Source organism: Phaseolus vulgaris, chromosome 7, assembly GCF_000499845.2.
Source record: "Phaseolus vulgaris cultivar G19833 chromosome 7, P. vulgaris v2.0, whole genome shotgun sequence".
In the NCBI taxonomy this organism is placed as follows: domain Eukaryota; kingdom Viridiplantae; phylum Streptophyta; class Magnoliopsida; order Fabales; family Fabaceae; genus Phaseolus; species Phaseolus vulgaris.
Window position 1 is genome coordinate 32,813,771 of NC_023753.2, and position 72,089 is coordinate 32,885,859.

At 29.7% G+C, this 72,089-nt stretch overlaps 6 protein-coding genes and 2 long non-coding RNA genes across 19 annotated transcripts; 4 read left to right on the forward strand and 4 right to left on the reverse strand.

The window, feature by feature from the left end:
- Positions 1 to 8,142: 8,142 nt before the first annotated feature.
- Positions 8,143 to 8,622, reverse strand: LOC137829406 (agamous-like MADS-box protein AGL80). Its single transcript, XM_068636207.1, has one exon. It carries the CDS (start codon positions 8,620 to 8,622, stop codon positions 8,143 to 8,145), a length of 480 nt encoding a protein of 159 aa, XP_068492308.1.
- Positions 8,623 to 11,568: 2,946 nt separating this feature from the next.
- Positions 11,569 to 13,074, forward strand: LOC137830119 (anaphase-promoting complex subunit 11). Its single transcript, XM_068637268.1, has 2 exons — positions 11,569 to 11,769; positions 12,640 to 13,074. The coding sequence occupies exons 1-2, from the start codon at positions 11,712 to 11,714 to the stop codon at positions 12,753 to 12,755; spliced, it is 174 nt and encodes a 57-aa protein (XP_068493369.1). The 5' UTR covers positions 11,569 to 11,711; the 3' UTR covers positions 12,756 to 13,074.
- Positions 13,075 to 14,312: 1,238 nt separating this feature from the next.
- Positions 14,313 to 15,518, reverse strand: LOC137830120 (hydrophobic protein RCI2B-like). 2 transcript variants are annotated; one of them, XM_068637271.1, is made up of 3 exons: positions 15,233 to 15,518; positions 14,997 to 15,096; positions 14,313 to 14,591 (listed from the first exon to the last, which is right to left on the reverse strand). In XM_068637271.1, exons 1-2 carry the CDS (start codon positions 15,320 to 15,322, stop codon positions 15,013 to 15,015), a joined length of 174 nt encoding a protein of 57 aa, XP_068493372.1. In that variant the 5' UTR covers positions 15,323 to 15,518; the 3' UTR covers positions 14,313 to 14,591; positions 14,997 to 15,012. The 2 variants fall into 2 exon arrangements, with proteins under 2 accessions (XP_068493372.1, XP_068493370.1); XM_068637269.1 differs by having other exon boundaries at positions 14,313 to 14,595; positions 15,233 to 15,474.
- Positions 15,519 to 27,989: 12,471 nt separating this feature from the next.
- Positions 27,990 to 29,139, reverse strand: LOC137828198 (uncharacterized). Its single transcript, XR_011083835.1, has 3 exons — positions 29,000 to 29,139; positions 28,386 to 28,466; positions 27,990 to 28,208 (listed from the first exon to the last, which is right to left on the reverse strand). It is a non-coding gene; the product is annotated as an uncharacterized lncRNA (long non-coding RNA).
- Positions 29,140 to 30,733: 1,594 nt separating this feature from the next.
- LOC137830124 (transcription factor PIF3-like) lies at positions 30,734 to 35,682 on the forward strand. Of its 9 annotated transcripts, none has more exons than XM_068637279.1 (9): positions 30,734 to 31,404; positions 31,709 to 31,901; positions 32,021 to 33,242; positions 33,329 to 33,448; positions 33,548 to 33,613; positions 33,873 to 33,938; positions 34,031 to 34,558; positions 35,157 to 35,275; positions 35,358 to 35,682. In XM_068637279.1, the coding sequence occupies exons 2-8, from the start codon at positions 31,816 to 31,818 to the stop codon at positions 35,262 to 35,264; spliced, it is 2,196 nt and encodes a 731-aa protein (XP_068493380.1). In that variant the 5' UTR covers positions 30,734 to 31,404; positions 31,709 to 31,815; the 3' UTR covers positions 35,265 to 35,275; positions 35,358 to 35,682. The 9 variants fall into 9 exon arrangements, with proteins under 9 accessions (XP_068493380.1, XP_068493384.1, XP_068493387.1 ...); XM_068637283.1 differs by having other exon boundaries at positions 33,344 to 33,448; XM_068637286.1 differs by having other exon boundaries at positions 33,344 to 33,448; positions 35,426 to 35,682.
- Positions 35,683 to 36,048: 366 nt separating this feature from the next.
- Positions 36,049 to 42,427, reverse strand: LOC137830123 (uncharacterized). 2 transcript variants are annotated; one of them, XM_068637276.1, is made up of 3 exons: positions 42,199 to 42,427; positions 40,466 to 40,537; positions 36,049 to 39,171 (listed from the first exon to the last, which is right to left on the reverse strand). In XM_068637276.1, exons 2-3 carry the CDS (start codon positions 40,511 to 40,513, stop codon positions 36,328 to 36,330), a joined length of 2,892 nt encoding a protein of 963 aa, XP_068493377.1. In that variant the 5' UTR covers positions 40,514 to 40,537; positions 42,199 to 42,427; the 3' UTR covers positions 36,049 to 36,327. The 2 variants fall into 2 exon arrangements, with proteins under 2 accessions (XP_068493377.1, XP_068493376.1); XM_068637275.1 differs by lacking the exon at positions 42,199 to 42,427 and having other exon boundaries at positions 40,466 to 41,270.
- Positions 42,428 to 42,720: 293 nt separating this feature from the next.
- LOC137830126 (uncharacterized) lies at positions 42,721 to 43,774 on the forward strand. The gene is made up of 2 exons (XR_011084158.1): positions 42,721 to 43,280; positions 43,375 to 43,774. It is a non-coding gene; the product is annotated as an uncharacterized lncRNA (long non-coding RNA).
- Positions 43,775 to 68,501: 24,727 nt separating this feature from the next.
- LOC137830121 (transcription factor MYB61-like) lies at positions 68,502 to 70,489 on the forward strand. 2 transcript variants are annotated; one of them, XM_068637272.1, is made up of 3 exons: positions 68,502 to 68,874; positions 69,030 to 69,159; positions 69,309 to 70,489. In XM_068637272.1, exons 1-3 carry the CDS (start codon positions 68,742 to 68,744, stop codon positions 70,249 to 70,251), a joined length of 1,206 nt encoding a protein of 401 aa, XP_068493373.1. In that variant the 5' UTR covers positions 68,502 to 68,741; the 3' UTR covers positions 70,252 to 70,489. The 2 variants fall into 2 exon arrangements, with proteins under 2 accessions (XP_068493373.1, XP_068493374.1); XM_068637273.1 differs by having other exon boundaries at positions 68,733 to 68,874; positions 68,964 to 69,159.
- The last annotated feature ends 1,600 nt before the right edge of the window (positions 70,490 to 72,089 follow it).

Here is a 72,089-nt window from a genome sequence, read left to right on the forward strand (position 1 = left end):
GATATTCAAGTCTTTTCGTAATGGATTGATGAATATACAATTTTCCCTGTAATAGTCGTTATAAATGAATAGCTTTCACTCCTTTTATTCCTTCAACACAAAAGAATCGTGTTCTGGCGTGAAACTTTTCCCCAAACTTAAAGGAAAAGGATGCATGATGCACACCGGATGGTGCACATAGAGATTCACAATCTCAGATGTCACAGTGAAGACACCAAACTCAATTCAACTACATATGTGCATCTCTTAACTGTGTCTTCACATATGTACCATTGATCTTAAGTCTTCCATTTTATGTTTGTTCAACTCACGAATAAATAAAGCACCACACTATTAGAAGAAAGAATGGCTAAACATGATTTTTCTATCAACAACACATTTCCACAATTCTAATCAAATTTAATTTGAATGGTCATTAGCATTGAAAAAGGAAAAACCCTTTTTCTAACCTTATTAAAATGTTTCAAAGTACAGGAGGTGGATGGAACATTTCACTGAATACATATTATACTTTGGATTTTCATATATATATATAGGGCGTAGACCAGGCTCTAGAGTTATGGGTTTAAGTCCTAGGGCTAGCATATTTCAAAGATTGCATTTACAAGTTTTTAGTGCTGCTCTAAATTGATTTGATATCATATGATCTGATTCCATATTATGATATCTTAAGATATTGCTTCAATTAAGTGACTTTCGTATTCAAATGACTATTTTATGTATGCTATGATCATATATTTTTATATTGTTGTGATTTGTTTAATAATATAATATTTCTTTTTTAATTTCTTTTATTTAAGGATGTTGCACACATATTATTGGATGTATCCCTATAAAAATCATTACATAAAAATTAATTTTAGAAAAAAATAATAATTGTTATATTAACTAAATTATATATTATTTTATAGACTAAAATTTATTGGTATTTAAAGTAGTTTTATTATTAATAAAAAAATTATAAACTAATTTCTAAATTGATATATGTAATTAGCTATCAACTTTAAAATCTAAAATAATTGGTACATTTTATTTATTTAATTGATCTTCAGAGTTTATTTTATTTATCTCCTATTACAGAGTCCACTCTAATTTTTATTTATATTATTTATCTCTAGTCACACATTAGTCTATCTTATTTAATTATATTTATATTAATTATATTATGTATTTCTTAATTAGAACTTTTTTATTTTGTTTTAATCAACAACTTTGTTCCCGTATGCCAATACAGTCTCACATCGCTCAGGAATCGAGGTCAATGGCAGTTTATATACTTCCTCCTCCCTTCACCCTTCGAGGCGCCTTTTAAGGACAAAATCGTGACGGAGCACCGACCTCCAAAGCGGACAATACCTCGAATACGGTGATTGACCCTAGCGATGCTGCTCAACGACTTAAGGTCGGAACAAACTTCATATGATATAAATAATTAAAAAAGAAAAAAAAATATTGTGCAAGTATAATAAGGCTAATAATAAATAAAGATTTAAAACATTGTAGATGGAGGTTTGATATTGGGGATTTAAATGAGTAAATATTATTTTAAGATGAGATCATATCGTACTATTCTTACAACCATGTAAAACTCATTTATCCTAACTAACTACAAAATTAATTCAAATTTTTCTAATACAAAACAAAATTATATTATTGAAATTTTAAAAGATGAATTTTATATTTTTTTGTTATGATATTATTTTAGATGATATTTGTTCTTACTTTCTTGTTTTCCTATTGATCCATGAAGATAAAATATACAAATTTGAAAATATCACATACATATAGAAAATATCACTTTCTATATGTCATCAACACTTCATATTAATCTATAGAAAATATCACTTTCTATATGTCATCAACACTTCATATTAATCCTCTGATGAATATGTTTTCCTGCCATTGTAGAATAACTTAGTAGTATTATGAAATGAAGGGATTTATATATAAATAAAACTCATCCTTTCTCTTTAAGGAACAATAAGCATATGTAAAATAGAAAAAAAAAATTCAATGTAAAAATTGTAATATATATATATATATATATATATAAATAAATCTTCATATTATATTTTTCACTTGCCATGATTTAATTATAAATGTATATTAATAAATTTGTTATATTAACATGTTAAAGAGAAAAAAATAGGATTTTACACCAAATACAAAACCCCTACTTTTAAGTTTTAGCTAATTCTTCTTGCACCCAATGAATTGTAACATGCACTCCATTCAGATCTTAATTTCTAAAATTGTCCTTCATTAAAATCTCAAATAAAAAAAGTACATGACAGAAAAAAGTTCAAAATAGATTTTTTTGTTCTAGAAATAAAATTCCAGAATAAAATTGAAAAATCAAAATTCATTCTAAAAAAGCAATTCCATAATACAAAAACTATATTTTAGAAAATAATATCTAAAAACGTATTTCGTAAAAGGATTCCAAAATTTAGAAAAATGTTCCAAAAATTCAAATCCATAAATATAATTCAAAAAAAGGGTAATTTTGGAAATGTATTTCAAATGCTCTTATTTAAGGGTATTTTTGACATTTTCATAAGAATTAGGTGCATGTCACAATTCATTAGGTGCAAGGAGTAACTTCCCCCAGTTTATTACTTACTCACGCTACATTTGAATCGGGCAAGTCAGTTATGAGATAAAGCCCATTACACAAACAAAACGGTGTTTGGCCAATAACCATTTTATCTTCAAAAAATAAAACAATAGTGCGGATATTTGAATAAAGATTAATTGGGTCCAGCTCTCTTCCCTATATATCATAGTCCAAAATATATTTATTTATCACAGAAAAATAAGAGTCTAACTTAGGATTGAAGTGCTCACTATTTGGCAATTCAGGGTCAGAATCAAAATCTTGTTATTAACAAAAACCTCCATTCGAATCAAGAGGATTTTAAATTTTAGATTTTATGTCTTAAATAAATGGGGAGCTAGCAGTGAGGTGATGGTGAAATCAGGAGTCTATCTTACTACCGCTTATTTGGATCGTTTTAGTATTTATTAATAAATATTTTAAGAGAAGAAAAAGTTAAAATATTATTTTCTAATTAATTTATACATAAGATTTAATTAACTTCTTATTTTCATGAAATTTACATATACTGATAATAAGATTAAACCCGTCAGAAATAATATATAATACTTATAAAAAGGAAATACAACTTATAGAGCATATATGAAGAAATATAGACTATAAAAATAAAAAATTTAGTAAATCTATTGTGTTATTAGAAAAAGTTTTATATAGAAAATTAGGTAACTCATCTAATAAGTAAAATTAAAGTTAATTATTTTTTAATCTATATAAGTTATGTTTCCACCTCAAATTTGATGAAATAATATTGTTCCTAAATCCTAAACTATAAACTTCAAAGATTAAAGGAAAATATGTGTTTAAATATCTAAATAATATAATATTATTGATAGTACAAAACAAGTTAATTTATTAATATAAATATTTTTTATTTTATAAATTATGGATTTGTACATGTGTTATAAACATTTCAACCATATGATTTTGAGATTCAAAGTAAAATGTTGTGGTTATTGAAGGTTTGAAAGAATGATTACATTTAATATACAGTTTAGATTAGTAAGGTGAAAAACCATGCTCTATTAACAAAATAATAGTCATGGTCTCATCATAAATCACACAATACCCGAAAACACAATAACCAATTAAATTTCTTTTATATTTCTGAAATATGCTTATAAATAAATCTAAGAAAACTAGTAAGAGTAACATATATAACAACCACAAGGTACTGTTAAAATTTTATGAGTTAAAATTCTCATTTTGACTATAAATGAAAAAATTGAGTGATTTATAAGAAAAAAATGGAAAACACATAATATTTAAGATTTTGGATTAAAAGTAGTGTCATAAAGGATTGACTTGTGTCTCATACTATACCCAATTTCAAATTTTGTGCAAGTTAAACACACACACAAAATATTTTTTGATAACACAATTATTAAATTATGATTTAAGCATAGGAAGATATTGGTATACGAATATCATCCTTAGAGATATACCACCTATCATTGTAAACACCTAACTTAGTTTGAAACTATTCTCCCAAATTTAACTTAGGAATAAAGCTATTTTTTTATAAATTAGTTTTATACATAAATTAAAATTTAGCTTAAAAAAAACCTTACTATTTTTTTAAATAAAAAAAAAGTAATTATCTATGAATAAACGATTCAGGTAAGACATTATAACATCACTTATAACTCAACTTTAAGGTAGTGGGTTTGGTAGTTTTCTTATATTTTAATCAAATGCATCTCAACACAACTTGAAACTTAAACTTAAAGTTACACTTATATTCCTAGCATATTGATTGATCATCACATAGGAGCACGAAAATTGATTTTGTCCTACATTGATGCAAGGGACGAATGGGAATAATTCTTAAAAATATTAAAATTAGTCAACTCAGTTGTAGCATGAGCAGTGGGTAATAAGGTTTGGTATTGCATGAAGCTTTTATTTCATAGTTTTACTTAACTCCTTAAAACTATTCTTCAATATAAATGCTTTAAGTTGAGATTATGTCCCTAGGATTCACCAAGATGTCAAAGCCAATTATAGCCTTTTCTAGATATAGAAGTGGTTGTAGACTAGTGTAGAGACAAATGAGCAATAACTTTAGAACTAGAGTCAAACTGAAAAACACATCAGACAATGCAGCCCTTGTAGAACCTTCTTGGCACTTCAAAAAGAACAAAAGCATATTTGGCCCAAATCCTATGTTGCCAGAAAAATCTGGTGTCATTAAAAACTCATATACACCTAAATCTACTTTTGGATCAACAAGAACGTTGACACCTGCCTATATGATGAAAAATGATCCAAGGTTCTTTGCTACTTTTATGATGAACCATCCACTCCAGAACATAGTCTGACAGACAAGAAATTATAGGTGCATGTTTTGGAAATCACAGATAATGAGGACTGTGATGATAGTATAGAACCAGAAACATTTATGCACTGGGATTTGAACAAACATCCATTGCATATTTTGTTAAATAGTGGCATCACTCAAAATTTCTTGGATATGCAAATAGCCAAGAAGTTTGTATGCCAAATTGAGGAACGAGAGACCCTACTGGTTACTACTGCAGATAGACAACATTTACTTTCACTAGGTTGTTGTGACTTAGTGTTAGGCGTGGAGTGGTTAGTCACATTGGGTGACAGACATACCTTGGAATTTTGAAAATTTAACTAGAGAATTTCAGGTGAATGGTAGGAAACATGTCTTGAGAGGGGCTTCACAAAGTATTAAAACAGCTAAGAAACAACACTTGTTTAAGGCTTTGGAAGGAGGTGTCCATTTGTCTACGATGCAGATTTGTGACAATAAAGAAGGGTTGTTGCACTCTCTAACTACACAAGCGACACGACCAACAGTTCCTCTGATAACAGAGTAAGTGTTAGATGGATTTGATGACATATTTCAAGAACCCAAGCAGCTACCTCTGTTCAGAGCTGATCATGTCATCACATTGCCAGGTCGGTCTGTGAAGGGCTTTGGCTGGATTGCTAAACCCATAATTGATCTTTTGAAGAAGGACATTTTTATATAGACATCTTCCGAAGGAAATTTGAGTAAAACCCTGGTTTTGGCATTGTTTGACTTTTCAAAGGTATTCATAAGTAGATTTTTCGAGGTTTGGTATTAGGGTTGTGTTGATGCAGAATCAACATCCAATTGGTTTTATCAATAGAATGTTAAATATGCAGCAACAATCTTTATCTACTTAAGAAAAAGGATTGTTGGTTGTTCTAGTTTTTGCAGTTCCACGATTGGAGATATTACTTGCTGCCTGCTCATTTTGTGGCCAAAACTGATCATTGTAGCTTGAAGTATTTGCTTGATCAATGCTTAACCACTGTGTTTCAACAGAATTGACTGGTTAAGTTAATGGAGTTTGATTTTTTCCATTGAATACAAACAAGGTAAAGAAAATGTGATTGTGAATGCTTTGTTAAGTGTTGAGAACATGGATTGGAAAGTTCTGTATACACATGATGCAGCCACAACTATAGCACAAAATTTTGTTGATGTATATATTCAGAAGATAATACAGGAGTTCAAAGCTGATCCTAATTCACACAAATTTTATCTTTGTAATAAAGGTGAGATGCAAAGAAAAGGAAAGCTTGTTGTGGGGAAGGATTATAATTTGCGGTAAGACATCCTTAAAAGGTTACATTCTCCTACGAGAGGATATTCAGGTATAGGTGCTACAATGCATAGGGTCAAAGCTGTGGTGTATTGGAAAGGGATGACAAAGGATATTAAACATCTTATCCTACAATGGGTTATATGTCAGCGAAACAAGTATGAGATTTCATCCTCTCGCGGATTGTTGCAACATATTACTATGGATTTCATTGAGGGATTGCTTAATTATTGGGAAAAGCATGTTATTTTTGTAGTTGTAGATAGGTTGAGTAAGGCTACCAATTTTATGGCCTTATCCCACTCTTATACAGTTAAGGATGTAGCACAATCCTCTATGGATCATGTCTTCAAATTGCATGGCTTTCCCAATACTATAACAAGTGACCATGATAAAGTCTTTGTTAGCAATTTTTGACAAGAACTTATGGCTTATCAGGGTGTAAGGGTACAGTTATCTTCAAGCTACCATCCAGAAATTGATGGACAACCAGAAGTTGTCAACCAGTGTTTGGAAACTTTATTTACATTGCATGTGTTTGAATTCTCTTAAGCAATGGAGTAAATATCTTCCTTTAGCCTTCCTTTAGCTGAATGGTGGTATAATACTACTTATCATACAACAATTAATTCCACTCTTTATGAGATTGTTCACGGTCAATTGTCCCTATATACCAATTGTCCCCTATACCTTCCTTATTTTCCTGGGGAGTATAAAATTGAATTAGTTAACAGAAGTTTGGTTAAAAGGGAGGAGATGATGAAGCTTCTCAAGTATCATTTAAAGAGAGTTCTAGAACAAATAAAACAAATGGCAGACAAGCATAAGAAGGACAGAAATTATGAAACAGGTGATCTAGTTTATGTCAAACTAGATCTTAATATATAGATTTCAGTGGCTCAAAAAAGAAATATGATGCTGAGTTCTAAGCTCTTTGACTCGGATAATACTCTTGATCATGTGGGAGTTGTGGCTTATAAGTTGGAACTGCCTCCTCAATCTCCTGTGCATGATGTATTTCATATTTCATAGCTGAAGGAGTATGCGGAATCTGCGATGGTTGTTATAGTGAACTCCCTTTTGCAACTGAGGATACATTAAGACAAGGATGTTTTCAAGTGGTGACATTGATATGAAATAGTTGTAACTGTCAGTTCCTATAACTGCTTTCTTGTAATAGTTTAGTGAACAAATTGTAAATTCTGTATTCTTCTTTCTCTCACCTTAATCAAACCGTGGATCCCGCTCTGTTATGTGTCTTCATGTGCCACACACCTACATTTATCCTTATTTTCTTATCAGATTGGTGAAGTTAGTATTTGATCATAATTTGAGTGTCATTTGTCTAGGAGAAAATAACAAATTCTTTCTGAAGATGGTTTGATTTCAAGGACAAACCAACAGATGTGTTAAAAATGTAAATAAAATGAAAGATTCCTCAATTAAAAGAAGTGGAGGATACTGCAACTTCAGGATAAGCAGTCAAAACAGTTCTTGCTGTAAATTGATTTATTGAAATTTGGTTTTATGTAGCAGACTCCATGGTGGTATAATTCTAAGTTATGAACAAAATTTCACCTAAATAAGCTGCTATTTAAATTGTTAACAACATTTTGTACAGGTTTGCACTAACTTCTAACTTCTAAACTAGCAGTGACTATAAGGTGATCGCAATTGCAGTAACTCCCTTTAAATAATTGTTGTTTGATATGAACTCTGGAATCATAAATTAACTCGATTCAAAATTTTATTAAATTGAAATGGTATTTTGCTTCAACATTTTTCAATTATATCTCTAATCTTGCATTAAATTCTTAATGTTTTAAAGTACCAAAATTTAAGCATGGCATCTCTTGTTCTCTGATTAAGAGCACTAAAATGAGAGAATTTGCAGTGTGTTTTATTTAAATATTCTCAAAGACACTACATAGACTCACAATTGAGCTCATCCATCTTGTTCTTAGTTTCCTTCATACTGTTCTCAATGAGCTTGTTGAGTTGTTTCAGTTCTTGAACATCAGTTGGGAGGTCTTCTTCACCTTGCATGTACTTGAACATAGACAAGATCTTCTCCTTTTCTTGGTTTTCCTGACGCAGTTTCTTCAGCTGTTCCTGGGCTTTGGCAATCTTCTGCATGAGGAAACTCTCTTGATTCACATTCTTGCTTTCATCTATCACAGATGCATCCAAATACCTCTGAATCACTTGCTTGGCTCCCTCTGGATCTGGCCAAATCTCCGGCTTAGCTTCAAAAGGACTTGCAATTATAGCACAGGCTGGGATCCCACACAGAATCGTGAGTTCACTCACCTTCTTAATGATACCCTTCTTCCTTTTCTTGTACGTGGATTTTCTTGCAGTCACATCACTGATATAGGCAAGTTTCACTTTCTGCCTAGTCATACCTACAATTGTCAAGAAACTAATAAGAATTCAGAATCATGATTTCATGCAATATTTTCTCTCTAAATCACCTGGGCTTTATAAAGAGTTCAAATTCCTGGAACCCTTGTTTAGACCCTTGACACCACTATCTTGGGTTCCAAACACAAATCTACCTGAGCATAAATCTTTTGATATTCCTCAATGATTGCATTGGTACATTGAATTGGAAAATATTTAAAAACCACGCGCCATAAATTGTTACACCTTAATGCATTGCCATATTCAGAGAATATGCAAAATATGGATCTTTTACCAACAGTTGTGTTTTCACTGGAAAAAAGTTTACATGTAAGAAAATAAATTGTGGGTCTCACTGCTTCAATTGAGTTCCTTTAAATAGATTAATTCCCATTTTGATTTCCTTATTTGATAGAATATTTCAATTTTCACCAAATTCAATTGTTTTTTATTTTTCAAATGTTTATTTAGAATTAAACTTTATCAAAGGTAAACATTAGCTGATTTTTTAAATATTTAATCACTCGAAACGGTTTTAGTAAAAGATAATATTTAATAATTCAAAATAATTTTTATATTGGGTAATACTTCATGATTTCTAAATGTAAACTTATTATTAATAATAAATATTGATATATATTGTTGATATTTTGACTTAAATTTTATATGTACTAAAATGTTGAGAATCTAAAAACCTATGTATTAGTTTTAGTTTCTAGTATTATATAGTTATAATATTGTTTTACGTATTTTTTAATAATATTTTTATTATATTATGGTATTAATATTGATTCAATTATGATGGAATCTTGAATTAGTGTATTAATATTATACTATTAACTGGTTGAATGATGAATCGAGGTTTAAATTTTTTTTGTAACAATATTATTGATAAATAAGAGACTAATATTATGTTATAAAACACAAAGTAAAGTAATAAAAACCAGAATTAGTCCAAATTTATAAATTTGACTTATGTCTCTTTATGTTATTTTATTTTATTTTATCAACACTTATGTCTGATTATGGTTGAATTTATCTTAAAAAGACCTTATTCACGAGATTGTGTCTCAATTATAATACTTAAAATATATTATACATTAAAAGTGATCTATTATTTTATTTAGTAGGATAACATATACTACTAATGCAAGTTTCTTTTCTAGAATAATTGTGAAAAAATATTCCAATATCTTTCATCAATATAGACTAAAATAATTTATGCATTACATTATACTAATTCTATTTTTCTAAAATAAACATCAATACCAAACTCAAGTTTTACCATAAGATATATAGATGTGTGTTCTTATATATAACAATATATGTATTCATATATGCAAACAAAAATACAACGTTCTCAAAATCAAAACCAATCAAACACAAGTCAATGAAATAAAAAATATATATAATTCAATAAAACTAAAACCAACAAAAAAAAATACATATAAATTGAAGCAACAAACCCTAATCTGAGAGAAGAAAGTACAAAGATGTGAGAGAAAAGAATAGACAAACCTAGTTATTGATGAAAAAAGAGCGAGAACGAGTATAGGATACAACGAGACAGAAAACAATTGAGAGAATGTAGCATTACAAAGAAACAGAAAATACCTAATAAATAGAGAGGGATAGAGTTGTATTGGAGAAATACAATACAATATTGTTATTTAAAAATGGAGATAGTGTACCGTTGCATACAAGAGAGTTTATTCTCCTATTTTAATCAACGAAAATATTTTAAAGAAAAATACTAAAATTTGAATATTTCAATATTTTGAGGGACAAAATCATATTATCATGCTTTTAAATTCATAAATATATAAAAAATATTTATTTAATCTAATAAATAGATTTGATTAATTTAAAATAAACAACTTATTAGCATGAATTGTACACATAATGGATACTTGTAAATATAAATAAAATTTATGAGATAGGGAAAATACCTTAAATAGAAAATAGACAATAGACTATTAATATGAAGTTATTGGTTACTTTTTTTTATATAGAATTGAATGAATGAAACAAATAATTTTCAAATTTTTGTTTTCACTGGGCATTGGAACAAATCCTTCTGCATCTTCTATTTGCTGTCACTGAGCACTAAGATGAAAGTCAACATCTTGCGTATCCTTCTCATTCTTCTCTGTTTCATCTTTTAACCCTTTCTTTGTTTTACAATTTTTTTTTTTCAAATTTACGTATTTTTGCCTTTGCTTCCCTCCTCCGTTTTACCTTTCTTTTTCATATTTTTTGTTCTTTCATTTTTTTTTCAAATTTTTGTGCTTTTGCATTGGCCCTAATTCTTGTCAATATGACGCGAATTGGATTTGTGCAAAAGAAGAAGAAAAATGCTTTTCTTGACAAAGTTCTCTCTACCTGGATATCTGCTCTACGTATAAAAAGAGTACGTTTTCTCTATCTTTCTTTCTTGAACATAACTTTAATATAATGATGATGAACTTCTCCTGCTTACTTTGTCTTTCAAATTATTCCTTGGCCGAAACTTTCTGTATGTTCTATGACAATCTGTCGAATAATTAAGGTTGTGCTTGTTAGAGAAGATAGAAAATGAGGGTAGTGAAAATGAAGTGAGATTGAAATGCCTTGATTTGATGTGTATTGGGATGAGTGTGGAAAGGTCTTTTAAGCTTACTTTTATGCTGTGGGAGGATTTGCACCTGCGTGTCTTGATGAGGATATGTTGCATTTTTGGATTGCTTGGTGGAATATTAGAGAAGGTTTTTTTATCTCAGTTGGTGGTACTTGTTAGGTGGACTGGACAAAAGTAGGATGTGAATAATTTTCTGCCGACATTCATGCCATAGAACAGACAAAACTTGTTTGGCTGGTGTGAAATTGAGTTGCATTGTGCTTTCAATTGCTCCAAATATCTATTGTACCAAGCAAATTTAACATGATTTTTTTTCCAATTTTTTAGCCTCCGTAGTATTTATCTATTCATTTGCTTTGCAACTAAATCAAGTAAATTTCGTGTTACCTCATTCCCTTTTGTCAAATGTAGATGGCATGCTGTTGCTTCGTGGACTTGGGATGCCCAGGATGAAACATGTGGGATTTGTAGGATGGCCTTTGATGGGTGTTGTCCTGACTGTAAACTTCCGGGGGACGACTGCCCATTGAGTAAGCTTTTGATAATATTATATGCTGATTTTCATCATGATTATATTTTGTTAGTTTATTTCTCATGTAATCTTTAATGTTATAGGAATTCTATGCTTCTCTAGCTGTTGCAAATGCAAGTTATGCAAGTGTACAGCGTGTTAAACCTTGGGATTTCATTACTCACATATTAGCTTCTATTAAGTAAATGGATTTGTGGACAGTGATTGTATTTTGTAATGTGGATTCTTAAGGTAGCCTCAAAACAGGTTTTTAATAGTTTGTTTAGTAGATCTACTACAGCGTGGATTTTATTCAACAAACACTCAACATGGTCTAGATCAAGATTCGTGGTTTGCTTTCAAGTTTGTAGGTTTCTAAAAATGGTCCTTTTATTGCCTTTTTGTGGTCTATACATGTAGGATAGTGACAGCGAATAATTTTGTTTTCTTATTGCGTGTGATGATTGAATACATGCCAAACCAAACACGCATTGATATTACCATGTTATCATTTTAGGATTTTCCAGTTTTCCTGATTGCAGATGCAGATACCAATAAACATAATTTGTAGTTTCACACACGCACATATATACGCATACATACGTCTAAAGTTCTCTAGCTCCCCTGATTTGAATGTGTTGAACTGCTGCAAAGATGCTATGGTCGCTGGCATACATGATGACTATTTAAAAAGTTTTATGCTTATCGAAGGAGTATGATGAAGGACTTCCCGCACAATTGAGAATTTCTGAGGAAATAATTAATTCTATTTGAGCTATAAAACCAAATATTGACATAATTCTATTAGGAAAGGCCTAACACTAACTGATCAAACTGCAATATTCTGTTAATAGTATATCAGTAATTAGTCTAACACATTGTTCTACAGTTTGGGGTGTGTGCAATCACGCATTTCATTTACACTGTATCCTGAAGTGGGTGAATTCTCAGACATCACAAGCTCATTGCCCCATGTGCCGTCGGGAGTGGCAGTTTAAAGGGTGAGATCATATGTTTTTCTACTTTTTAAGTCTGGTCTCAGAGGACGATGTACATTGGTATGGTTAATTTGAAGAACTTTCAGCAACTGTTCCATGCGTACAAGATGTATTGCTTCCTTATTAGGAAATGTATGTCTATATTGTAAGGTGGTTGGAGCCAAAGTTTTGTTGAGTGCCAGTTTATTTTTGGCTGATGAATGATAATGTACTTTTCCTTTGTTTTCTGATCTGATCCGACAGTATATGCTGATGTGCTAAGTCATATGTAAAGCTGGTCATGTATCTGATTGAAATTGAGCCTTTATAAATTTCACGTTACTAAGCTTTTTTTCTATTTAAGATATTAGTATGCATATGTGATGATGAGCTGTTGCATAACTTTATGAACCTGATTAAACGTGTCAGATTTCCCGTGCTTTCATTTTTCCATGATTTACTGAACTGTCACTAAAGATTTTGGAAATGTAGTTTGATACGTTATTGCCTGATTTCACAAACGCCATGTCGCAAGTGTCTCTGTTTGTCATTTTCCTAACACGTCTTTAGATTAAATTGTACTATGCTTTTATCTTTAAAATAAGTTAGTATCCAATTAGGCCGCTAAAACTGTTGTTTTTGTCGCGTCAGCGAGTTATTTTACTAAGATAATATGATATGGACCACATATGAAAGGTGGTCAAATTCTTAGTAGATAAGATTGTATTGATAAAGTTGTCAGATCACCTATTTTTTAAAACTAAAATATTTCGCTAAATAACGAAAGTAGAAATAGCATGTACAATAGTAATTAAGTTTGAGTAGGAAAAAACAACTTTTCAACACCTAAATAACAAAACATGTGACAGTTGTTTCTACATTATGCACATTCTTATTCTCTTAGAATTGCACATTGGAGGATTCCAAAGGAACCACACTCCACGACACTTTCATGGCTCCCTTTGTTGATGGATTCGCTGGTTGGTGACTAAAATCAATGCCACTGGGGTAGCAGCTTGTGGCATAGCAAAGGCTGAACCATGGTGGGGCTCGAAAGAGTAAGATGAAAATTAATTTGATTCTTTATTGACAAAGTAAATCATAACTATTACTAGAGCAAGCACCATGCTCAAAACCCCTTGAAACTAGCGAATCAAGAGTGTAAAAGAAGGACTGACAGAAAAAGAGTACAAAATAAGGAAATCCTTGGTGAATTTCCTTTGCTTGTTTCTTTCTTTCCTGCTCAACTTCTCAAGGGACTCCCGACAAATTTATCATCGTTTTCCTATTATTATTTATGTTTAAACGAATTAAATAAAAATGAAACTGTTAACATTGGATTATGTACTTATTTATCAAGGACATGCTGATATTGAATCAGATTCTTTGGTAATATCATTGGACGATGATATTATTTCGAGCTAATTGTCGTTAATCTTTCCTCTTTATCTTAAAGATAAGACTGAATATGTGCAAAAGGGTCAATAGTACAAGAACCTCGTCCCCATTGAACAGATGAATGACATCGACTGAACAACACCTTTACCATAAAGTCAAAAGCGTTCTCACAAATCTAAACAGAATGTAATAAGAATAAAATTCAATTTATTCATTTGAAGGTCAAGAATAGCACAATTTACATTAGATACTTGAACAAGAACATTGATACAAATCAAATTGTGTATTTAAAATCGATTACCACTAAAAACGGCATACAAGCTACACACTCCACTCTCACTTAAGCTAAAAACAAAGGGATTTTAGAAACAGAACATAAAAAATGGACAACATTGACAATGATATATTAAAGAAACGCTAATATCTGAGTTGAAAGACTGAAACGCCCATGACATTTGCTTATTGCCTTCCTGCCAAAAAAACATCATTTCATCAGTAAAATTAGAAGGTCCACCATAAAGTAAAGCTAATCAAAGCTAAAACCCAGCAACCCACATGCAATTCCTTTAATCACAATTATTATCACGAGAAATTAGCATCGAAGCAGTGCGAGCTTCTCTGTCTAAACTTTTTGTCTTCGTTCTTAATTATAACTAGTGTTCTTCTGAATGAAGATTTTGTGTTTTCTTTTTCTATAAAAGAAAGAATGAAACCAAGAAATATATGGGTTTCATCTTCATGCGGCTAGAGTTGAACAGGGTACTAGAGACTGCTAAAGTATCAGAGCTTATGCTGCTTGAAGCCTAAAAAATTCCAACAACCAAATTATTTCAAACCCAAATTCCTTGAAGTAATTAAATGTTTATCTTACAAAAGCTAAAGTCGGATCACTTGGTGATGGCATAGACAGCATAGATAATTCCAGGTATATAACCAAAAAGGGTCAGCACCAAACAAATCCAGAACTCCACCTGCATCGAACAATTCATCAACCATGTGTTGTATTAGTCACACTCTACAATTCATTAACACGAAACAAAAAGTAATAACCAAAATTTCTTGAAAAATCTTTCTGCAAAGAAAAAAATCTGTAAAAATTATGAATACCTTGCAGCCATATTTGAGAAAGACTCCAAGAGGAGGCAAGATGATAGCAAGAAGGATGTCTATGCATGTAGCAGAACCGTCACCCGCCATTTTTGCTCTCTGGGTTTCCTTAACTCACAAACTTTTCTCTGTGAAGTTGCAGCTTACGAAAAATACAAAGGAACAATTGTGATTAGAACGAAACACCGAAAAACCTTTAACAGCCGAATTTGTAACTTGAGACGAAACCGAAGAGTTTTGCATGCTTATTTATAAGCCACGTACACACACCCACGGATTCACGTGGCATCTTTTTATTGGAATTAAGAACGCGGTTGCTTCACCTCAGGTAAATTCCGCGTGCCATTATGCCGTTACCACACTATGCCAACGCGAATGGAACTATTCTTTTTAAATAAAAATATCTTATGGTTCCCTCAATTAAAGTTCTTATGAATCCATGTTTTTTTTTAATTAGATAAACTATTTTTGTTTATAATAATAGTTGTCAAATAAAAATTACTTAAGAGACAATTATTTCCATAGATGGTAACATATCCTTTGGATTGAAAGGAGAATGGGACATGCCAGGTGTAGGGTTGACATCATGCAACAGAGGACAGGGAAGAGTGTTTGTGGTGCCACGTGGGGGCCATAAGAAGTAAACAAAATAAGTAACACACGCAATCAAAGTCAAAGGCAGAGTGTGAAAACTGAAAACATCGACGGCTCGTAGGTTGCCGCTCTAAAGAGAAGCAACGGCGTTGATGAAGCCACGCTTTATGGGGTTCCATGTTACAACCGACCTATCATGTGTGTGCCACCCCCTTTATCTTCTTTTTTCTTCTTTTTGCTTCATTTATTTAAGGAGGAACAGGTTCTTCCTCATGTTAGAGAATAAAGTTAGTATTTTACTTCTTAAATAAATATATAGAGTAAAACTTAGTTAAATTACATTTTCAATTTCTTTTATAAAATACAAATTTAATAAATTCAATCTAGAACTCTAGTATATCATTTCAACGATTATATTTATCAAAGTTTGTCATTTATAGATAGGCTATCAAATTTAGATTTTTTTTAATATCATATTACTCGTTAAAATTAAGTGATGCGATAAATTTTTAATTTGTATGAAAATATTTATACACCTAACCTAATTAATAAAAATATGAAATTCAAAGTTTTAGGTGTAAAGACATTTAACTTATATTTTTATATTTGTAATAAATAAATTATTTTAGATATATTCAAGGTATGTCATTTCAATTTTGATTCTTGATGTAAGTATCCAAATGTCTATCTTAGAGAAAGTGGTAGACCTCCATTAAACATAATGGAATCAAATCATGTGTAATATAAAAAGTACGAATTCAACTTTAATAAACTATTATATTATCATTAAATCTATCTTAGCAATTATTTAAGAAGCTCTTATATTCGTATTCACAATTAAAAGTGTTTTTTTTTTCAATCCAACTTATCTTTAAGCATATATAATAAAAAGAAACATTTTCAGTATATTATAAAACTAATAAATTTACCATACATAATATTTGTGATGGATCAATATTCATAAATTATTTTTTCTTTCTAAAATTATTAAATGTCAATTTTATTAAATTAAATTATTACGTTAAGTAAAATATATGAAAATAAAATTATAAATTACAAATATTGAGTTTAGCATGAGTATAAAAATGTTGATTGACGTCTAATGTATATGGGAAGTGAGATCTGTGAGAAGTGCACGTGCTGTGCACGTCAGCTTCACATTCATTTAAACCCCACGTGCGGCAACTAAACTCTTCATTATTTTCTTTCATTTTCAAAGGATAACATTTCTTCTTTTTTTCAATTCATATTTTCTTCTTTTAGCTTTGAATCAGAATTGGTGTTGTCAAATAAATGTCGCAGTTGCAAAAAGTTTTATTTTTTAATTAATAATAAATAAATTAAACTGAAATATATTTTACATGAAATTAATTTTAATGGCAAAATAAAAATAAAATATGAAGTAGAAAATAAACATAAATATTTAGTACTTGATGACTTAAGAAATATAATTTATTACATAATACACTGCGCTTTTTAAATATTTAGACCTTTATTTATTAGTATAAAAGTATTCGTAATTATTTATTAACCACAATTTAATTAGCTATGAAAAATAATAAAAAGTACATGTAAACTTTAATTCAAATATTATAAAATAGTTATGAAACATTATCAGTCATTGTTTTAACTTTCATTATCTATAATTGTATTTTTTTCAGTCTTTTATTACATGTTTTTTTCCTTTTCCCTTTTATATATGTTCGTGTATTTCGCTATCAATCCTTATAATTCTAATATTTTCATTTTTTAAAAAATTTTCTTTTATAGTTTTAACTCTCTTTTTTTAATTTTCATTGTCTATAATTACATTTTTATATCCCTTTTGATAGTCAATTATAATTCTCAATTTTTAAAGTTCTTTCTTGTTATTTAATTATAAATATTTTTTTTTTTAGAGGTGCAATACAACTTTCTAGGAAGACTTTTTAGGAAGTATTTTTCTTTCTTTCTTTGTATGTTCATTAATTCATTATCAATTATCAATTATCATGATTCTGATTATGTTTTCTGTATCGTGAATATAGTTAAATATTTTTTTTAACTAACTATAATTATATTTTGACTTTTCCTTTTTTATTTTCACCACTTAATCATATTTTTTAGTATTTATTTAATCATAATGTTTTTTACATATATCTTGACGTATTGCTATCAAATATTATGATTCTGATTTTTAATTACAATTTTATTATTATAGCAAAAAATTTACAAGTTTCGGTCTCTATAATTACATTTTTCACTTCCCTCTATTGATTTTCATTAGTTACTCCGTCCTTATTATTCAGTTATAAATATATATTTTTCTTATAAATGTTCATCTATTTCCCTATCAATTATTATAATTATTACATTATTTTATTGTAATTTTTATTCTAAACAACTCATTGGTATTCACTGTTCATTGTCTACCATTGTATTTTTTATTTTTAAATTTCTTTCTTTAAAATTTAATATTAACTTTTTTCTTTATATATATGTGCATGTTCTTCATTGTCAGTCATTATAATTCTATCTTTTTTCCTTATAGTTTTTATTATAGTTATAATTAATTTGTCCAATTTTCATTATTTACAATCTCATTTTTAATTTTCCGTTGTTAATTATATCTCTTATTTATTAATCTTCCTTATTTATTTGATTAGAAATATTTTTTTATTTTATATATGTACATGTGTTTCATTATAAATCCTCATAATTCTAAATTTGTTCTTTACAACTTTTTATCACAAAAAAATCCATTTTTTCTAATATAATTGTAGTTTACATTTATCTTTTTTCCAATGGTTAAATATATACATTTTTAATTTCTTTCTCTTTTATGTAATTATAAATTATTTTTATTTTGTTTATATATTCAAGTTTGTCATTACCAATATTTATAATTTTGATTTTGTTTCCTTATTTTATTATAAATTTTTTTTATTTTTTTTTCTATAATTGTAGTTGATTTTTGTCTATTTTCACTTTTTTTTTTAATTTCTTCCCTATTTATTTTATTACAATTTTCGTCTTTGGGGTATTCATTATAAATATATGTAGTTATTTTTCTTTCTAAATTTTCTTTAATTGTGATTATAATTATTTTCCTTCTTTTTCATATTTCCATATACTTCGACATGGTTTTCTTATGCACCTATCGTGTGCAATTCTAACTATTATGGCGTTATGCATCTTTATTTGAAATTTCTTTCTGTATAAATCCAATGTACCAGAAATAAAATATAGAATAAAATCCGATATCCAAGAGACTATAATGTTTTTTCCTACTGGAATCTGATTTTCGGGATATTCTTATTCCTGTTTGCAATGATAGAAAAAGTCATAATAAAAAACAATTACAATATTTTTTAATCTATTAAAATTGATAAAGGATGATCATTCAGGATTAAATTCAGATTAAAAAGCCAGTTTTTTTACTGGAAAAATTTCGGTTAAATTGACAATTGTAGTATACTGAATATATATACCAATACTACAAAGTTCATATAAAATCTAGAATAATATAATGTTTATATAATAGAAGATTTATAAAATAAATTAATTTTTTACTTATAAATACATCTATCTAAAATATATCAAAATCAAAATACTAAACATATATGAAAGCAAAATCAAATAATAGCATGAAATAAAAAATAATTACACAAAATAACTTACTTAAATTAAATAAATGTACAATTGAACAATAATTATATTTATTATGTTGTGGTCCAAGATATTTCATTTCACATCAACCAATCTATATTCGTTTACATGTAAACACTATAGATTATATATATATATATATATATATATATATATATAAATCTATATAAATCGACATCAAAATATCTAATTCTTATTAGATTTTAAGAGTGAAAGATGAGAAGTGAGTTCATTGTAATAATTTTTTCTATACCAATTAATGCCTTAATTATATTAGTACAAAATCTAAAAAAGGCGAGTCCAAAACAAAGAATTTTTTTATAAAACTATCGTTAAAAAAGAGACGTGCCAAACATAGATTTTTTGCTTCAATAAATTAACTTTAGTTTACGAAAAAATTTATTTTAACCTTCTTTATGGCAAAAAAAAAGTATAAAATTTTTCCTAATTTTTTATAAGTTTTTCGAAAGTTACAATGATATTTTTAATTTGTTTATAAATAATTTTAATATATCGAAAAAATTATTATTGATCTTTTTAATCAATTTTGGGTTTGAGCTCAATGTTTTTAACAAGTAAACTAATATTTTAGTTCAGGTTTAATTAATTTGCTCCTGAGTCAAATCTTATTATTATCAATAAACCACGAGCACTTTGCATTTTCAAGTTTGAATGATAAGTTATTTGAAATGTTTTCATAGAGTTAATTATTTTACTTTTTATATATGTTTACATTAATATAATCAATGAAAATGAGGTACTTTATGCCTTTATATTTGTTTAAAACCAAAAAAGCAATAATGAATGATTTTCAGTGTGTTGTTATTTTTAATATATAAATAATTTATAAATAGTTATATTTTATAATTTTAAAATATAATTTAAGACAAAAATATATAAATATATATTTTTATGAATAAAATTACTACATATTGGAGATTATATGGTGTACGGACTAGAAAACTTATTAATAAAAAATGTATTTTTCTAATCTCATCTTTCCCGGAACTAGGTTTGAATTCCGATATTGGGTTAAGCCCATGGAAAGAGAAAGATGCTTCAAAATAGTTGGCGATTGTTATTTACACCTTCCATATTTACTAATGTACCTCCCTTTTATTTTATTTTCTAAGATACTCTTTCACCTTAAAATGTTTTTAGAACAAAAAATTAAGCATCAGAAAATAATTTTGTAGAAATATTAAAATAATTTAATATTAAAAAGTACGTACTTTCATCACCATTTGTTGATTGAAAAGGAGAAGTTCATCGGTGCGTAAAAGATATGTAAACTCATATAATTAATGACATAAAACTTATGAAAACTCATCGTAAACATTGATATAATATTTATACTGATTATTGATTAAGTTATATTACTTTGAGAACTGACATAGCACAAATAATATATAAAAAAAAAACCTATTTTATGTTAGTTAATAACATGATCATCCGATAAATCATGTGAAATCATAAAAGTTTTCTTTTTTAGTTTTTAAATAAAAAGGGATGGGAATAAAATCATTTCGATTTCGTATTCCATAATATATTTCTGGATTTATAATTTTTTATGATTTTTGAAAAAAAAATCTGAAATTTCTGAAATCCTTTTGTAGAAGTTTCTAAAAAAACATAGATTTTTTTAATGTATTTTTTATTTTAGAATTATTTTTTTATGAGATTTTTGTTTTCTAATTTTATTCTAAATTTCATTTTTAAAACACAAAAATCTATTCAGATTTTTTTTTTAAAATATATTTTCTAATTTCATATTTTTAATTCCAAAATAAAAAACAAATTTTTGAAATTCAAAAGTTTACTTTGTGTAGGTCAAAAATTATCATAAGAGGAACTAAGTCTTTTATTAGTTAAAGTGAATACCAGTCAAATCCTGCATGCACCTCCATATTTTTAGTTTGCACTTTTATATTTTTTTAATTTCAACAATAGTTTTTTAAGTATGGTAGAGAAGGTAGTGTCATTTTTAAGTGGTGGTAGTTGTTTGTGGTGGTTGCACTACAAGAAAATCATGAAATAGAAACAATTTTGAGAGACAAAAAATAATTAGTTGTTATAATGACTAAATTAGAGATTATTTTAAAAACTAAAAAAAAAAATTGGTTTCTAAATTAGTTTATATTATTGTAAATAGTTTTTAAATTGGTATTTAATTAGCTACCAAAGTTTTAACTACCAATTATTTATATTCTAAAGTCTTTGGCGGAGCGGTTGGTTCATTCATTGCAAGGGGTGAAGTTGGTCCTGGGAGAGGCGGATAATTGGGCTTGGAAGGCTGGGGGATGTCAATCTTTCACAGTTAACTCTACCTATGTTAAGTTAAGGAGGGACTGAGTAGGAGAGTTTTCTTCCGTCTATAGCATGTTGTGAAGGTGTAAAGCCTTGCCATCTGCTTTGTTCACTGCTTGGAGGGTGATGGAGAATAAGATAGCTACCAGGGGTAGCTTGATAAGGCGCGAGATAGTGGTTGAAAATACTTTATGTTGTTTGTGTGGGAAGGAGGAAGAGTCTTCTAGTCATTTATTTCTCGTTTGTGACTTTGCTTGGCGAGTCTAGAGTCTTTGCTTTACATGGCTTTGTGTGTCGTTTGTATTTCACAAGGATCCTAAGACAAACTTTTTTCAATTCAGGAGATGTCAGGCTTCTACTTCGGAGGACGTTGTTTGGGATACAATTTAGGTCGGTGTAGTGCGCGAAATTTGGAAACATAGGAACTCTGTCATGTGACAAATGTGGTAGAAGTGTTTGCTTTGGCGCAAGTAAAGGTTTGGTCTTGGATTTACGCAAAGTCTAGTTGTGATCCCTTTCCGTACTCAAATTGGGTTCTGAATCCTTTAGATGTATGAGGATGATCCGTTAATGTTTTTTTTTTGGATTCTGGTAGGCGGCTTTAGCTAGGAGAATGATAATGTTAATTATGTACCAGGGTTGGACCACCCCTGAAGTGGTTCCCAATTATTGATTTTTTTATTGCTGATAAAAAAAAGAGACCAATTTAGAAACCATTTAACAATAATAGAAACTAATTTAGAAACCAAAAATATTTTTAGTCTCTAATTTAGTCACTATAACAACTAATTATTTTTTGTTTCTAAAATTGGTTTTTATTTCATGATTTTCTTGAAGTGTTGGTGGTGAACGTTGATTATTGAGGTAAGTTTTGTGGTGTTTTTACGACTGGTGATTGTGTTTTCGTTTGTTTTTTTTTTTCATTTTTTTGGAAGCTACAAAATCTAGAAAAAAAAACCAACAATGTGCAAAAATGGAGTACAAAACTCAAAAATATTTTCATATTAGATAACGTCAAATCCAATGAATCTTCTCGTCCACCCTTGTAACATCCCTATTTTTACCCATATTTGCTAATATATTATGCATATCTAATTAACATATAAACATATATTACTTTCTCATATTTGTATCTCAAAAAGATATCCATTTTCATAGAGATTTAATATATACACAAAAGTCTACAGATAAAACATTCAAAATAAAACATTTGTTTCTGTGTCTGCTCACTGAGGAGCTCTATCACCCACAACTTCATCTGCTCTCATGTAATTTAACACGATCATCACAAATTTAAAGATATCAAACACAAAACAAAGCACGAGGTAAGTTAGCTATTTTTGAAAATTCTAATATAAATTTCATTTTAAAAAACACACATAATTCATCAAATTCTCATAATTTGCACAAAGTCATCAAATGTCTATCACATTTATCATCCACATTATTCCTTTCAGATTTCTACTGACTCACATACTCAGATACTTGACTCTACTTCCGGAAGATTTGTGTATTGAAATTAACATCTAGAGACATGCACATGTCATATTACTTACTATGAATCCACACAGTCATGCGCATAATAAACCAATTATTGTAATTTCTTACAACAATAACATAAAAAAAAGGTTACCCAAATTTACATATTTATTACCACGCACTTTTTTCATTGGTCATAAATGGTTTATTTAGAGTGAAATATAACATGTTATTTTGAGAAAAATTCAGAAATGTGATTAATATTCACTTGAAAGTTTATCAAATCATCAAAAGAATTATTTTGTATAGAGTGGTGGGGAGAATGTGAAAATATAGAAGTGGAGAACGTGAAAATAGATGTAAAGAATTGAACGATATGAAAAATATGATTTGAAGAACGATGAAGGAAGGATAGAAAAAAAAAAGAGTTAAATGAACCTAAGAAAAATGAAGTGGAGGAATAAATTATATAGTCTTCATGTGATCAAGTGGCAATATGCACTCAACTCGAGTGTGTTGCATGCTCTCATTTTATATATAAAACATACAAATCTAATAGGTAACCGCCAAAATCAAATAAGATTTTTCCTTCAATTCTTTTCATATATATCATCACAATGCCTCCTGTGTACGCAACATGCATAAAACTACAACTCATATCATTCTTCTTAATTCAATTACCATTTTCGTGTGTTCCAAACACATGCACCAATCTACATCTCTGCATACCCACACATGTCTTTGCTTTCAAGAATTTTTTTAAATATTTTTTCCACATTTTTACACTATAGAGTACACTTATTATATATGTTTAAGATGTTGGTAATGGTATTCGCATGCTTACGTAATATTTTTTATTAATTATATTTTGGTTTATACGTATATAATAGTAAAAATGTATAATTTGTGTATTTAAGAGGCTAAATTAACACGTTGATATATTGAAAGTTGAATAAGTAAATTGAGGCAATTATAATTATTGTACATGAGGTACCTTGATGGTGATATGCTTTCCACACCTAAGTTGAATTATATACAGCTTTTGATCACAAACTTCACAGCATCATGGGCACCATACTAAAATAAGATAACCTAGTTTGGCAAAATTGGGAAATCACACGTTTTTAGCATATTTTATTCAACGTAGTGTTCTTCTTTAATCTCATTCTGCATGTTTTCGTGCTTCTTATTTGAATGCCATATCAATCATGTTGTTATTAATGTGCATGAATCATAGAAGGCTATTGCTCCATTAATATTAAATTCTTTGTATAACGGTGGCATTATCTGATCAAAATAAACTAATTAAAAAGCGAGTTTATTTTTAATTTAATAACTTAACAAATTCAACTTATAATAATATTACTAGTTGAAAATCACAACTAAAAATATAATTATTAAAGTTAAAATCTCCTTTCCAAAATGACCATATAGTATGTAATTTTTAAAACAATTTCAATTATTATTGAAGGGTTTATTCTTAAATCAAGATATGGAAGCTCACTATTTACAACAAATTAGAGTAAGAGTTGGATTCCATTATGTTTGGTAATATGAAAATGAATATACACGAGTGACCTCTACCACTACAGCAAAATTTAATTTTAATGGAGATTTATTACTGGAGGTTATGATTAATGAAGGTTTATCTGTTAATTTTTTTATTTTTTTTAGTGTACTAGGAAATAAAAACATATAAGATTTAAGGATAGAGGAAGATATGCATTTTTTGGGTGAACGAAAAGGAGGTTATGGAAATGTGTGTGGATAATGATGCTGCAGTGGTGGAATCCAAAAATGGTTTGATAATAGATTTGCACTAAAAAAACAATTTTTCTTATGGAAGAAATCTACAGCTAATTTTTTCAAGTCCGTCGCAATTGTAAACAAAAATATTGACGGATTAAAAAAAATAAATTTATATACTAAATGGGGTGTAGGTACATTTATATATATGATAAAGTTATCTATAGACTAATAATAGATAATAACCAAACGTATTATCTATAACCAAATCAAATATGTATATATGTTTATCTAGATAAACATAATTCGTATATAAGAAAAATCTATGAATTTGATAAATGTGGTTGTCACTAAATTTATATATGAAAAAGTTCATATAATTATCTGTCACTAAATTTATATATGAAAAAATTCGCACGTAATTAATGTGAAGGAAATTGTTTTTTAATTAAAACAAAATTATAAATTCGGATACAAATTTGTACGTAAGTAATATGTTGCAAAAAAATTCATAAATAAATATAATGAATTTTTTTTAAAAAAAAATATTTGGTATCTAAATTTATTTGTATTCCTATAACTTTTTATAATTGAAATAAAGTTCAAATTCAAAATTTATTAAGACATTACCAATTTTATCAATAAAAATTTTCAACCAATTATTAAATCAAATAGAGTTTGTGTAAAAAAATAATTCAATTAAGTTTTAATAATACATTATTTCAATTAAGTTCTAACGACACATAATTTAAAATTAAATTATAACCTGTAATTAAAATAAAAAACTAACAACATATAATTTAAAATAAAGTATTAACAACACATAATCTAAATTAAACTCCAAAAATATAATTCAAATCAAGTTCTAACAACATAATCTAAATCAAGTACTAACATATATAATACAAAATTAAATTATAATAACAGTAAAAACGTATAATCTAAAATCAAATACTAACAACGCATAACTAAAATAAAACTCCAAAATAAACTTCCTGTGTACATTATTTCAGCTTGGATAAAACAAAGTCAACAACTCTCCAACATTATTATCATATGATAAATATGTCCGATAACACAAACACACACCAAGTATATTTTAAAGAATCGAATGTAATTGAAAATGTTTAGTTTATTTGAAACTATTTAAAACTAAAAAAAATATAATTTAAGCTATAAGAGAATTATATTAGCTAGGAATAAGTTGTGTGATATCTATAACCAATACAATGAAACAACTAATCACATCTCTTTTACAATCAAAGCCTAAAAAGTATGGAACTTAGTAAGAAATGGACATGAATAAGTTTTATATGTTTGGACTTATATAATTCGATTGGCCTAAACTCAAACATTTATTTTTCAAGATCAAAATTTATATGTTTCAGAATATAAATTACGACAACATTATCAAATAAAACACGACCATGAAATTTTGTCTATAATACCATCATTTCATTATTGATAATATTTTTTATTCAATACATATTTTAACGAATTAGAAAATATCAACAATTGAGTACATTTTATTTAAGTATCTATTACAAAATAAACTAATTTAAACTAACATAATTACTCACAATTTGATAATATATTAAAAATATTCATATTTGAAATTTAATAAGCGCATGCTTAATTTTACCTTAGTCAGAATATCATGTGAATTTTATTAAAGTTTAATATAATTTTTTTTTATCAGCCTAAACCCTAAACCTAAAGTTTAATATACATGATTTAAACCCTAAAGTTTAATATACATGATTTAAAGGATGCGATTCTGATCGTTAAGCTCAACTTTTATAAGCAGTTAAATTTGAAAAAACATTAATTTTAAAACTCAATGATTGAAAATCATAAAAGACATTTTGAAATAAAGTAATCAAAAAGTAAATTAGTTAGTCTCTGGCATGAAATAGATCCGTCCCTGGGTACGGCCTCTTGTTTAATAATTTAACAGCTGACCATTTATTAACATTATCCCCTCTTTTGCTTCACATTCTGTCACAGTGGATGGAATTTCTTTGTTTCCAGTAAGCATATGCTATACCCCAACCATGCAAAAAAGAATAAACTGTCAATCCTAAATATTTTAGTACTTTCAATTTCCTCTTTAGAAAAATAAAACTAATAATTTTGTACTACCAATTGTTACATCTTCGATTGTACTCGTGTTTTACAACGTTTTATTGTTAATTTTTTTTTAATTTAAGATGAGTAACGTGTCTGATTCGGGGAAGAGTTGTTTGGATAGCAGTAATTAACGAGGTTTGTAAGCATAGAAATATGATTACTTTTAACGGGGGAGCTGAAAGCTTTTGCTTTGGTTCAATTAAAGACTTAGTCATGAGTATATCCAAGTCACAGTTTGAAATTTTTTTTCTTTTCTGATTGGTGCATAGATCCGTTGGTTTGTATGAAGATGATCTTATGACGTATTCATTCAAGCTGTTTGACTGTTTTCCCTATATTTCTTCCTTTGGATTAGTTAGGAGAGTTCTGTTTTGACAGACTTTAGAGTAAGCCTTCTGATGAAGATTATGAGTGAGTTTTTGTTTAAGGCTTGAATCACCCCTAAAATGATTCATATTTATTTATTTTTTATTATCGATAAAAAAAATTATGAAAAAGGTTAATATTTGAACACTATTCTAGTTTAACAAAATATAATTACTAAATAAATGGTTGAGTTGAGTTTGATTTGATTATAATAGAAATAACTTTAAATAAAGAATAAACATGAACTAAACCATTTATGCATGTAAAAATTAATGTATTTATTATTATTATTTAGTTTAAATTATTTTATAAGTCTTCGAGTTATTTGATAATTTCTAATTAATTCTTTGAACGAGTTTTGTAAAATTTATGGAGAGTGAAAGATAGAGAAGGCTTATAGAAGAATACTTAGAGTTAAATAATCTTATTAAAAAATTAGTAAAACATGGAAAACTCAAGGAAAAAATACTTTGAATGAACATGTAGGTGAAGATAAAAATAAGGTTGAATAATCTCATTAAGAATATTGAATTCAAAAAGTTTGAAAAGGTGAAATATAAACAGTTTTTGCTAGGAAGATGAGACCTAAAGAACTATTGAATTTCCTTCCTTCGAGCAGGTTGTTGGGGTTTTACTGTGATCCTTTCGATCTTCACGCTACTCCTTCACCTCTCAGTCTCGGATGAATGCCAAATGGGAGAAGTACCTGTAGAAGGCACTCCGACGCTCGGACGTGTGTACAATAATAATGACGTACCTTATTCCTTGGAATGTATGTATTTATATTATTTTAATGAACTTACCTTGTTGGGTCCGATTAGTGGAATAGATCACACTTATGGTTGCATTATCTAATTCTTAATGGTAGTTTAGCTTCACTGACCTTGGTGTTGAACGTGTCGGTTGGCCTGACTGTCCGTGGGTGTCTTGGTCAACTCGATCAGGAAGACCGAACCACGTCAACCTATTAGTCGGTCATATCAGTACAAAAAGCTAAAACTAAAAACATTTAGAAAAATCACATCCATGAATTATTCTCTATTTCCAAATACAGAAGTATAATAGATTTAACATATTTTTTTCGTTTCACAAGTATTCAATTTTCTCCTTTCCAAACTTTTGACGAAACATACCAAACATAAGTTTCTAATTTGATTACAATTCTCCCAATATCTATCTAAATGTTGCATAATGGTTCCAAAACGTTGCATCATAATTTGAGCAATCTTGATGGTTTATTTGAAAGAAGAGTAAGGAAAAATAATAATTTTCTTTATTTTATTGAGAAACAATATGAAAAATCAGCAAATTTGAATTTGATCTAGTTCTCTGGTACAGAATGATTAAATATTGGAATTTTCCTTTTTATCTTTTCTGTAAAATGAAACAGGGAATAAAGAATGAAAAGATGGAGATAAAAAAAAATGTGAAATTGATGATAAGGTTGGAAAGGAAGAAACCCAAGTTGTGTCGACACAATCAGCTGTGGCGTCTTACCTTATATAGATACATATGGCTGCGAATTGCAGAGCAGACCTGCAAAACAATAATGACAAAAACATCTTACGCATTACTCGAATTAAGGTGGCTATTGCAGTTGGCAGAGGACCAAAATCGTGTCCTCTTTTCGAAGGAAGGAGTGACACATGATTCTATGTGACTTCCAAAAACAGCAAAAGAAAGAAAAGAAGAAACCAACGTGCGTGTCTCGTGAATTTCAACAGCGCACGTGAAAGGCACGTGCACTGCTCATGGTTGGGATATAATGAGCAATGTTTGGTGAGGTTCAGCAGGTCCATTAAATAGCATAATAATAGTATTATTGAAAAAATGGAAGATGCAAATGCAAATGCAAATTCAAATTCAAATTCAAATGCAATGCACCAGAAAAAAGATAGAAGGTCCACATGGATGGAGCCAAATCCCAAACCAGGTGTGGAAGGGTCCAAGTGGACGTTGCTCATTCCCCATGATAATAAAAAATACTTCAACCATCAACCATATTCACCTTCCTCCATACTCTCTAACTCTAATGGACCCCACCATTGCATTCTTTTTTTCTTCTTCTTTTTATTTCAAACACACAACCACACATCCAATCCCTTCCTTAATCCACTTTTTGTTCCTCTTTCTTTGTTCTAATTCTTTTTATGGGCTGCTTAGGTGGTCCCTACACTCAATCTAATTACTTCATCATATGTTACTAATTCTAATACTAATCTAGTTAGTTGGATGAAAAATAAAACGCATCCTTGGACCTCCGTACCATAAGCTCAAAACAAACAGCACGAGGAGATCCCAGTCACATTTAAAATAAAGGGACCACATGCAATAAAACCAACTAAAGGGTTACCAATTTCTTAGATTCTACCTCATCACAATTCACAAAGTGCCTTTCAATTATATATTTAACAAAACTGCCATTAATTAAACCACTTTAACCCTTTCTTATAATTTCAAATCATTCTTCCAAACAACAAATCCAAAACTCAAACAAACATAGAAAATGACACCACTCCTCTTCTGGCATCATTGCAATGGCGAGCAATCAGAAAGACTGCACTTTTTGTCAATTCGGAAATTCTTAAAAGGCGATCATCAAGTCAATGACTTTGTTAATCTTTTGCTAAGCAGGGATTTGATTTGAGTTTTATTTTTCAAGATTATCTACTTCAAAGACTGTCATTGCCCAAACAGGTTATAATGATATGGATATGATTCTGTTGGTTGCATTATGGATGCACTCATACACATCCTCACTTACCCAATTTCGCTAAGATAATATATACAAAACACAAAACATGGAAGATGATACTTTCCTTCTAAGTACACAGAATGCAGACACGCAGAACGACAGACACATCCTCCTCCTATCTTCGTGTGGTGTCACAATATGGCAAACCTACCCATCATTGAATAATATTTTTGGTGTTGGTTGTTATTTATGAAATTATAGCAAACTCTATTTAATAAAAAATAAGATATGTATTTTTAATGGATTTTAATCAATAACAAAGTAGTATGTTTTTTGCGATTTTATTAAAACAAAAATTATAGGAAATTTAACATTTTATTTATTTGTTAATCTTTGATTAAAATTAAAGTTTTATCTACGTGATAAATTTTTTATTAATTATCATCATAGTTTATAAGATGAAATTTTAATTTACTTTAAATAACACCACAGTACTCCAGAGATTGCATTTAAGTATTTCTGAGGGGGAAAACCCCAAACAAGAGGAGCGTGTGATCCACTCGCTTAAGAGGAGGGTGACCGTGTGGTTCTGGAAGGGTTCCAGAAACTTAAACCACGACAACTTTGTGACTAAACCATGGTTAGAGCTTAGACACCCCTGAATTTCGCACTCTCTCTTTATGTTCCTGTCTGTCTCATTTGTGTCACTGCTAGACACAGCTTTCGTCTGCATTGCCTCTGCAAATCTTTCGCCGCTTTCTGCGTTCCTTTGGGTCTTCTGAAATTTTGGGTCTTCTCTTTCTCCTAGCTTAGACACAGTCTCTTAGGCCTGAAAGATTACTTTTTGATACTACCCAGTGGTTGTGCGGATTGGGAATTATTACTCCCACTCTAACAGTAGTGTTGTTGCATTTGGATTAGGAATACCTCGTTGGTCTCTATTCTCGAGGACCTAATGGTTTCCAAAAATTTCGTATCTTTTTGGGTGCCCATTTAAGAAGATTTCACTGGGTTTCATCGCGAAATTATTGGAGTTACATGGGTTTCCATGATCTCAGCCTACAATCGGCGACTCTATTGTCGATGGAACGCAACTGGCTGGTTGTATTTGCCAACCTGAATGCAGCTGATTAGGGAAAAAATAAAAAGAAAGAAAAGAAGACAAATAAGTTCGAATCTTTTAAAGTTCCTTACTATACTTTGCAAGGTTTGTGCATGATATATACTTATATACATACATTGAAGTTGTTAAAGTATTTTCTTTTTTGACTGATGCTGTTTTATTAATTTAATTATGTATTGAAGTTTTGTTTCTCCCTGATAAGGACTTGAGATATTAAAATAAAAGGGTTTTAGTTTCGTAAATTATTGCCGCTGTGATGTAATGTTAAGTGTAAGCTTGTTTCTTTTCCTTTTATAATCATACCATATTAAGAGTAGGGTGGGTTACGTCAGGTTTCTTCTATGTCTTCCAACCTCATTTGGATTCCTATGGTTTCCCACTTTACTAGAGTATGTTGGAAGCAGCATTAGGGGGACTGAGTGCCTTAATTTAATTTAAAGCCTTTCTGGTTTGGGTACTTCGGTTTTGCGGATCGTTTGATTCATCATCATCATCATGCCTCTGTATGAGTTATACCGTCTGGCTAGAGAGAAGCTTGGTACAGAGAATAACGGCACACGTGCATCTGATCAATGTTCCTCGTAAGTTCATTAGCATAGGCTGTTGCAAGCTTTTCACTTATGTGTTTGAATTGGAATTTTATTCTTTTGTTTATTTATTTCTTAACCCTGCTTTTTTTGGTTTTAAATTGGATGTGTAGACCTGAGAATGATTTTTTTGAGCTAGTTTGGGAGAATGGTCAGATTTCGAGCCAGGGTCAGTCTAGTAGGGTTAGAAGGAGCCCATCTTGCAGAAGTTTGCCATCTCACTGCTTACCATCTCACAGTCCAAAGGGTAGAGACAAAGATGTAGGATGTGGTGCCAGCAAGATGGGAAAATTTAGAGATTTAGACTCTGGATTGAGTGAAATTTCAATGTCGGTGCCGTCCCGTGAAATTGATTTCTGTCAAGACGAAGATGTGTTACCTTGGTTTGATTACGCAGCAATGGATGGTTCTTTGCAACATGACTATGGTTCTGATTTCCTCGCTACCTCAACTAGTTTTACTCTATTGGATAAAAAAAGTCATACCAATGTGGCTTTGAGGGATTCTCATAAAACTTCTGAAGAACATGAGAATGCTTTCAAGGGTTCTTCAGCTGAACAGGTTGAGAGTACCGGACCCAAATCTAGCACCAGTCAGTTATACCCTCCATCATTGCATCATTGTCAAACATCTTTTGTATCTTCAAGATCCAGAGCGTCAGATATAACTGAAAATAACAATACTAGTAATGCAAACCAGGATGCCACTTATGGCGAAATTACCAATTTTCTATCTTCCTCAAGTGATTTTTCTAGCCCAAAGGGGAAGAAGCAAGAGCCACCTCTGCCTGGCAATGGTTCCAGTTCCACCATAATGAATTTCTCCCATTTCGCTAGGCCTGCCGCAATGGTAAGAGCTAATCTTCAGAACATTGGCTTGAAATCTGGTTTGTCTTCAGCAAGACCAGACAGTATGGAAATTAAGAATAACGGTGCAGCTGCAACTAGCAGCAATCCTCCTGAATCAATTGTTATTGATTCAAGTGGTGAATGTTCGAAGGAACTGACCATGCACTGTCAGCAGGTTGTGGATCAATCTAGGTCCAGGACCGATTTGAACACTTCACTGTCGAAAGCTGTTGAACAGAATGCAGTACTTTCTAAGCAGTCAGAGCCTGCTTGTAATGAGAGTTCCACTAAGATTGACCAAATTGCCGATCAAGTTCTTGGTGACAGTGGTGCTAAAGGGCAGACAACTACTGAAAAAAGTATGGAGGCAGCAGTAGCCTCTTCCTCTGTTTGCTCTGGCAACGGTGCAGACAGAGGTTCAGATGAGCCAAATCAAAATTTGAAGCGAAAAAAAAAAGACACCGATGAATCTGAGTGCCATAGTGAAGTAAGTTAAAGTCTTATATTTACAGTGTTTTATTTGTTTAATTGTTTCCTTACTTATTTTATAATTCCCCTCCAATAATCAAGAAGACAATTTACATGAAGGATGCTGAAGAAGAATCAGCGGGTGTTAAAAAGGCAGCTGGAGGGCGTGGAGGTGCAGGTTCCAAGAGAACCCGTGCAGCTGAAGTGCATAATCTATCTGAAAGGGTTAGCAAGACCTACTTCTATCTTTTTAGTATTACTTATAGAACACATTTTCCCTCGAGTCTCTGTTTAGGGCATTTCTGATTATAGTTTGTCATACAGAGGCGAAGAGACAGAATCAACGAGAAGATGCGTGCGTTGCAAGAACTCATTCCAAATTGCAATAAGGTTGGCTTGGCTTTATCTATTTTTGCATTTTTTTGGACAACCGAAAAACTTTTTAAGATCATGGAATGAGGAAGGTTTATCAGAAGTTACAACCTAAGATCCATAAAACCAACCTGAAGTTAGGCATTTTGTTTACAGGATTTAAATCCTCAGTTTGAATATGCACATAAACTACTATATACTTTGTATGCATATTCTTATATACTTGATACTCGATTCCATTTACTTTGGTTTTCTGACTTCGTATCTATTATAATAGGTGGATAAAGCCTCAATGCTGGACGAGGCAATTGAGTATCTTAAAACACTTCAGCTCCAAGTTCAAGTAATGTTTCTAGCCCTCTGGCTTTGCTTAAAATTTTCTGATCATATATGATATACTTGTGGTGTGAGATTGCTTCCTGTCTTCTTATGCAGATTATGTCAATGGGAGCTGGTTTATATATGCCTCCAATGATGTTACCTGCAGGAATGCAGCACATGCATGCACCACATATGGCTCCATTTACACCTGTGGGTGTTGGCATGCATATGGGATATGGTATGGGTTATGGGGTGGGAATGCCTGACATGAATGGTGGATCTTTAAGATTCCCTATGATTCAGGTGCCCCAGATGCCCCAGATGCAAGGAAGTCATATCCCTCTTGCCCATATGTCTGGACCTACTGCTTTACATGAGATGGCCAGATCAAATCTTCCAGGGCTTGGGCTTCCTGGACAAGGACATCCCATGCCAATGCCGCGAGCTCCCACGTTGCCTTTTTCAGGAGGACCTATCATGAATTCACCAGCTCTGGGGCTACATGCCTGTGGATCATCAGGACTTGTTGAAACCGTGGATTCAGCTTCTGCATCTGGCTTAAAGGATCAAATGCCAAATGTTGGCCCACTACTTAAGCAAAGCACTGGTGGCCGCGACTCAACAAGTCAGATGCCTACACATGTATGTTTACGGACAGATTTCTAGAGTTTTTACATAAATTAATCTCATGATATAGGTTCAGCACAAACAATTTATTTCGTTGATTTAATTATAACAGTGATGCATGGAAGTATTAACAACACCCTACATGGTATTCAGTTATCAAGTATAATTGCAAATATTACTAAATCATTCTGAAAGTTCTGCCAAATCTTCTTATGCACTTGCTTCCCTGGACAAGATTAAAAAGTGAAAAGCCTATTGCACTCCATTTCTGCCCTTGTGTATTCTGTTACTAGTCATTCTAGATCACCTGAAACCACCATTCTTATCTAATGAATTGTTCTAGTTATTTAATTGATATTACTTCTAGAAGAAGGTGCACCAGAGGTCAACTTTGATAAGTATAGAATTTATGGTTTGATCGGACATTCTCAATTTTAGAAACCGAAAGAAACATGTAATAAACAAAAGGCAAAGGTTGAAATAAAAATTAATGTGTTCTTCTAGCACAAGTATTTGTGCATCCAGGTCTCCATGATTAATTTTCATTTCATGTTCTGCTTCCTTTCTCCTACTCATCTCTTCATGTTTGTGTTCTCCATTTTTGTTATGCCAGAGTGAGGCAGCTGTTGTTCAATTTGACCAATCTGCTTTGGTTCAAAGTAGCGGTCATACCTCTGAGGCTAATGCCAATGGAGCTGTTAATCCTTGTCCCCGCAGATAACGTCATGTTTGGTAAATCTTCTGAATATCTATCACTGTGCGCATACACGTGTTCAAAGCCTCATACAGATTTACTGTTGAGTTGTTCTTGTAGGTTATGATCCAGAATAATACCGTGCCTGATTGAAATTTTAGAAAATGTGAGTCTTAATCTTGCTGCAGATTACCACACAGGATACTTCAGAGTCATTGAGGTTAACCCTATCACAGTAACTACTGAATCCTAATTTCCGGACTCCCGAAATTGCACGGATTTTGTAATATCCTAAGAGGTGCAACTCATTTGTACATCCATTTAGCAACCTTTTCAATCAATTGGAGTAGAATTTTGATATATTATTACAAATATGTATTCAAGTGTTTGATCATATCTATCACAGTGATTCTTTGGTTTAATGAAATAATAGTTTTTTTTCTTTGCCCTTGGCATCTATTTTCTCACCCTCCTAGCCCCGCAAAAATAATGAAAATGGGCACAATAGGAGCACTAATATGCAGATTACTGTTCTAGTGCTTCTAAGTATTTCAGCAGTTCGTAAAGATTTATTTGAAAATTAATATTAGTAGATTGGTTGGTCTCCGATCATATTAATCTGTTACCTCCCATACATACCAGTTACCATCAATGGTTGAGAACGTAGATTTTGAATACATTATCGTAGTGAAGGAGAAACCGATTATGATTGCGAAAGCACCTTGAAACAGTTCTGTAATAACCTATAAAAACTAGATCATTATGAGGTCTTTTTACAAAAGGTACAAACATGTAAACTTTGCTCAAAAAGTTAAAATTGCTTTCCTCGTTTATCAACAGCAAACAAAAACACAATGCAAATTATCCAAAAGAATAATACAGAACAAAACAATCAAATTTTACAGCACTGCCTAAATCATGGCCTAGATCTTCTATATACACTACACTCTGCACACCTTTTGGCATTCAAACAAATTCAGGAGAAAATTACGATGTATAAAAACCAACTTATATGCTACAGTGCGATGCACCAAGACAATGAAAAATAAAGCAAATAAGTAAATGCTGCAAACTTGTTCACTCAGTTCCATTATTTGACTTTAATGTCGCCCTTGGCCTCCGAGGAAAGGTTCTTGGAGGAAGGAGATTTGCCAGTGATAGCTTTCTTTGCTTTCACCAGTGACTGTTTAACCTTTGATATAATGTTATTTGATTGCTTTTGAGCTGGCTTGGCTGGAGTTTCTTTTGGAAGGTCCTTGGATGTTTTTATTGCGTCACCCTCCTTGGTGGCTTGAACCTCAGTTTTCAAAGGCTCCACAGCTTGTTCTTTTTCTAAGTTATCCACTCCAGGTTCAACAGATTCCTCTTCTTTTTCTTCAAATTTGGATGCCAATGTTTCTCTAACAGGTTCACTTACAGCTCTAGAGATTTCTTCCACCTTTGTGTCACTGTTCCGTTCCTTCTTGTCATCAACTACCGAGATATCATCACCTTTTACGTTCTCTACCATCACACTCTCTGCTACTTCAGTTGTTGCTGTTTTTGTCTCATTCTGTTCCTCAACTTTTCTGCTTCCAGCCTCTTCCTCTGCTGAAGATCCAGTGACAGCCTTGGGTGCTTCAGGTTCCTTTTTGTCATCATCATTTGCGGCAACATCAACCTTTTCCTCCACAAAATCTTCTTTTAAGTTAGGTTTAGCTCCCTGATCAATGGAGGCTGGTTCTGGAATTTGTATGATGCTATCCACTTGATTTGGTACCCCTTCAATCACATCAGTAGTGATTGATTCTTTTTTGTCGTCCTCTTCGACAACCTTTTCTGCTACTTCAGGAGAAGGTTCCACAATATTTGCTTGAGGTTCTTCATTTGATGAAACTTGTGCAGCATTTTCAGTGTGGCTAGTTTCCTCCTCTTTGTCAGTTTTCACAATATTTGCTTGAGGTTCTTTATTGTCATCCTCTTCAACAACCTTTTCTGCTACTACCGGAGAAGGTTCCACAATATTTGCTTGAGGTTCTTCATTTGGTGAAACTGGTGCAGCATTTTCAGTGTGGATAGTTTCCTCCTCTTTGTCAGTTTTCTCTTCCTTGATCGTGTCATCTGAAGTCCCTTCGCTCTTGGAGATCTCAAGCACAACTTCAGGAGAAGGTTCCACAAGATTTGCTAGAGGTTCCTCATGTGATGAGACTTGTGCTGCATCTCTAGTGAGGCTAGCTTCCTCCTCTTTGTCAGTTTTCTCTTCCTTGACCGTGTCATCTGAAGTTCCTTCACTCTTAGAAGCCTCAAGCACCACTTCAAGAGAAGGTTCCGCAAGATTTGATTGAGGTTCCTCATTTGATAAAACTTGCGCAGCATTTACAGTGAGGCTAGTTTCCTCCTCTTTATCAGTTTTCTCTTCCTTGATCAGGTCATCTGAAGTTCCTTCAGTCTTGGCAGTCTCAATCACAATTTCTCGCTTATTCTCCACGTCCTTACAAGCTTCCGCACCTTCCTCATCTACTTGTAGCTGTTCTCTTGGCTTTTCCTCCATTTCAATTGACTGAGGTTCTGGTTTCTCTATTTTTTCAGGAACTGCGTCTGAGTTGCCAGTGTCTTTCACCTTCTCAGTACTGCTTTGTTGCTCTGCACTTTCAGCTTCTGCTTCGGGAACAGCTGTCTTAAGCTGCTCTTCTTCCTCTTGTTTTCCTGATTCACTTTGGCTTTCATCAACTTTCGCAGCCACTGGCTCTGCTTTCTCTGTTTCAATGTGGCTTTCATCAAATTTAGCGGGCAATGGTTCTGCTTTCTCTGTTTCAAAGTTGTTAGTCTCTTTCAATACCTCTGCCTCAAATTCTAGTTCTCTTGGTTTTTCCTCTATGGCATCACTTGTTTCTGTTGATTGTTCAGGAAATGCAGATGTGTCTGGTTTCTCATCTTCCCTTTGTTCTAATGATTGCTCTGGTTCTTTCTGGTTTTCATTCACTTCAGTAACCACAAGTTCTGCCTCCACTGTTTCCGTGGGTCCCGTTTCAGATTTATCGGTGTCTTCCACCACATCTTCTGAGGGTCCTGTTGCTTTTTCCTCTACGGTTTCACTCGGTTTCTCTTCGGCATCAGCTGCCGGTTCAGGTACTGCAATTGTGCTTGGTTGCTCAGCCTCATGGAATTCTTTTTCTTCTGTTTTTTCTCCCACTTGTGTAGCCACAGGTCCAAGCTTCTCTTCCACTCGGGTACTTGTTTCCAAAACTTGAGTCTCTTTCACCACCTCTCCTTCTGATTCTGTCGGAGGATTAGTGTCATCTGTGTTTTTTTCAATAGTTTCAGTTGATGCTTCTGGAATGTCTTCTGTCTCGGGTTGTGCTTGTTTCTCTTCATCTGTTTCCACAGGTTCATTTTCTAGTTGCTGTGGCGGTGTTTCTTCCACAGTGGATTCTGTGGATGGTGCCACATCTGGCTGGGAATTGGCTGCATCACGAACTGGTTCAACATCACTGATAGTGTGCGAGTCAGGAACCACTTCCTTCTCCTCCTTTACTTTATCTTCGGCAGCAATAGTTGCATCTGATGGCAGTGAATTTTCAGTGTTTTCTACTGCAACAGGAGGTTCAACCTTGTGATCACCTTCTTCTGTTGGAGTTGGTGTTGAACTTTGTGCATCCTCAACCTTGTCATGGTTCAGACTATCTTCAGCAGAAGCCTCTAATGCAGCAAGCTCCTCCTTCACCTTATCTTCTGTCTTAGTTGAAGGTGTCTCCTCAAGCTTGTCATCTCCTATCTTGGTTGAAGGGTTATCCTCAGGCTTGTCAATTTCTTCTGTCTTAGATGAAGGAGTCTTGTCATCTTCTATCTTAGATGAAGGGGCATCCTCAGGCTTGTCACGCTTGACTTCATCTTCATTGGCTAAAGAAGTGATCATTTGTGCAATGGCTTCGTCCTTTTCCTTCTTCACGTATTGCTATATAATAAAGATGAAAAGGCATTGATGATTAAATTGAGTTTCAACTGAAGACACTCTTAAGCATTAACAAATTAGGAATGGAACTACAAATATCAAAGTACGAAACAAGTAGAATTTAAACTACTGGGAAATAATGCACATCATGTTCATAAACTTGTTTTTTAATATAAATATCTACAGGACACAACTTTATCTGTCATAAATGCTATGGCAACAGTGGCGGTACCTTGATCTGTCATCTGCTTATCGAAAGGTATCTAATTATCTTGCATAACAATCTACCACAGGCAATGATGGAAAAAGTGGGGAGGCATGTTGCAAGAGTGTTTTAGCTAGCACACAATTTTATTTGGTTTACAAATGTTTGATTCTCTTTAATTTTTTTATTCACCACCTTAAATTTTTTTTATTAATAAAGATGTTAATAATTTTTTATATACAAAATAACCTTAAATAATGTCCAGAGTTATTTGAAGAATATCCTAACTTTAAATTTAGAGTTTGAAAAAGTACAGCAAATTTTTATTCCAGTTTATCCCTTTAGGCTATACAAATAAGCATAAATTTCTTATTATTAAAATGTGCAGCGTTAACTTTATTGTTACTTGTGAGACATATTACTAAGGAAACATTATTCACAAAACTTTACGACATTTTGGTCTCAAACTTCCGTTGGTTTAACATTATGAAAATTCTAAAACTTTTATATGTAAGAAAAACTATTAGCAGAACTATAAATTTAGTCGAGGCAAATCAAATTAACTAGAAATATAATTTTTTTAATTATATATCTTTTTGCCTCACAATACTTATTTTCTAGATCCGGCTGTGGTATATAACAGGTTTATTTTCTAGAATGAGAACAGATGTTGATCAAATTAATTTCCTTTTTCATTTTCACAAATTTTGAAGGTATGCACTTTCACGAGGCCACTTTTAATTTTTTTTAAATACATGAATACAATTTTTTCTTTTCTTTGAAAGCTATTATGCAAATCCTTAATAATCTATTGCGATTGAATATGAAAAAAGAGTTGAGAAATGAAGTGGCAAAACAGAACAATTTTTTTTTTACTTTTCCCCATGCTCGTGAATTCTCTGATGAAAATAAACTCATGCGTATAGTAAGTTTAAAAACAAATCACAAAATTGCTCACAGTTTAGCAACTGAATACTCCAAGAAAGAAACATAAAAAACCATATATATGAAAGGTGACACAGATACTAGAGAAAAAGTTGAAGATCATCAGGAATAAAAACTTTGAAAGTGAGAAAATTAAAATGAACAGACCTTATCAGTAGCAGAAGCATGATGAGATGCAGCAGCCTCTGTAGCCATGATGGGAAATTGAAGCTGATGGCCCTGAGAGTGTTTAGAGAAGTTCAGGTGGAGAAAGAAATAAAGAAAGTAAGTGGTGAGAGGAATAATTTGGTTGGCAACAACTCCAGGAAAAGAAGGAAAGCCAGTTCAACTTTAGGAAGAAGAACAACTAGTTTTGCACAGAAAAAAGCAGAAACATAGATGTTTGACAGACTGTATCACATGAGCTGGTATGGTGGTCTCAATGATTTAGGAGGATTAGGATTAAGGTGGCACTAAAGTTTTCCCATTAAAAACAAAAAAGTATAAAATAAAAAAAGTTGATCACATAGCTGTGAGCTGTGGCAAAGTAACTAGCTTTATTGGGGACCAGATCAGCGGCAACAAACTCATACATTTAACTCTCAAAATGTTTGGGCCCTCTCCTCAATCCTTGTGGTTAATAAGATTCCTCTACGTCATTAACCTTAATTAAATTTCATCTACAAATTATGGAAACCATAAATGAACACTCTCATGTATCTTAAGGATCCACCACTAGTTATAATATCCTGCAATTTGTTTCTTTTAAATTAATAAACTTCCTTTTTTGTCAGTTTTGTTGAAGCAGTTTCTCTTATTCATTCATAATTGTATACAAACAAACAATGATCAAGAGAATTATAATATACAAATATAAATAGTTGTCACATTGAAATATCATGATATTTGCTAAATAATTATGTTCACTTTGGTCATGATTATTATTTGGATACCCTTCTACTTTGTTTTTATTAAGGAAAACTATCATACTAATTCGCTTAAAAATGATGAAATAGATAAGCTCATGATTTGAGGTCGTGTTTTCTTCCACGTTAGGATAATAAATTTGCTTAAGTTTTCAAACTTGGATTAAGACGTACCATTTCCATGAAAATGATGCTGCCTCATGTCACTTTATTGGTGTTCGCATGTTATGCATTATAGGGTATACCCCCCTATTCCCCCTCTTTTCATTCGAACTTCTCTCCATCCTTTTCAATTTTTTTATTAATATTAAATAATTTTCATGAACTTTATACGAATCATACTTTCCGAAGGGCAATGTGAATTAATTGTTGCATCCAATAAATCCAGATTGACCAAACATCCCCCAAAAATTGATGATTAAGAATATAAAAATAGAAGAAAAAAAAGAGCATAACAAATACATTATCACAAGGTTAGAAAATACTAACAAATACACAAGGTTTCACAGTATGTAAATAAAAAAAAGTAGTTAAAAAAAGTTACATTATCACAGATGAATTAATGCTTCGTACTTTTATAATATGATTATCAGAAAAAAGCATTTAAAAATATATTTATACTACAGATTTGGTTTTGGATTGAACAATGAAATACTTTTCTTGCTTGAGAAGTGTTTTGATGAAACTGAAAACCTTAAGATACTTTCCATTTTGTTAGTTTAACATTAATTATAATGGTTTTAGCCAACAAATCCAACCTTTTTCCATGATATGTTTTTGGTTCTTTCAGCCTTAATATCCTAATAATCTTTTGAATCTCTAAAGGAAAATGAGTGTTCTGAGGTGACAAGTATCATGAGTCATTAGTCATGACAGCTGCCACAGCCCTCTTTTTAAAGATAGAAGACTAGTGTGCAAGAGATTTGTTGAAAAAATTATGACTTCTCAATTCCACAAAAATGCAAAGAAGCCCACCTTCTTTATCTATTGAGCTGGTTCTCCTTCACATGTCCCCCCATCTTTGGAATCTTCCATTTGTGAATTCGCGCAGTGTAAGACCCAAGGTGGTCCTTCAACACTTAAGCCTGTGATTTTCTTGAATTAATTACAACAGAGAAAATAAATCTTGCTTATGAAGATGATGCTGTTTTTTCTCTGTCCAGGTTAACTATAGCGGACATTATGGGCAGGAACATTCATGCTTGAAAGGTATTGATTAGGTGGAAATTTATAGAGACCCAACTTGACCATTGGTTGTCTCCAAAAGAAAAAACGACTCCTCCACACAGAAAAGGAAATTAACAATTCGTTTAAAGTAGACAAGATTTTTGTTTGTCCTTTCATTCGAGTTTATAATGTTTTTTCGTTTCTGATATTTTCGGCATCTAGAAGTCACATTCGATAAAAATATTGTTAATGGATTTCATCTAAGAAATAATTAAGGTAGACTCGTTTATGATTATATCTTTCATTCACAAGGGATTCGTATCTATATATGAAAGGCTTTGTTATAGTTAAGGAAAACTTTAAAGTTGCCTAGTACTTGAACTATAACATGTGTTGGCTTTAATTTTATGTGTACTTCATAAGTTTGGTGTTTGTTACTAAAACTAAAGCTTTTTACACAACCAAATAATTAAACTTTTCTCCTTTTTCCATGGAGAATGCCAACGATACATTTTCTTTCCCTTTTCCTTTTGGACTCGCTTGAGTTGCTTCTAAATATGCCTATGAGTATGAGTGGCTTGTGTCAATCCCTCGCAGATTTCAGTTCGGTGAAGTTGACAGATATTGGTGGAGCAGAAGTTACGAAAACGATGTTACAGAAGTAGGTTAGGGCATGGATGAGAGATGAAGGTGTGTTGCAGTAAAGTGTTTGACAGGAGTGGTGGTGGAGATTGGTGAAGTGAAGATGTGCAACCAAATGGGGTCACTCTTACTTAAGGTTCATTAATCCACAGCTTTGTAAGGCAGCTGAAGAAGTAGATCTTGCTTTAATGTGCATCAGCATGTTAGTTAAATTGAGAAACCCATGTTAGTGGTAGTGCATGAGATTGGTAAGTTTTGGTGGTCTTGTTTTCATCTATAAATGAAAGAGGAAAAAAATATTTTGGTTTTCTTTGTTAGATTTTGAAAATTTGTTTATTATAGGTTGCAGCTTGCATGCATGTGAGTGAGGGTGCTTAGAGAGAGGAATGATTCAGTTTGCCACACCTGCACCTTTGTCTTCTTGCGCAGCCTATTACAATTCTGCATGATGTCAGCTACAGCGCCTAACAGGCTGCATTAAATCATATTCTTGCTCCAACTCCAAACACAAACCACATCTTTTGTATATCATGATCCAAGTTGAGATATTATAGAAATAAATATATGTCTTTTGCCATTCGTTTTAATTTATTTCTTTTTTCTTTAGAAAGTTTTATATGATGGGGAGCTTTTAGTTTGGGCCCATGTGGTTATTTCTTCAGTTTAAATCATATATAAATTGTCAAGATCATGTTACGTATTTGCTTTTATTTTCAGACAAATATATAGTACATGTTTTTAATATTGTTCTTCTACCACAAAATGAAAATTTTATCTCAGTAATTTATGTTGAGTTTTAGTGCAAACTTTGGTAATATAGATGATTAAAAAAATTCAATTCTAACTATAAAAAAAAAGAAAGCACACACAAAACTAGATAATTAAGTTTTGTACTTTATATTTATCCTTTTTCTTATGATTTAACGTTTGAGCTTGACTTTTATAAGGTTTTCATTTCTGTATGAAGAAAAAAATGTTTATCTTGGTTGAATAAGAATTTCTTTGTGCTGATAAAAAACAGAATTCCTTCGTCTTTGTGTGAGAAACACAAGTGTAAAATTGAGAATATAATGTTAATTGAAATCAAATCATGATTCATTAAAAATTTAAATATTTTTTATTATATATTTTGATTTTTTAAATTTATCTAGAGCACTAAAAAAATCATGAAATAGAAACCAATTTTAGAAAAAAAAAATTAGTTGTTATAGTGACTAAATTAGAGACCATTTTAGGAATAAATAAATTTTTAGTTTCTAAATAGTTTCGTTTTTCTACCAAATTTAGAATTTAAATAATTGGTTATTAATTAGATATCAATTTAAAAACTATTTAACAATAATAAAAACTAATTTAGAAACCAATTTTTTTTAGTTTCTAAAACGGTCTCTAATTTAGTTACTATTGCAACTAATTATTTTGGTATCTAATATATTTTATTTTTTTTATTAAAAAATTTATTCAGACAAATTCATCATTAAATTCAATAAATTGGGAGTACAATGTACTAGAAGTATTTCAACTCATATATTAAAAAAAAAAAAAAAAAAACACAAGATGCTCTCTTATATAAACCAAATTAGGCTTTATCCTCCATCTTCATCTAATACTAAATTTGTCTTTCACCTTCCACACAACTAGACAATCCTTAAATAGAAATCAATATTAGAGGCAAAAATTAATTAGTTATTATATTGACTAAATTATATATTAATTTAGAGACTAAAAAATTTATTAATATCTAAATTAGTTTCTATTATTAATAAATAATTTTTAAATTGATATTTAATTAGCTACATAGGTCTTAGCTATAAATTATTTAGATTATAAAGTTGGTAGTTAAAACTTTGGAGAGAGACATAGATGCTATAAAATAAATGTGAGATATTATTTATCCAATTTGATCAATCTCACATATATTTTTAAGGTCTTTTCACCATATTGACTCATACTTGATGTTTTGAATTGACTTCATTGTCTTTGATTATCATATTTTGACTCTAAGATGATTAACACCACAAACTAGATCTTTTAGTTGCAAACCTCTATTTTCATTTGGATAGTAAAACTTTATATAAATGTAAGTCCTTAATATCCAACACACCTAGATGTTTTGATTTGCAAATTTTAAACCACTTAACTCATACTATTTTTTTTCCCCTCTGACTCCAACTCCATAAAAATTTCCTTTAAATTTTCTGGATTTCATTTAAAACTAACTTTGGGAGCTTGAAGAATGATATGTAAAATAGGGATAATGAGTTAAGCATCGATTTAATCAATTTGGGTGTCACTAACTCTAATCCCACTCAACTTACTTTTGTATAAATTCACTCTAAGTCCAGAGATTAGCTCAAAGCATCTCAAAATTGCTTTCAATGTTACCATGTTTTTGCATTTTATCTTGGCACATAAAAATGGTGTCTTTAGCATAACATGATTATTTCAATTTATTTTTTCCCATTCTCAACCCTTTTAAATATTTATGGCTTGTTGCTTGTCTAATAATTCCTACCAACCCCTCAATTATTACTATAAACAAAAATGGAGCAAGTAGGTTCCCTTGCCTAATTCCTTTTGTGGAATTAAACTTTTTGTTGAATTTTCATTGACCAAAATAGAGAAAGTAGTAGGTTAAGCAATTTTTGTTCCAGTTTAAGCATTATTTACATAAACTTAATCTTTCTAGTATATAGTATAGGAAATCTCAATGGAATAAGTGATATATTTTTTATCTTATCTTAAACACAAGGCTTTTTAAAAAATATTGCAGCTTCTCCTTCAATCACAATTCTATTTCTTCCATCGGGGAGCCAACAGAACAAGGTGAGACATCAATTATTTTTGTTAACAGCTTTATATAAAAAAAAATCTAACTTACTATATAACTCACAACTACTCATATCTAATTCATTAGATGAAATATATGATTAAGACATTAAATTTTGTAGTGCAAATTACTTTTTTTTAACCTTTTAGCCTAAATTAGTCATGGGTTTGATATAAGGTTAACTCACAAAAGCTTAAATTATTATTTTGAAGTAAATTTAATGAATAGTTATTGAAGTTGAACACGAATAATAGCGAAAAAAACGTTTGAGCAGAAAAAAAGGGCACAGGACATAAGAATCTGACTCCATGCTTTCACTTCATTAGTTTCTTATTAATATAATGACTTTATTGTATAGATAAGAGCCAGTAAGTAATTGATGAACACAACCATAACCTCAACTTAATTTAAACTTTTAAAGAAACTTATTTATTTTCTTATTTTTCTCTACATTCATTTTTTAACTATACAAATTGTGAAAGAAATAGTTTTATATGGTTGATTGAAGAAATGTTGTTTCAAATAGGCAAAAAAACATCTATTAACTGGCATTAGTTAATTAAAGTTGGAGATTGATGTGAAAATTAGTTAATAAGAATTTGTTTAACTAGTTTTGATGTACCATAAAAAAATAATATTTAAGTTTAATATGTTACTTGTAATAGATTTTTTTAAAAGTAACCGATTAAATTATTTGAAAGTGTACTTTATATTAAAATTTAAAATAAAAGTGAATTTAATTCTAAATATGTGATAGGTCAATAAAAATTATTTTAAATACACTATAAAGTATGTACTGGAGGTATCCGGCTAGAACAAAATAAATAAGCTAAATTTTATGAAAATAAGTATAACTTTTGATATGATATATTATATTAAATGGGATGTAATATTTATATTAATTATTTATAAGTGTATTTTATAATAATGTATCTTAAATAAATTTATAGCCTTAACTTTTTAGGCATATCAACATACTTAAAGACAGTTGTTTTCTCTATCCAATTTTTCTTAACACACCCAAATTTATGTGAAATGATAATTTTTTTAAAATTTTTAAATAAGTATGAGGATGTGAATCAAAATATATTTTGAATTTAGTATTTCGCAATAAATTTTTGAATTTGATTTTTGGAACATCTTTATGAATTTCCTAGATGTTCTATAATTCCTTTTTCAAAAAAAATAACTTATTTATTTATTTTTTTAAAATATATTTTTCTAATTATGGAATTGCTTTTCTGAAATAAAATTTTGATTTTCTAATTTTATCCCATAATTTCAATTATGGAACACAAAAGTTTGTTCCAGATTTTTTTTGGGAATGTATTTTTTAATTTCAAATTTTAATGTTCACATTTTTTATGGGCGAACTAATTTTGTTAGAGTGTTTCTTTCAAATCCTTATATTATTCGAAATACTTCAATTATTTTTAACAGTTTTAGTTTTGGACAATTTCAAAATAGGAAATGCTTTATAAGAAAAGAATATGTTTGAAATAATAAATCTAAAAGATAAAAAAATATTTCAGAATATTTTTTTAGATTTCATAAATTATATTTTAGAAGTGGAAATATTTGAAAAAAATAATCTAAAAATCATTTTTAAAAAGGATAAAATAGTCTTTTCGGAAAAATATGGAGTGCAGACAGAAATTGGTTAGGTGCAGGAAAAAACACCCATTTTGTTATGGATTGATAATTTATTAATTCCAAGTATTGGCAGTTTCTTCCTGCACCCCTACATTTTCTTCCTGCACCCCAGCAATTTTGTATATTCCGAAACTGACCCCCACAATTTCGGGATCTGGGAGTGTGCTACGGATTCATCAATCCGGAAGTGAATCATGTTGCATTCTGGATGAAGGGGTGTTCTGGAAGCAAAGTTTGCATAAATTGTTGATTTCCAGATTGCTGAATCCGGAAGCCTAATTTATATTACGGATTGGTGGATCCGAAATGATTTTTTTCAATTATGGATTTCTGAATCCGAAATGTATATTTTGAATTACAGACTGGCGGATCCGGAATGGTTTTTTCAATTATGAATGTTTTGCATTTTTTTATTTTGGATTAACACTATCATTCATGTATTACCGGAAGCATCAATCTAGGAGATTACTTGATGCGCCAATCCGAAAATTATCAATCCATAACAAAATGAGTGTTTCTTCCTGCACCTAACCAATTTCTGTCTCAACCCATAACTTTGGTGGGTTTTGACTTCTGAGTTATGGGTTTATTCCTTCCTCCTTTAAATGCGATTATTTCGAAGGTTTACAATATAAATATCAAGTTTGGGTGTTCATGATGACAATAACTCCTTATTATTTTACAACATCCAACATTCTAATTATGAATAATTTGACCATTTTCTCCAAGAAAACTTTGTTAAATTTAAATTTACCAAATAAAAAATAGTTCTAGCAGGACCTCTTCAATTATAACATTAATAATTAACAATTATATAAGAGATTAAAACACCATTTTTAATCTAAAACATTAACACAATAAATTCATTAGTATTGTTATCTTATTTATTTTTAGTTAGATTTAGAATTCACTTAATTTCAAACATGTATAATTCTTTAAGTGGCAACTTTTGGTTCAAACAACTTTGGGAACTAGGAATGACACAATCAACTTCAAGAGGAATCAAAATAATTTGTTTCGTTCACGAACGTAAATGTGTATTAATTTGAAGAATCGCAATTATTTGTAAATGAGAGATTAATATATTTATTTTAATTCAATAATTTATATAACAAATAAATTAGAAGTGTGTTCAAAATTATTATTATTATTATTTTATACAATCAAATTAGAAATGCATATAAGTGTTTTTAATCAATTTTATGCAATTAAATTAGAAATGTATTTGAAGTTGTTTTAATTAATTTTATATAATCAAATAAAAAATGCACCTGAAATAATAGTTATTAATTTTAGGTAATCAAATTAAAAGTGCATCTAAAACGATTTTAATCATTTTTTTATATCACCATTTTAAAAGTCTTTTCCTAACCAAATTATAAATATATTTAAAGTGGTTCTCACTACACTTCTTTTCTGATTGCTATTAATTACCTGATAAATAATAATTTTGATTGTATGATAAATTACTATATAGATTAAAACAAAACAAAAAAACTACTTCAAAATTGCAATTTGGCATTATGAAGGATTTGAATCCTTGTTGCCAAAGAATACAGGCTATTAATTTTATATAAAAGTTTACTTCCAAAAAGTTATTCATCATTTAGAAAATTGAAAAAAAGGCTTTTATGAAGGCACACACATTCAAAGCTTAGTAACTTAACACGCAAAGGCTGAAACATTCCACAAGTATGGGCTCATCTTAAACAAGCAAAAGATGGGCTTAGTTCCTACATACCAGCCCAAAACGAGTTACTATAAGGTGTTTCTTCTTCCGTCTCAACAAATTTCTTCCTCCTCTCAATCACTTTTTTAAAAAGACTGTTTTACCCATTTTAAAAATAATTTATGGATTACTCTTTTCAAAATGTTTTCAGAACATTCTTTCTCATTGAATTCTGAATTTACTATTTCAGAAGCCAAAAAATGTTACAAAAAGATATTCTAGAATTATTTTTTTTCTTTCGAATTTTTTATTTTAAAAACACATTTTACTTATGGAACATCTTCTATTCCAAATTACTCAAATTTGTCAATTATTTAGATATTTTGAAAATGTAGGAGTGCAGAAGAAGAAGAAAATGTAAGAGTGCAAGAAAAAAAACTTACTATAATTGTATTGACACTTACAAAATTGTAGAAAGCTTCATTACCCATTAAAACAATACCATTGAACAATTTCATAGGTTGATAACCCATTCCAATTAATGCACACGTGAAATGTTGAAGACAATTTCTTCCTCCACCTTCATAGTTTTTTCCTACACATCCATAAATTTTTCAATTCCAAAACTACCCTTGAGCAGAAGGTGAAAAATTTATTTTTTCTCTATTTTTGAATTGTATAATCCATATATTCTCTGAATTATTCATAATACAAAATTGTATTTCAAATTCTTTTTTGAATTATAAAAGTGGAAGTATATTTCAAATTCTAAAGTAGATAATATATTTTGTAGGTTTGAAAATATCTTTCTGAATTTTAGAAGTTACAATATTTTTAACCTAATATATTTCGAATTTTAAATTTCAGACATTATATTTTAAATTCTAGAACTCGAATTATATAAAAAAAAGAAAAATGTTAATAAAAAAATGAAAAAGGGCAAAATTATTATTTTATGTATTCTGTTGGAGGTGCAGAGGAAGAAAGCATGGAGTTAGATGAAAAAATTGGCAATGTTGAACCAGAATCAATAATCCATTCCTGACCAGGTTTGGAGTGATTGGTAGAGACTATAAGAAGTTCTCCATCATTGCAACTATCTTGTGTTATCTTTTTGGTTTGTAGCTGTCTTACTTTTTACAATTCGTAACACTGCTTGTAACTCACTACATTGTAAACTGATATAAGGATACAGTTGATCAATTACTACATAATAAGAAAAACAAAAATGTTACTTTGTCATTAATAATAAATTGTTATGAAGGGGAAGTGCATATATTATTTATCCTAAAAAATTTACAAAATTATTGTAAAAAAATTGATTATTTTTTACGACAAGTATATCGCGTTGTAAAAAATAATAATGTATCTTTAAGAACGAATATCGAGTCCATAAGGAATACTTGAATGATCAATTAAAGTATTCGCTAAATATAAAACCCGAATGTTGGAGATCCCACATCGACTAGAGATTAGAGTCTTTCATTGTATATAAGTGGGTGCAAACCTCAACCTCATGAGCCGGTTTTATGGGGTTGAGTTAGGCTTAAAGTCCATTTCGTAATATGGTATCAAGAGTTTGAACACATTACTCTCAATTCCTTAAGACTAGAATTAGTCACACATCTTCTAACACCTTCTACTTAAGCGATATCCACTGGTGGCATCTTGACTTTTTACGAATTTGGGCAACTTTGGTGAGTGTTAATGTATTCCAATTTTCTTTTTTTAGTTTTTTAGCTTTATACATTTTTCTTTTGCCAATTATCTTCATTCTCAATAATCCTGAAATTAACACAAATTTAAAAATAAATTATTCTTATTTAAATTAAAATCACAAAATATAAAATATGTAAAAAAATATAATTTCATAAATTAAAGATTATTTTATAATTATTTTATCAATTAATATTCACAAATATTTATATTTTAATATAAAATATTACTAAAATTTCACGGATATTACTCTGAAATTTCACATCGAAAACTCGAAAATTATAATTTTATCATATTCTGGAAAGTGAACAGTGTAAAGAAGAAGATGGAGTGCCGACAAAAAAAAAGAAGAAGATGGAGACATTATTCGTAGAACGGAACAAGCAACGTTGAAGACATAAAATTTATTATGGTTTAGCTTAGATGAATGAAGTTGTACTATAAAGTTACAATCTAGATTAGATACTCTGATGTCTGGAAAGAGTTAGTTTTTTGTTTTGATTAGACTCATGTACTCAAATTCTGCCAACACCAGTTCTGAAATTAGATTGATTGAGAAGACTATCCAGAAGCAAATGCTTATTAGAATCCGAATTAGTTTATGCACAGCCTCAAACTTTCTCCCAATATCACAAGCAATCATGTTAATATACCAATAAAGTTGAATATCATTTCCCACCACAAAGAAAAAGTTAAAATGTAATTATTCAAGGTTGAGCTACAAAGCAACCTTTCAGCCAGACAAAACTTTTCATAATTCATCTCATTAAGCCTTTTTTCAATAATCTTATATCCCTTTAAAAACTCTTATAGCTCTTCCTCACTCAATATTAAAAAGAAATTTTTAAAAAATAATTTAAACATAATTCAACTTTTAAATTTTACCCACTTATATATTAAATGAATTATTTTAATAGAATCTCCAATACTAAACACACTTAGAATAATGAGGAATAAAATGTAGAGTTTAGCTTAATAATCACAGTTTATTGGATATTAATCTTCCATATGTGGAAACCAACGTCATGAAAGAGACACTCCTGTTCTAATAATTGCTTATTGCTTTGACAAGACGAAAAATATGATTAAGATGATGTTCACTCAAATCTATTATGCATGTGCTTCTGTTTCCAATTAATGGCCCAATTTATTAGATAAGTTCAAGTCTACTCTTATTCCACCTTTTTCATTACAAAATTAAATTGAGTAAGAAGTTCAAAACAAAATAATACATTATAATTTTTAAGTCAATTAGAAATTCAGGTGAATTACACTGAATTAAAAAAAATGTTAAAATTCAAACGTTTTAAACTAAAATTCAAACAAAGGAGATATCTAATAAATGAAAGTGGGAGTTAACCATCTACAAATTCTTCTCATATGAACCTTCTAATTACTTAACTGAAGGTAGATTTGAGCCAACTTGATCAAAAGCATATAAATGATGGACTAAAGAGACCAACAAGAATGATTGTGTTGAATTTATGTGATGACTTTTATGATATCTAACCAAATTAATTTTACAGACTTTTTAAATCAACCTATATACTATACAACCAAATTAATTATAAAGGGTTTGGGAAGAATTCATGATCGTTTTGCTTACTTTTTAGTTTGGGTTTATTTTTTTTTAATTTTTAAAGAAAATACTAACTTAATTAGAAAAAGTTAAAGATGTTAATCTCTTCTTAGAATTCTTTATGAATAGGTATAATATAGTTATATATCGTTTTTTGTTAACATATGCGCGTTTTGTCTTATTCTTCCATATTTTTGTATTTTTTTTGTGAGGTTGGATGATTGTTGTTATTTGAAATGTCCTGAGATGTCAAATTTACATAAAGATACCTAACATAAAAACTTTTTATAAAAAAAATAAAAAAATAAAGATGTTCAGTCTTCAAGTCTCCTCTATATGACTAAACTTACCTGTTTAAAGAATTACCTATTTTCTTTCTATATATCATTAATGTTTTGACCTTAAACTTGTTGCAGTGTAATAATGGTTGGAGTTTAAGGTCCTCTTAATTATATTATAAATTATGATTTCTTTTTAATTGATTGGAGTATTTTCATTTATTTTATTTTTTGTTCTGATAAAAAAAAAAAACTTGTTGGACTGTTACGTTACCACATTATAAGGATTGTGGATTTTGTTTTTATGAATGATCATTGACATGTTTGATTCCTGATATTATATTTAAATATTAATGGTAAATGATAGAATTGAATAAATAAAAACATGTACATGTATAATGAAATATGACATATGACATATTATAATTAAATTAAATTAAAATATCATTTTATTATTTGAATATTTTATAATTGAATAAAATAATAAAAGCTGAAATTCCATTTTTAAAAACGAGATGAAAAAAATGATTTATAATTCGCATATTACTCTTATTTTAAATATATATATATATATATTTTAAAATAAAAAAGTGATGAAAATAAAATTTGCAAAAATAAATAATTATTTTATATTACAAGAAAATTAGAATTAAGTATTGGAAAGAAGCACATAAAATAAAATTTTCACTCAATTTTTTACGAAGTAAATGAGACAACTTAATCTAGTCAATTTTTGGTAAATTCTAAAAATTTGGTTCAGACTTGTCTAACATGAATTCGTGAGTTAAATGAATTGATCCACTTAATCTAAAATTAAATAATTATTTTTCAGATTTTTTTTATAAATATTTTAATAAAATTAAATAATAAGAGATGTAAAAAAATAGGAAGACTCGAATAAAATGAAGAGTTAGAGTTGGATATTCTTTTATAAATAAGAGGTTTTTGTGTATTTATTATTATTTAAATTTAAATTATTTTTAATTAAATTTAATGGATTATACGAATTAATCTGCTCACCACGTATTCATTCTGGATGAGTCTATTCATAGGTATGTCGGATTTTTTTTTTTTTTATAATTAATCTATATTTTTATTTTTCAACCTAGTCTAACCTAAATGTATGTGACTCACCTTTATATCTGTAGTTTATGATAAAAGAAATTATAATTTGAAATATTTTCCATTAAAAAATTTAGAGACATATATAACGTAAGTGATAAAAGAAATAAATTAGTACGCAAGTTAAAAGAGACTTATATAATTACAAGAGATGAAAATATTTTATCTTCGAGAAATTAAATTTCGTGAAATCAGAAATGAAAGAAACAAATTAGTTTAAATTGAGAAAAAATATAGGTATTTAAATTAAGAGATAAGGGAGAACGAAGATAAATCTTAAAAAAATAAGTTTTTGTAACAAATAATATTTGATAGAGGTCATCCAGAGAAGAGAATTTATATTAGGTTTTTCATGTGATGAAATTCGTGGTTGTGTTGGAGAATTTTTCACTAGAATAGACGGTTATTAATTACAAGGACCAAAGACATAATTAAAATTAAAAGTAGGTCAAATCAAATCTAATAAAAATATATAAATTAATGAGTTAGAAAAAGAAAACTAATGTATTTTCCGAAATTGAAAACATATTAATGTTTTTAAAAAAATATATTTTAAGTTTTAATGAAAAATAAAAAAATAAATTTTAAGTTTAATTTAACTTTATACTCATTTATTCTATAAAATATTATTATCTTACTCGATGATGAAATATTCAACATATTTCGACATACTAATTTATTTTATAAAATATTATTATTTGAAATTCTCTAAATTTTACTTCTCACGTTAAATTCAATCTTATAAAATTAATTTAAAAATTAAGATTTAGACTTATTTATATATTATAAAATATTTTTATTTTTATATTTCGAATAAAAAATTAATTAAACATTAATCCACTTTTTAATTTAATGTTATATAAAAAAAAGATTCCATTATAATCTGCTTGCTTTACTAACGACCTAACAACCACATACACTTGATGATACATTTGGAAGTAGTAACTAAAGCAATTGGCACAGTGACATGAAACTTATTTTAATGAAACAGTTGGAAATAGATAACTATTGGAAGTGCTTAAAGTGAAGAAAAAAAAATGTTATGAAATAATGAGATGTAAGAAGTGTTCTTTCTTGTCAATTAGTTGTCCATTGTAGGATTAGACGAGGAAAAGATGGTTTTAAGGACAATACAGAAGCATCTCCAAATTTTCAAGGACATATCAATTATGTCTCCCTCTTCTTCAAAACCCCATTATGATCTTCTAAATCCTGCCTCATACAAATTTCCCATCAACATCATTGTTAGATAACCAGCTTTTCATATACCCTTTGCTTTACTTTCATGGAATCGTTTACATTTCTTGAAATCATATCGTACTACTAGTTTACGTTAAAGTTTTTCTCTTGATAAGATTGGCCTCTAAAAGTTAATGTATGATTCAAGTTTGCACCAATTCCATGTAATTTATACTTCGACTCATCTTTATGCAGTCAATGAAGAATAACACCACAAAAAAAAAATGTTACTCTGCTGGTGTTCCAATCTGGTGGTTTTCCAATCATAATCACGTGATTGTAGATTATATATTTTAGCAGTGTGGTTTTTAGTTACCAGTGGGTTATGACTCACATTTCTGTTTTCTTAACATAATTAGGAGGTTATTTGTCACAATTAATTATAATTAAATGGAGGTTTCTTATTACAATTAATTGTCATCAAAGGGAAGTTACTCACCATTAATTGATTTTATATTTGTTGTCTCCTAGAACCACTATATATAGTGGCTTTCTTCATGCAATGTAACACACAATAAACACCAACACACACTTGCTTCCTCTCTCTTTTCATACACTCTCTATTTCTGTTATTGGGTGTAGGTGTTTAACCCATATAAAGAGAATTTGTTTTGGGACTATTTATTTGAGAATAATTTATTGTACTCTCAATACTATTATAGTGGAAGTTTTGACATTTTCACCGTGTTAATGCCTTCGACAATGAAACACTGAACCTTTTGCTTTTAAAAAAGAATGTTTGGAACAAGTTAGTACTTCTTGAGTTTTAGTTGTTTTTTTGAAATATAATATTATTTTCACTATCAACTAATTTATTAATAAGTTAATTTAAGTTTAATTTATTTTCTTAAAATTATTTATATTAAATTTTTACATATCTTTCTTATATTTTTTTATCTATTTCGTATGTAACACTATATGTTTATAAGTGGTCCAATGATAAATCTTAGAAAGTAAGTTTAAGTAAAATTATGAAATGTCTTCGTTTATATAATAATTTTAAAAAATAAGTTTAAGTTTAATTTATTTTTATAAAATTGATTTATAAAGTAAAAATTATATTCACTTATATAATGTAAACTAACTTTATCTTCAATAATTTGAAATCTTCTCACGTCGAAATATGAAGCTTTTGTGGATGAAAAAAAAAAATCAATGAATACTAAGAAAAAATATATTAAGATAAAAGTTCTTATTTATTTATACTTGAACAAATAAGTCCTTCTTAAAGAGTATATTAAAGCAGTTATAGAAGTGTTTGATAAAGCTTATGAAATTATGGTCTTTAGTTCACAAAAAATAGTTATGCAAAAACTTATGAAATGACTCGAATTCCACCGTAACCAAAAATATACAGCGTGTATTTTTCTTCTTCTATTTCTTCCTTCAAATTAAATACTTTATTTTATTATTTATTCATCCAAATTAATATAAATATTAATTTCTAAATTATCTATTGCTAATAAATTTTTATTGTTACACGTTTTCCTCTTTTTCATTAAAAAAATACTAACATTTCAAAAAATATTAGTAACATTAAATAAATTTATATTTTGATAATAATTTTTTAAACGTTGTTAGTATTTTTTTATTTTTTATTTGCCTTCTACAATGGTGTATAGTAGTGAAATTTTTATAATGATATACTATATTTATGTTTTTATTTATTTATATATGTAAATGGCGGAAACTTTTAAGTTAAATAATGATTTTCTCATATATAGTTTTAATGATAGAACCGTATACTTTATATTTTGACATTGTTTTTATTATTAAATGTTTTAATTTTTAAAACTGTTGATATTGGTGTTTTGGTGTGAGTGCATCACTTAATATTTTTCAAAATTATGATATTTATATTTTAAAAAATAACAAAATAGACTAATTGTGAGCTGTAATACATTATATAAATTACAATAAAATATCTTTGTACTACAACTTTCATCCCTAGATATGACTTGACTTTTGATGTAATGAACAAACAATATTACGTAGTGGAATAAATAAACTTCAATGAGACTAAAATAAATAAATAAATTAGCTGTGTTACTTTAATTGTGTACATGTAAGCTTTACTTACACATTCATGTAATAAAGTGTCTGTAAATATTCTTTCAAGATTGTTGAATCTACTATTGAATATAAATATCACATTCCAATCTTTTAATTCTCATACTTTTTTTTTATAAATTGTGCTTCAAAGAAACTATAAATTTCAATGTTGTCGTGGTAATAATTAATTGATTTATATACCAATAATAGTTGATATAATGAAACATAAAATGAATAAATAATATATAAAGTTAAACTGTACTCACATCATTCGTGAAATGACTCTAATGTTTTGTATTTGATTGTACTTCATGTTTATGTAATTTTATTTTAATATTAATTTTATATTTCAATCTTTATTCGTTGACTAAAATATGAATTTTAATTCAAATATTAATTTTAAATTCTAATGCTCACTATTAGAAATTTATTAAATAAAAAAAATATATAAAAGTAATTAGTTGTTATATTAACTAAATTAGATACTATTTGAGTGAAAGGAAATATGGTCATTTATTAGATGTAGCTCTTATAATACAATCTCATCTACCCAAAATTTAAAATTTATTGGTCATATTTTGTGATACATGCTTCCCACGCATGTTTTAAACTATTATTTTCCGGGCTTAGAGAAGAGGGGCAAGCCTCCACCTTAGAAGAGGGAAAGTGCTTAGACCAAATGCTTTTCAAAACTGATGCAGATTTTAATGGATTAAAGGTGTTTGGTTCTTTATGTTATGCTAACACTTTGTCAAAGGAGGATAAAATGATATATTTTGTTGAATATTCAATAAAGAGAAATTTTTGTGTCTAGGGATGTTGTTTTTTATGAACATGTTTTTCCATACCAAAGGGATACTACCAATAAAACTAACCGTCTTGACATTAATGATCACATTTTGTTTGGTGATAATACACCAAACAAGTCAGTCTTGCACCTTGTGATAATGTTGAAAATATCAGTGATAATAATTGTGAGTCAGAAATTGAGGTTTCAGAAGAATATTGTTCCCATATAGATAAAATCCTCAATGAAAATCATGATATAGAACAAAGTTCTGAATTAGATCCATTTGTTCGAATGAACACAAAAATTAAAAAAAAATCAGGCTCTAATACCATATTACAAAGTGGACTTTTAACTCAACCCTATAAAACCGGCTCAATGATATGAAGTTTGCACCCACTTATATACAATGAAATGTCCTCATCTCTAGTCGATGTGAGAGACTAAAAAATTATTGATATCTAAATTAGTTTCTATTATTGATAAATAGTTTTTAAATTGGAATCTAATTAGCTACCAAGATTTTAGCTACCAACTTTAGAATATAAATAATTGGTAGTTAAAACCTTAGTAACTAATTAAATATCAATTTAAAAACTATTCATTAATAATAGAAACTAATTTAGATATAAATAATTTTTAATCTCTAAAATAACATATAATTTAGTCAATATAACAACTAATTATAATATTTTTTTCTTAAAAATTGATTTTTATTTGATGATTTTATTATAGTGGTCAATTTTTTTCAAATACTATGGTTAATATTAAATTGAAAAGTTATTAAAACATATAAACAAAACTAACCTCTGGTGTAATGGCAATGGGCACTAATGCAAATAACGCATATTATATTGGTTCTAAGAGACATTAAATCAGTTATACCACCAATATAGATTTCATCGATATAAAATGTCCATCACATATTACTTCGATTGTAAACATCGATGTAAAATACCAAAATTTGATGTAAATAATTAAAAAAAAAAAAATACCCACAAGAGACATATTACATCGATTGTAGATTCTAACCGCTATAATGTACATATTACACCGGTTGTAGATCCTAACCAACATAATATGTTATATTTTACATGGATTATTCACATAACCAATGTAATATGTTGAAATGATAGAGTTCGTGAGGGAGAGAAAAATAACAAAGACCGAATATATGGAAATTGATATTGACTTGATATGATATTATGTGTTTCAGTATCTTACAAAACATAAATCAACAAAATTCAAATATAATTAATAGTTCAAAATCCTAACTAAATAAAGAAATAGAAGATGAAAAATTAAGAAATTTGTAAACTAATTCAAAAGAAACTTGGTATTATTTAATTTGTTTTCAAAAAATTAGAGGAATAATGAAAATCTGCAATGGAGGATAAATACCCTACAAAACTGACATTATCACTAAAAAAAAATCTATATTATCTATGTATTTTTAGCCACGGATCTAAATTCGTAAGTAAATTCAACATTATTTACGGATATTATCTACGAACAACATTACCTACGGACATTACTCACAGATTCTGAATCCGTAAGTAAATTTAGCATTACCTACCAACTATTACCCACAAATTTTATTACTTACCAACTTTTACCTACGGATCTCTATTACCTACTAACTATTACTCACGAATTTCTATTACCTACGAACTATTACCCACGAATCTCTATTGCCTACCAACTATTATCATAATAATTATATACCTACCAACTATTATCATAATAATTATATACATACATTAAAAATATTATTATAATATGAATAATTATAAAATCATAATTAATATTCATAAATAATAATAATCATACCATGACAATAAAATTTGACTGATGTAATGGTTAAAGCTTATATGAACAATTCTCAAGGTACTTAACTTTGAGTCCCACCTGCATTTTCAGTCATTTGTGTTCGTTTTTGGCCAAAAAAAATTTATGATGTAATAATATGTGCTTCCATTATTAAATTATATTTATCTCATTCTATTTTACACTATTTTTTTTAAATGAAGAATATAAAATCTTACTCTATTTCACATTAGTAATATGTGAAAGCATTTAACACAAGTAGGACGTGAAAGCAAATGGCTTATGTGAATAATTTGGGACCGTCTTGGTCAAGGGAGGACTCGTTGCAAGGACTTGCTATTGTATTTCAACATTAGTAATTAATGATTTTTTGCAAAAAAATAAAGCAAAGAACAAAAGTGTTTAATAAATAAAATAGTAAATAAAAGGTGACTTTTAAGCCTTCTTCAATCGTCATATGTAGACTACTATTATGCATTGGACCTAAAGAAAAAGCTTAATTTGAGGTATGGCCTACCAAGACTAGTATCACATATTCGCTTTGACAATAATGCCACTTATTTAGTTTCTTATGCAGTTTTCCTTTAATGCATAAAAATTGGGGGACCAGGGGCTCCTCCATACTCTAAAATTGATTCAAATTTACTGAAAGGAATCCCAGCTCAGCAACTTGTGAGACAAATACACAGCAAATTGTACAAGCTACATCGGATTGGATTTGTCTCCACCATTGTCGGTCTCATTATCCCAATTATTCAAGAAAAAAAACTTGTGATACATGTTGCCTCTTACCTTTTGAGACTAATTAAGCTTCTTGATTTTGAAAATTTTAGTAAACATCAGATACAATGAACCACCACTTCTGTACATACATGTTTCTGGTTCTAACAACAATTAAATTAACACTTTAATCTACTCCTAAGTGGAAAATCATTTCCCTTTGTTTTATTACAAAAAATAGGTTACCCAAAATGCTGTTTTTTATAAGAGTCAACATTGATCATAAGGTTCTATCATGATTCCTTCAATTATGACATTCTGTTAACTCGTGTTTCTAGTGAATATTTATCTATAGACACAATTTTAATCCAAGAAAGCAGGTTGAATCTGGTTGTTGTTAAAAAACTGATGTTTCATGTGTTCCAATGATTGACAGTCAGAAATTGATTCCCATAAACAGAGACATGAACATATTTTGATTGCAAGGAAGCAAAGAAAAAGGAGGAAAAGGACGAGAAGAAAGAAAACATTGGCTTAACCAACTTCATTTTGGTCACTAATCAAATGAGATAATTAATTATTTTGTAGCAGAGTATAGAAAGTACAACGAAGCCGACACATATGATTGAAGCAGAGAGGACGCAATAGTAATGAAAAATATTATACACATTTTACAAATATTTGGAGTTTGACTTAGCTGAACAGCTCATGATATGGAAATATAAGATAAGGCCATGAAAGTTTTATGGCTTAGTTTATAATTCAAATGTCCAATTGGATGGATGAATTAGGACATGGCTAAGGCCATGGAACCTTCACTATGTCAGAGCAAACAGAAAAGCTATCACAGAAGGATATCAATATTAATATCATCCTTAATTATATTGTTTCATTATTGAGAACGTGTTCTTCGAAAAATAAGTGCTTCGAGACAACTGACTTATTTGGATGCTTGTGTGCCATGAATAACTCGCAGAGAATATTGTGCAATTTGTGACATCTAAGAAGGACAATTCAGACGTTGAATTTGCACTGCGTTCATATGTTCTTTCATCATTTTTACTTCCAGTTACGTACATTTGATTTGTCTTTCCCTCTAAATACAAAAAATAAAATAAAAATAAAATTAAATATATTTTCTGTACCTTTTTTATAAATTGATTTTTGTCTTTAATATAAATTTTATATATTTTTTCCAATAATATTTATAGTAAAAAAAATTATTAAAATAAATTTATTTTAATAGTTTATTACATAAAAAAATTAAGATTTATTTCAATAATTTTCTCTAAAGTTTAGATTAGAGACTAAAATAATATCATACAAAAGTAAATAAATAAATAAATATATTTAAAAAAAAAATCACTTCCAGTTATGAGTTTCTGTTTATAACCCAGTTATTTGATTTAGTCTTCCTATATATCAAGACAAAAGCACCCCCTTGTAATTTTTAGTATAGTTAATATGATAGCATGAAAGTGAAATTTAACTTCACATAATCTTATATTACTAAAATTAACATAAATTTATATATTACAATTTGATGATATTTAAAAAAAATCTCCGACAAATTTGTTTACTTGTAAGAATATGTTTTTTTTTTACAAGTTATTTATGTAATAAATTTAATAATTGCATATCAATAATCTTCCAACAAAATAAATAGGTAACATTCCCTTTAAGTTGTATTTGTTTCAGGACATTCTATGAAGACACGGAAGATAAAGACTATGAAAGTTTGTGTTTGCACTCGCTCGTCCATGAAGAAAAGCGGACCTATGGGGATATATGTTTTTCACTCGTTATATTATATAATAATAAATAATAATAAAAATCATAAATAATAATAAGTCAAATTTATAAAATTATAATAAACATTAAAAAATCATAAAATAATATTAATAATAATAAAATCATAAGACAATAATAGTAATAATAAAAATTAAAAATAATAGTAATAATAATATTAATATTCATAAAAAAATAATCAAATAAAATCTTAAAATAATAATAATAATATTAAAAATAAAAATAATAATAATAATAATAAATTTATAAAATAATAATATAATTGAATATTTAATTAAAACTAATTTAATTATGTTATACATATAATATTTGATATTTTTTTAAAATTTATTATATTAATCAAATTCCTCACAATTTTTTTATAAATTTTTCTTTCACCTTCACTTCTTTTTCTCATTTCTTAATCTAAACAATCTCATTATCATACATTTGAATAATTCTTTTGTTTATATTCTTATTTGTTTGATCTAAAAACTTTCGATTTAATTTTCATATGCTATTGGTATAAATATTTTATAATTTTAATTAGTTAAAATTATTATTATAAATTTGACCATGCTTAAAAATTTCCAATTAGATAATAATTAAAAAATATTTAAATATATCTATAATTTGTATAAAATGAATGAGCTTTGATTTTGGTTTTGTATGAAAACTGGGATGAGTTGTCAAATTATTCTACAAGCTTAAGAATGTAGTGTTTTAGCAGTGGCGTGATAGCATTTAGTTTTAGCTCCTGATATATTTTGTTATTCCCATTAGTTTTTGGATGGGTGAAGTAGGCATTGCAGTTTATGCATGGAAGAAACGATGCCTCCACCTGTGTTCCCCTTTTTTCTTAATCTTTATTATTACAGAGAAGACGTTCCTTGAAGATGACACGAATGTCGTAGTTAAAAGGAAAAAAAAAAAACATGGTGGTCAAAATTGACGTTAAGATTAAAGTAAGAAAGGTTGTGGGATGAGACATATTGGAGATTTGCTTTTGTGATTTGTCCGTAGAGGGGGGGAAATGCTACTGTTAAACCAAAACCGTTCATCCTTTTCTTCCCAAACACAATAACTTTTTACTTTGTCTCCTAATCATTTCGTTCAATTTTTTATTGGATTCTGTGTTTATATCAATAATTTTCATCCCACTGTGTTGCTCTGCCATTCTTTTGTGCTTACCAAGTCACACCACCCTTCTTCTAAGATCATCTCTTTTTAACATTTTTCTTAATCTTTTTCTCTCACTTTTTTTCCCTCACTATTTTATTTTTTACCATACAGCCGTAATACATGTACTCATCTTATTAGTACAAAATTATCTTTAAAAATAAAAATATTATATTATTAAATTAGATATTATTTTATAAATTAAATAAATTATTAATGTTTAAAGTAATTTTTTTATCAATAAAATTTATAAACTAATTTTTAAATTAAAATTTAATTAACTATTAATTAATTTATATTCTAAAATTAGTAGTTAAAATATTTTAAATACTATTTATAATTTATTTATAATTTTTATTAATAATAAAAACAATTTTAAATATTTTTTATTTTCTAAAATAATATTTAATTTAATTAATATAGCAATTAATTATTTTTTTATAATTTTTATCAACACTCTATTCTCATGTTAAAATTAACTTAAAAGTCATAAATTGAATAAAGGAGACTATAGCTGAAAGTAAAAATGTCAAAAATAGTTTAGTTTAAGAAACTGATGTAATAGTATAACGAGTGAAATAGGTTAAATCTCTCTAAAAAATTTACTCAAAAAATTTGGTCAAATATTATTATATATTACGTGTTCATTCTTTTTAAAATTAATATGAGTATTGAATATAAATATATACCGACAGAATGTGGCTCGACTTGATGGACCACATAAACTTCATAGCTTGTAGAAGATTTGGATCGGGTTGAAGTACAATAAATTTTTTTACTCTTTCCTGTTTGATAGTTGCCACTAAAAGTTATTAAACTGTAAGTTTTTAATAAGCTTTTTAAAGTAATTAATAAATATAAAAAAACAAATCATTTTTTTTATATAAAATTTGATTTATTTTTTATGGAAAAAATAAAATTTAAGAGTGTTTTCTTAACTTTACTTTTTAAATAATTTTAAACTATTTTATTTATAGTTCAATTTTATTTTATTTTACTTTCAATGATTATATTTTGATATCATAAATTAGTATTAATCTCATTTTATTTATAGTTCAATTATTTTTCTTTTTTTTTTACTTTCAATTATTACATTTTGATATCATAAATTAGTATTAATCTCATATTATATGTTATAATGTTTATAATTAGATTTAAAATAAAGTAAAATAACATACTTTTAGTATAATAACTTTTAATTTTAACAGGGTTATTTATTAATTGGCGTTATCATAACCCTCGGTAATGTATGCTACCAACAAAACTTTTATTAATCCCCGTTAATTACCAGTAGTTTTTATTGGAATTGTGGCAAAATTGATGGTCAATATTTAAACCAATTTAATTTAATTACGCTTAAATAATTTCTTTTTGGCCTTCTCATGTTTTACACCAAATTCTAACGCAAGGTAAATGGTGATGTGTATATTTTGGCCTTCCCAAAAACTTAAACCAAATAACAAAGAAGCTACTCTATTTCACATTTAGCTTAACCCTTACTTAAAGTTCTCTAAGAACTTAATCAAGAATCTCTCTATTTTCATAAGAAAAACCTCTAAAATTTTGCTAGACTAACCTTTTAACCCTCCCTAGCTTTAGGCGAACAAAAGTTAAAGATACCTTATAACCATCAAGTAACCTAATCTTGGAAGTGTAATTATCATTATCTTTTTGCACTTCTAACGTATCCTGTCGATGTTCACTAGCTTTTTTATGAACCTCCATTCAGTTTTCCACCAATAATACTAAAGAAAATATAGTAGTGTCATTGTTGAAGTATATATAAAAATTAAAAAAGAAACTTTTCTTCTATCTCATTTTCAATATTTCATGTAAAAAGTTAAAAATATAGCTTAGAAAAAAAAAGATAAAAATAATAAAGCCATGTCTTGTAAGTGAATAAATAAACATAAAATCACGCCTTAGGGAGAAAAGAGTAAGAAAAATTACTAAATATGTTAGGCAAAAAAAGAAATATAAAATTTATATAAACCATTCTTTAAAAAATATTGCTTAAAGAAACATTTCATAAACTCTATACTAAACAAATTTTATATACCTATTATTAATAAGATCAAATAATTTTGTTAGCTAATAAAAAAATAAAAACTATAGAAACCAAAAAAAATTTAGTCTCTAAAATGGTCTATAATTTAGTCACTATAGCAACTAATTATTTTTTGTATCTAAAAATTGGTTTCTATTTCATGATTTTCTTGTAGTGTATGTCAATTAGAAATGTATTTTGTTCTTTAAGTTTTCTATACCATGGTGCATTTGATAGTTTATTTGGAGCACGAGATTCAATTGTGTGGTTTGGTTTATCTGAGATGGAGTACCCTGTTGAGTGATACATGAAGATATTGAAAAGATATGTCAAGAATCAATATCAACCATAAGCCATTTAGTTTTGTTCGGGCTATATGCCAAATCGTGAACCAATAGGAATTCCTAAAACTCGAAACGATGATAGATGCGAAGGTAAACGATACTTGAAATATGAAGATTAAAAATGTAAATTGAAAAGAAGTGAACAAACACATTTGCAGATATTGAACAACACTGATGAGGTTATTCCCTACATTTCACAACACATTAATGAAAACAAAGCAACAACCCCTCATGAATGAAAGATGGGCATTGAATGAACATAACAATACCTTCTTAATTTGGTTTAAGAAAAAAGTTTACGATGAATATAATGCGGATACACTATTGAGACTTGTCGATGGGCCTAATAATGATATCATTACATATGAAGACTATGACATTAACAATTTCTATTTCTATTCCACGATAGAAGATGACAAAAGTACATAGTGAAGTTATCATTCAAGCAGAGATTGTTCATCTTTGTTAGTTTTAAAGATAAAATTCTCATTACAACATCTAAATAACTTGGGAGTGATACATGACATATATGAATTTGATTATGTGACAATGGGTAGATGGAAATACAGGTATGAGGACAAATAACTACGGATTTGCTTTGACGAATCTAAACAAGGTGAATTATATAAATGAACAATTTATTTTAACACATCAAGTAAGATAAATATTTTATGTCAACGCATCTATGATATACATAAGACACCGTCTTTCTCATCAATAACACTTTCTATGATGTGGACAACAAAGTGGATGACATGCATTTTAGGTGTTCGTGTATTAATAATTTTTGTACTTTTATTATTATAAAATATTTTGTGAAATGACATACTGAGTCTTAATTAAAAAATTACATGTGATGATAATTAAAAATTCGAACTTCAAAAAATTTATAGAGTCATACTTAAAAAGTTCTATATACTAAAACATATATATTTACTTAATTTAAAAGAGTAATTTAAATTATACTAATATGAATTCAACGAAACTAAAAATTGATTATTACACTGCAGTATATGTAAACAAAATTACTACTTAATAAGCTAAGAGATTTGAAGTATAAAATTATAATTTGAAAAAAAAAGTTATATATATATATTATAATATTCGGTTAAGTTTTCCTATCTTTAATAAAAGACATAATCTATATGTAGTGTGGAATAATCAAAATATGATTGTCAAGTTAAGTAAATTTTGATAAAGTTTTGTCTTCTCTTATAAATCTTGATAAGCATGGAAACGATTCTGTCAGAGCTTATTAACTTACTAAATCGACTTAATGGTACAAATTTTGACAGTACTGATATGATCTAATATATAAATTTGTTTTGAAGAACTCAGAATTGAAGATCCAGTTTGTAAATATTTGATCATCCAAAATTGTCTGCTTTCTTATATATGTATATTTATACTGTGAGAGGCAGAGATGCAGACTACGATGAATAGGGAGAATTGCATTATTGTGTTTGTCGCATTTGTATGTGGAAGTACAGTTGTTTATTTCTATTATTAACTTTAGTTTTAGTATCCTACCTAAAAGAACAACGGTTTTAGTATCTTACCACACAAACACAGAAGTCGTATGAAGTCAGAAAATTGACATTGAAGAAAACCACATTTAATTGACAAGATACGTAATTTTCAAATTGCAAAAAAGATGAATCATTAGGATAGTTAGTTGAAGTTCCAGCAATTTCTAAGGAAGGAAATATGACCTTAACCTGGACAGATGTCAAAACCAACGTTGCATTTGTTCCCAAATGATGAAACTTCTCCAAACGATCATGGTTTTGGAAAACCATCCCAAAAAAGACCAAGAAGAAAAGAAGGTCGGTTTTCTAGATAGGGTACCTGGCTGGCAGAAAAAAAGTTAGTCAAGAAAAGGAAAGGGCCACAGAGTTTTCAAATTTTTTAGTGTAATTACCAATGGAGAACAAAAGAACCTAGAGAAGCTTCTGTTATGAACAATTTAATGCAGTATATTTTGTTTTGCTCACCTTGCCACTCTCAGGGATTACTTGTCTACTAGAATTTTGTCCTTCTCAAATCATATGCTTAATTTATACTTCATGTTTCTATTCTTGGACTAGGTTTAGCCTTGCAAACCCACTCCTCCAATTTCCATACATTCTTCTTTTATCCATCACTCTCTCTTCTTGATATCATGCTATATCATGTGGGAATGGGGACGTTTCGTCAAACTTGACAAGTTTCAAACACACGAGACTACAATTTAGAACTCCCAGTCTAAGCAGCATGGTCCATAACCACCTAGGTCGCTCAAAAGTAAGAACCCTCTTAGCTACCTTTCTAGCATATGGCAATTACCAAAAATTGGTACATGCAGTCACATGAGCATGACAACTTTTTTGTGTTCAAATTCTGAGATCTCTTCACAAAATGCCAATGAAACTAAGTAACAATAATCATGTGTGTTACTCTATTGCCCTATACATCTACATGTACATGTACATATACATATACATCAGTTGATAGAAACCGTGGGAGAATCAAGAGCGTCCAAACATGATGAGCCAGATGGTGGGACCAAAGAGTGTCCCGTGAAGAAGGGTGGGTGCCCAGTTGAGGAAAGTCAGAAATGAATTAAAAAATGGCAGTGTCCAATCAGCTCTTGGTACAACTTTCTCCTCTCTAAGGCTCCTCCTATTTATTTGATTCCCAATCATGCTGCCATTTTATTTTCTCAACTTTGCTTGTCTCACCATAATAATAATCCTGTTTAACTCAAACCTTCATAACTCTTCCCCTCGCCCCACCAAAACACCCTTTACTTTCCAAGCATTCATTCTTCCTCCACGTAGGTTTGGACGAAAGAGTTTCCAACCCGTTGGTGGATTCAAGACTTGGTGAGTGACGTACACATGGGAAGACACTCTTGTTGCTACAAACAGAAGTTACGGAAAGGCCTTTGGTCTCCGGAGGAAGACGAGAAGCTTCTGGATTACATCACTAGACATGGTCATGGCTGTTGGAGCTCAGTCCCCAAACTCGCTGGTATGTATACATATATATACACACACAAACACATATAGTACTATATATTTTGTTTGCTTCTCTCAAATTTCAACACTTCATTGATATAGTGTGCACAATGAAGGACTAGAGTCACTAGACAACAGAGTCATTCTAACCTTAATTCCGCATGCCAGGTCTGCAGAGGTGTGGGAAGAGCTGTAGGTTAAGGTGGATAAATTACCTGAGGCCTGATTTGAAGAGAGGAGCATTCTCACAGCAGGAGGAGAACATGATCATTGAACTCCATGCAGTCCTCGGAAACAGGTAGTTTAGAAATATATTTAAATATCTCACAAAGGTGCTTTTTTTTACTCTTTCTTTTTTAACGTACAGTTATTACTTTTGACTTTTGTTCTTCTATATGTATGCTTTTACTGTTTTTCATACGGTTTGTTTGGTGACTGCTTTATCAGGTGGTCTCAGATTGCAGCACAGTTACCGGGAAGAACTGACAATGAGATTAAAAACCTATGGAACTCGTGCCTGAAGAAGAAGCTGAGGCAAAGAAGCATTGACCCAAACACCCACAAACCACTCTCTGAGGTTGAGAACGGCAAGGACATTCCACCCTCAACCGACAAAAGCAATCAGAAAGCTTCATTGGGATCCCATGAAGTGAGTTTGGTTGATCAGCCAGCAAAAGCCTTGTTGCCTTCTTCAGAGAGATACCCTCTTGAAGTTTCCACTAGTTCAACCCAGAAACTATTCCTAGACAGGTTTGGTGCTACCTGCCATGGCAACAGTTGCAAACCCTCTGATGTGGTAGGACCGTACTTCTCCTTTCAGCACTTGAACTATGGAACAACAAACATGGACCTCTCTGCAAACTCCAATGATTCTCTTTGTTTCATTCCACCCTGCACTTCTTCAGACCTTAACAATTCCACCATAACCTCCTCTATGCTGCATTCAATTTTCCCAACACACGTGAAGATCCAATCTAATGACAACCCTTCCATATCCTCTGATGCGGTTCAAAACTGGGAATCCAACAACACAAACAAAAGCAATGGGAGTATGCAGTTTCAAAGCAGCACAAACTTCCTTGACAACACGTGGGGGATGGTAGAGTCTACCAAGGTTAACATTAACAAAGATGCTCAAGTTCCCCTTCAAGCAGAACAAGAGGATCTAAAATGGTCTGAGTATCTTAACACCCCATTTATTCTGGGAAACACACCGCAGAATCAAATCCAAACCTCTCAATCTATCTACAGTGAGGTCAAACCCGACACAGAATTCATAACAGACGAGTCATGTACTAGTTGGCACCATCAGCCACCAGCTTTTCAACTTTCCGATATAAATAGCAATGTTCTGCAGAGATTTTCTGTAACTTTTGGACAAACCCTTTAACCTGTACGTAATATGTGGAAACTTCAATTGAAGAGACAAAGATGTTGCCGACTTAATTTCCAATGTGAACCAGGTCAGAATTTTCTCGTGAGTTCTGACCACAGGTGTGTGCTGTAAAAACATTTCTTTCCATATTGTATATTATGTTACAGTGTAATATTTGTGATCAGTTCCAGCTTCTTATATATTCCCACCATTTTATTAATCAAACATGGAGGCACGGCTTGTTCCATTTCAATGCTTCTCTCCTACAAAACTCTTTAGTTGTTCATTACGGATGTACATGTAGCTTGTGAGTTATTTTTGTGTGTACAATTGACAGCATTGTTTTATATTTTTCTATCTTTATTGACCTTTGAATAAAGGTTAGGGTTGTTATTTTGTACCAAGACTTAAACAGTTGACATTGGATTAGTTCATGGAGCGTGCGTCTCACTCAATAGTTTCAAATCCTAATATCTTTTAAGATGTCCGGGATTTGTTCTCTCTTTTTACATTCACTCTTTCACTTGATCGTTTTCAAAATGAGAATCCATTGAACTTCCTTCTTTATCTTTCTCTCTCACTATCAAAATACCAGGGACCCTATTTTCTTAAGTGGGTGTCTGTCACTGTCTCCTATAGATAGAGATTGTTTTCACTTTTTGAAAGACCTGAACACACTTCCCTTCTCCACTCAATTACTCAAGACAAGAAAGTATGCAATACTTGTCTTCCTTTGATTTACCTCTTTCAAAAGGGTCATCCAGTTGTACACCCTACACACCACACACAGACACCCATGGCATAGATTTGATTACCAACTCAACAGATGTAGGGACTATAGCTACAATGAGGCAAAAACCAAGCAATTTCTGTCACACCACCGACTGGTTGAGAAACTCTAAGGCCACAAAAAGAACATATTTAACAGCTTTCTTCGGTTAACAATTTGGTACGGACACAGTGAAGAATGAAAAAAAAATGAAATGGACATAATTCAGTGTCAGAGAAGAGGATTTGTATTTTCTTGTGGTGTATTGGGAATTAACACGAAGCGTACCCACTGGAAACAAAAGGGTTGTGTGAATGTCTTAGTGTGGGCCTATTCCTCTAAAAGCTTCACACCAGATAATGGGTCCATACTGTTGCTGAAAGTGAAAAGTAGCAAGATAAAGAAAATAAGATGGGATGGGGTGTTCACTTCATACAAGACATGACAGAAATGACCGAGAGAAAACAACATGAAAATGAAAGAAAGAAAAGCAAGCATCATTCACGTAGAACTTGTTCTTAAGAACCATTCTCCCAACATTGAAACAACAAGTTTTATTTTTTCCTTTCTTTCCTTTCCAATTAGTAAAAAAGTTTTGGCCAATGCTCCTCCAACATATGCATTCATAATTGAGTGGCTACACCAAACCTTTGAAGCATAAATTTTTCACTGAACAAAAAGCAATTAACATAAGTTCAAGTAGCAACTAGTGGGAAACCAGTAACTATTCTACCAAGTACATAGGAAGTCATAGAAACAAATTGAAATAGACCTTATATTATGCATGTTTACCCTTTGACTAGCTCTAGGTTGAAACCTAGTTTCAAACTCCAAAGAGCTAGTTTAGTGCAACAAAACACTCACACTTACATAGGGTTTAGAATCTCACAAGTCATTATTTTGAAAAGAGATAAATGTAAGTATTTCTGTAAACATTTTTTTAATCTAGAAATTTTCTGTTGCAGAAAACAAAAAAGGTAGTTTTCAAAGCAAAAAGTTATTGTTGATTACTCTTTCTTATTGGCAAGAAACTCAAGTCAAATAGTTTCGAAGCATCCATGCATGACAGTGATTTCGTTTCCTT

Coding starts and splice junctions, on each gene's coding strand:
- LOC137829406 (XM_068636207.1), bottom strand. CDS start 8,622: ATGACTAGGCAGAAAGTGAAACTTGCCTATATCAGTGATGTGACTGCA.
- LOC137830119 (XM_068637268.1), top strand. CDS start 11,712: ATGGCCTTTGATGGGTGTTGTCCTGACTGTAAACTTCCGGGGGACGAC. Junction 11,770..12,639: donor GGGGGACGACTGCCCATTGA/GTAAGCTTTTGA, acceptor ATTGTTCTACAG/TTTGGGGTGTGTGCAATCAC.
- LOC137830120 (XM_068637271.1), bottom strand. CDS start 15,322: ATGGCGGGTGACGGTTCTGCTACATGCATAGACATCCTTCTTGCTATC. Junction 15,097..15,232: donor TTCTCAAATATGGCTGCAAG/GTATTCATAATT, acceptor TGTTCGATGCAG/GTGGAGTTCTGGATTTGTTT.
- LOC137830124 (XM_068637277.1), top strand. CDS start 31,816: ATGCCTCTGTATGAGTTATACCGTCTGGCTAGAGAGAAGCTTGGTACA. Junction 31,902..32,020: donor GCATCTGATCAATGTTCCTC/GTAAGTTCATTA, acceptor TTGGATGTGTAG/ACCTGAGAATGATTTTTTTG. Junction 33,449..33,547: donor TGCATAATCTATCTGAAAGG/GTTAGCAAGACC, acceptor TTTGTCATACAG/AGGCGAAGAGACAGAATCAA.
- LOC137830123 (XM_068637276.1), bottom strand. CDS start 40,513: ATGGCTACAGAGGCTGCTGCATCTCATCATGCTTCTGCTACTGATAAG. Junction 39,172..40,465: donor ATGCTTCTGCTACTGATAAG/GTCTGTTCATTT, acceptor TTTATTATATAG/CAATACGTGAAGAAGGAAAA.
- LOC137830121 (XM_068637272.1), top strand. CDS start 68,742: ATGGGAAGACACTCTTGTTGCTACAAACAGAAGTTACGGAAAGGCCTT. Junction 68,875..69,029: donor CTCAGTCCCCAAACTCGCTG/GTATGTATACAT, acceptor TCCGCATGCCAG/GTCTGCAGAGGTGTGGGAAG. Junction 69,160..69,308: donor CATGCAGTCCTCGGAAACAG/GTAGTTTAGAAA, acceptor CTGCTTTATCAG/GTGGTCTCAGATTGCAGCAC.